This window comes from Mustelus asterias, chromosome 16 (assembly GCF_964213995.1).
Source record: "Mustelus asterias chromosome 16, sMusAst1.hap1.1, whole genome shotgun sequence".
Lineage (NCBI taxonomy): Eukaryota > Metazoa > Chordata > Chondrichthyes > Carcharhiniformes > Triakidae > Mustelus > Mustelus asterias.
In genome coordinates, this window is record NC_135816.1 from 33,021,613 (window position 1) to 33,093,701 (window position 72,089).

The 72,089-nt window shown below is 41.0% G+C and overlaps 1 protein-coding gene across 4 annotated transcripts; it reads right to left on the minus strand.

The window, feature by feature from the left end:
- Window positions 1-1,149: 1,149 nt before the first annotated feature.
- On the minus strand, window positions 1,150-44,743 carry pitx1 (paired-like homeodomain 1). 4 transcript variants are annotated; one of them, XM_078231585.1, is made up of 5 exons: window positions 44,513-44,743; window positions 40,091-40,154; window positions 5,469-5,618; window positions 4,426-4,631; window positions 1,150-2,445 (listed from the first exon to the last, which is right to left on the minus strand). In XM_078231585.1, the coding sequence occupies exons 3-5, from the start codon at window positions 5,611-5,613 to the stop codon at window positions 1,897-1,899; spliced, it is 900 nt and encodes a 299-aa protein (XP_078087711.1). In that variant the 5' UTR covers window positions 5,614-5,618; window positions 40,091-40,154; window positions 44,513-44,743; the 3' UTR covers window positions 1,150-1,896. The 4 variants fall into 4 exon arrangements, with proteins under 4 accessions (XP_078087711.1, XP_078087710.1, XP_078087709.1 ...); XM_078231584.1 differs by lacking the exon at window positions 44,513-44,743 and adding an exon at window positions 43,711-44,045; XM_078231583.1 differs by lacking the exons at window positions 40,091-40,154; window positions 44,513-44,743 and adding an exon at window positions 37,634-37,679.
- Between the last annotated feature and the right edge of the window lie 27,346 nt (window positions 44,744-72,089).

Here is a 72,089-nt window from a genome sequence, read left to right on the forward strand (position 1 = left end):
CCCGCATTGTAATTATGTAATTCCGTTTATAAATGATTACCCTATATGCAATCTGTAATTTCGTCTATGGAACACTTCTCTGGTTAGTTTTGCAAATTCGATCTTGTGACTAGACACAGGAAGAATATTCTTGATAATATTCCTCCATTCAGTTATTCTAATATCTTTCACTCGTGCTTCAGAAAGCGTCGCCCTGATCTCTGCGAATTAAGTGGTTACTCTGATTTTAAAAATCAGTCTTTTACCGATTTCAGGACCAACAGAACCCAACAGGACGGATATAGGTTCCAAGGGGGCGGCAAGAGGGGCGGCATTTGGACCGTTTCAATGTTAGACTTCACCCGAGGTAAAATTTGACATCGATGAATGAGGCGGAACAAATCGTTTCTTTGCACCGACACTACTCCTAAACCGTGTCATTTTTAAAAAAAAGAACAAGTAAAAGCCACATTGCATGCTGCGTTTGGTTATTATTTACCATGTCGAGCTATGAACAACCTGTGTTACATACACTGTAATCTGGTTAATATTTCAATGTCATCGTCAAAATGAAGAAACTCCACAGCGTCCGAGTGCATTATTATCCGGGCAGTCTCACCATTTCGGCTGGTCCTGGTAAGTTAACTTGTCAGATCCCGAAACGAAAATGAAGTGCCCGTTGTGATTCTTCCTTCGCGTGTCTCCCCCCTTTCACTTCCTCGGGCTCAAGGTGGCGGCGGAAGGAATAACGTGTGGCGTTTTGAAAGCTTTACATTTGTTTGTGATTGGATTCGCTGCTAGTCGGCCGCGGTTCTACACATTTGCAAATTCATGTCGTTTTCCAGAGCCGTGGAATATCTTAAAGCTCTCTCTCCTGATAAAACATGTTTATAACTGGGCGTGAGATGTATAAACAGAACACATGTATATGAACGCAATCCGTGCACATTGTTCACCACGGTTAGAATAGAACTTGACTGTTAAGAGGTGGAAAAAAATAGCGCGTGTCTTATTGAAGTAGGGCCGAAGCTGGCCATTTATGATCAGGGATCGCAGCTTACGTTCCCAGGCTGGACCTGCCACCGTAACGCACTTGGGCTCTGAGAAATACTGTTCTGAGTGATGGAGGAGATGGAGAGAAAACAATTCATCCAGGTAAATTTTCTTTTTCAATGTTTTCATACTTTATTACAGCAATTTACACTGTACAACCCTGCTTCGAAATGCCACCAGGAAGAGAAATCGGCCGCTGTGACATTGGCCCAAAGTGGAGACACAGAAAAAAAAAATTAGCTTTTAAAACATATATAGATAATATTTATACTCTCCGTTGGGGATTTAAAAAAAAATCTATCCATTCAAAAGCAATTCTATGTAAAACGTCAGATTTTTTTTATAGCATGCTTTTTTTAAAAATTGAGTTACTTTTTTTTATGTTTGGGGCAAATGAGTCCCAGAGTTTAGAGGTAGGTTTATTTGCTGCGAAATTAGGAATGGCCGTAATATATAACATTCCTTCATCTGGAGTACAGCAATAGACATGCATTTTTTTTCTTTGTTTAAACATTTTAAAAACTTTATATTTATCAATGTATTGCAACGTGTAACAATAATAGAATTGATTTCTATATATACACAAATCCACTTTCAATTGTTCAGAATTAATAGTAAACTTAAGCTTAAAATTTTTTTCAAGGATACCGAATTATTGTACCCAACTGAATATTCTTTCTTTTAAAAAAAATCGCACTCAAGTTCTTGCAGTTAAATATTTTTTTGTTTGAGAATTGGACAGAACGGTGTTTGAAGTCCAAGAGAGGGATTAAAAATGCCATTAAAACTTTGCAATGAAATCCTGTTTTAGTTTTATTTCCCTCTCTGTGAGTCTGTGTCGAACGTCCAGTTATCTTTGCATATTTACACCGGTCTGTCGACTGCATATTGACATGCATTAAGACTAGACCCTGGATTTTGCAAACTGCTGTATCCAAAACCGCTGTGCTGTTTGGGTTTCAGTCTCAGACTGGCCAGACCAGGGTTACAAGTGTCCCGGTAAACATAAGGAGGAGTCGGTGGCGCGTATGGACAGGCAGCCGAGGACATGGCCGTATTGAGGGAGGAACTGTTGAGATTATTGATGTTACTGAGGCTGGAGCCTGGCATTCCTGGTACGGCCGAATGCACCATGGTGGATTGCATTGTCATGGAGGAGATGGTACTTGGAGCCGAGAACATGGATTGAGAAGACAGTGGGTTCATGGAGCTGAGAAACGGGAAGCTTTTGGAGGACAGCGGGCCGGGGGCCAGGCTCTTGGCCGCCCAGTTGTTGTAGCTGTAGCCGGCGTACATGTCATCGTAAGGCTGCATCAGGCCGTTAAACTGCGGCATAAATCCATTTTTACACAGGTCCACCTGCTGATTGCGTTCCCTCTTCCTCCATTTTGCTCTGCGGTTCTTGAACCAAACCTACGAAAGAAGACAAGGAACAGGTTAAAAATGATCAATATGCGGCCCTCCTCTGCACCAGGCGATAGAGAGCAAAGAAATAGAAGACTAATTCTACTGTTTAGAATTACCGAAATCGCAGGAAGAAATCACAAAGAATTCAGCAGTTCATAGTTTAAAATTCTTTGAACTGAGAATTTAAACGCCTTTATGTGATCCTATTATGAACACGTGTTAAAACGCGTGGCTTGAGTATGGAGACTCCGGACTAAGAAATTGCATGGGGTGTGTGAATATTAAAATAAATGTTCAGAAGAATCCTGTCAATTTGAAACTGTAAAGAGATGTAAACAGAACCTAACTAACCGATTGTAATTTATTTATGCGCAATCCGACATTCCGGTCAATCTATTGCTAAATTAAAAAAAATACTGCAAATCGCTCGGTTTTCGTTCTAATTGCTAATTTCTTTAGAAAGGGTTAGTGCCCGTGGTTTGTTCTGTTTGTAGAGGGTTAAATCTGATAGACAGTAAAATGATTGATTCTGAATTTCATTGAAGTGAATTACAGGCGTTGTGAAAATAAGGCACATTACTCGGATTGAAATGTTCTACCTGTTCCACTCTACAACATATTTCCATTCGCCTGAAAGTCACGCACAATAAAGTTCATCATTGTTAACTTTCCAACCAGGAGGACTTCTAAAATCATCGTTAAAAAGCCATTATGCTTTCGAGGGAAAAAAACAGCAGCGTTGAAGAAAATTCAAACTAAAACCTGTAAACGTACAATAATTTTTTATTGATGATCATCTGGTGGGATAATACAATATAAAGAGAGCACTAGCTGTTGAAGCATTTACTTCCATTAAAATGATATTTTATCTATCTAAATACAGGAGGGAACTACATGACCAGCAATAGTTGAATGACAAAGTTTTCCCATGGATGTTCTCTTGTAAGCTGCATTAATGTAGAAATTACATGTATGGGAAACAATTTTTTTAAAATCTACTGGGGTGTTCTGCTGTTCTTATTGCTGAAAAATTAACAGAAAATGACATTCAACTTAACTGGATAATTATTAGTTTAAGGACAGGTTGTAAGATTTCGTAATAGCAGGGTTAAGTGAAATTGTAAAACATTTGTGTCTAATTTTACGGTCTGAAAAATACTAGACAATGGGGTTATTGTCAGTATTCCATGTGAAAACACTCTGAGAAATATATAGGTGCTCATTACCCGCTTACTAACACACGCAGTGTGTTCCTTCAGTAATGACTGTAACAGCAGTGAGCTCAGTTTGGCTTGCTGGAGAACAAATTTATTCCTGAAGCGGGGCTTTTTTTCCCCATCCATCTATCGAGCTGACACTGCAAATGTTTGGGACACATTAAAACTTGTCTGGTTACCCAGTCAATGGTGTTCCCAGGGGCAAGCACGCGAGTTTGTTTAGTGACAAAATGCATGATGCAATCAGTTCTCATGCGAGGTGTGATGGGGCAGCGAAACTTCATGGCCAGGGCTTTGCGAGATCAGACAGTTTGCTGCAATGCAATATTCTTAATAATCCCCGGGACGTTATTGGAGTTCGAACAGAGGTCCAAAAAGAAGGCGTGTTGAGGAAACCCTTTTAATTTAACGCCTGACTGGGCTGATTTGCTCAGATTTCCTTTCTATTACATTTGGGACGGTGATATGTTGAAAACCCCTGTGTGATAGATTCCCATTGCACTATTACTCCAAACTACTGGGCTGCATCTTGTAATCCCATTGACAATATCGCACCAAATATTATCTGACCATATAAGGTATTCCCATGGCACCTGGTCCCTGGTATGCCGATCTCAAGAAACATGGTGATGTTTGGTGTACACCCCGTATGCATTTTAATGACATTTAGTGAATCCAAGTTCCTAGCTGTGCGATTCAATCAAAATATAAGCCGTTTTCCTGCCAGTATTTTCTTTAAATGCATGGTCAAGAGGGGAAGGATACTCACTCTAACCCTGGCCTCTGTAAGGTTTGTCCAAACGGCGATCTCTTCCCTCATGGACATGTCGGGGTACCGGTTCCTCTGGAAGGTTGCTTCCAGCTCCTGGAGTTGCTGGCTGGTGAAGTGCGTCCTCTGACGCCTCTGCCTTTTCTTCTTGGATGGATCGTCCAGACTGCAATCTTCTGATTTATTCTGCATCGACTTTTCTTTATCTACAAAAAAATAAACGCAGATAATGCAACACGTGCCCACCACACACACACACACAAAATCGACCGGAACCTCAAAAGGAAAATAATGCTGGCACAACAGCTAAAGGGTTGTTGCAGACCGAGTGCATTCACCCGTGATCAGATTGTATCAAAATACCAGGCAACAAAAAACCCCAGCAACATCAGTGAAAGATCATTCATCACTGCTGCTATTATTATCACCAAGGTTGCTCGGTTTAGTGATCACCCTGCACTTGGTGATTGTTTCCTTCACGTGGATTACTGTCAGGGAGAAAACAGGTCATAAAAAGCTACCCGGTTAGTATTCGCTTCTAAACGGTTGATGTTAATTTGTCCACTGACAGTTCCGAGCATAAAACTCGGCTGCATTTCGCTTTATCACAGAATCGCCCCTTACAAATATGCAGATCAGCAAGGCAACGCAGAAACTTGTTTCATTCTGTCACTGTGTCAACAAACTAAGTTAACCATTAACATCCAACATTTAATAGAACAGCATGCCTTTTTATTGATGACAGCTTTTATCCATTGATCATGCTTTTTTTTAAAAAGTCTCGCTGTCTCAAGCAAGCGGCGGGTAAAATTAGCTCCACGGAAGTCTGCCTTTCACCTTTAGATTTATTTAAACTTGTGCTGGATATCATCATCCCTTTCACTTCTACGCGAGGGCTCGACTCAACTCAACTCGAGTTAATCAGTCTCAGTGGCTGGCTTTATTCCGGAGACTTGATTTCAAGAGTCGGTGGGAAGGTCACTTGCTCCCCCTCCCCCGGAACACTCCTTGTACTAACACAAGGAACTCGGTGCATCCTTTACCTGCTGCCTCCGTGTCCGAGGAGTCGCTCGCTGTGTTTTCTAACCGGTCCCTGCTTTCACCCGACCTTAGCAAAGGGAAACTCGAAGCAGCCATGTCACAAGGAGCCGGGGGTCTTCCGCTTTCAACCAGTCTCTCTACATTCATCGCACCTTTAAAAAGAGTTCACCGTCCTTTTACTGTTACATCGATAGTTTCTTTAAATTAAATCCATATGATAAAATCCGAATGTTCAGGCAAACAATATATATGTTTCCTTCAGTGAAACATGATGCCTCTTCTAACAGGCGGATTGAGTGCTTCAGCCCAACATTTGAAACCTGTGTGGATTGTGTTAAGGAGGCAGGAGCTGGATTTGTATACTGTGCCGAGGGTAGGAATGACCCGCCTGGATAAGGTGGCGGAACTGATATAGAACTCCTCCCACTGCCAGAAGATTCCTCCTAGTTTTCGCTGATAAGTCACCACCCACAAACCATCAGAATCGACTGAGCTAATCTGGGGAAACAGCTCCCAGCGTCCGCCCAGTCACAAGATAAATACTTTTAACAGGGCCCGTTAAACAAGTCCAATTGCAAAGTGACGGTTAAGAATTTCCTTTCCAAATTCAATAAACATGGAGCTTAGGCGCAGGGGTGGGCCGTTCGGCCCTTCGAGTAACAGGTAGACAATAATTGCCACTTAATTTTGGAGCCTGTACAATGATGGCCCATGCCTCAAGATTTCAGAAATCCTAAAACATGTACCGCACTAATAATTAATGCATTATGAATTACAAATATTTCCAGAATTAGAACCATAAAATAATTCCGTTTTCTGACTGCCAACTTTATTCTGGTTGTAAAATAATTTTGCATTAAAATATAATCAAAAATAGATTGGTATTCGGATTGAATGAGGATTAGTGCTAGTGTTTAGTGCATTTTATCACTTCCCACTACGTTCTGTGATTTCCTTCTCGCTTCCTTCAAGAGTTACTCTCTTCAAAGTGGTATTTTGCATTGTCCAGCCTTTCATATCAATACCTACTTCTAGTGGCAGCATCGCTTGGTATACTTGGGGCTCAATGTTATTGCATGGGTATAAAATGAGAGCTACTTTTTGAGGTTTCCCCTACAAGAACAGCAATGCATTCGAGCAATTATTTTAATTTGTTTTCAATGAGCAAGACGACGAAGGAAGACATCAAACCCCTCTGCCGGGTTGAGGTTGGGGCTGGGGTGACACCTTAACATGTGCCGCAGACATGGGTTGGGAGGGCAGCAGGAGTGAGGAAGGCGGTGACATTGGAGTTTGGTGTAGTTCGACGCTGGATCACATTCTAGTTACCGGGAGGGACAGATGAATTCGCCGAAAAGTAGTCCTAGCTCTGTAGTTAAATATACTTCTGACCTCACACTTGTAAAAAACACGTTATATTCCCACAATTTGAGCACACGGGTGTGTGACATCGGGCATTTAGAGAAAGTCGGCACGGCATCACTTTCCTCTGCTAGATTAAATGGACAAATTCAAAATGTTACCACTGTCCATTTAAATGTTTATTAGAAGTGGCCAAACTGTTACCTGCTTTAGGATGAAGTTGGCAGCGATGTTTACTCGCAGACCTGCATGCTAAACGTAGCTAGTTGTAATTAAAACAAATAGTGGCATTGGTATAGATCTTTCAACGAGAAGGGAGGAGTTTGTGACAGCTATAAGTGCAATGAATTTATCTTGTGCAGTTGAAATTTTACAGGTCTACTCTGTTTTAAAAAGAAATCATTTGTATAAATGTACGGATGAGAGAGGAAAGGAGTGGTGGTGTTACAAATTCAAGAGAATCATATAATGAATGAATGATATCGGGATATATTTTTCGAAGGGTTCATTTGACATCGTAAACGGCGAGACGAAAACTTGTAAACTCAATTGAACCTAGCATTGTGTTGCAGCCTAAATGTTCAACATTTCTACATTTGTTTTGTAAATGGCATCGATTTTTGATTGTTGAGAATGATTAAAAAATCATGTTGGACATGCTCAACGTAGCAACCGACTCAAGGACAGCTTCTTCCCCGCTGCCACCAGACTTTTGAATGGACCTACCTTGCATTAAGTTGATCTTTCTCTACATCCTAGCTATGACGGTAACACTACATTCTGCACCTCTCGTTTCCTTCTCTATGAGCGGTATGCTCTGTCTGTATAGCGCGCAAGAAACAATACTTCTCACTCTAAGCTAATACGTGTGACAATAATAAATCAAATCAAATTAATATTTTCGCCTTTGCTTAGGGCATTACACAGTATGAAACTGAGAAAAACCGAGGAAGATGCTGGATATTTAAAATCATAGCTTAGATTTTCAGGGTGTTTCCTTCGCTGCATATGGTTCCTTTAAGAATCGGGACAACGAGCTGTATCGTAAACATAGCCCTGGACATTAATCCTTGTGAGGTTAAATATACACAGTAAAACATTACATTTGGTAAGATTTTAATTAATTCTGGTGCATTGTTAACCCTAACTATTTGACATTTTATTTTCATTATGAAATTTGGAGATCATTGCCATAATTTAAATCTTATGATCGAATAAGACATAATTCCTTTTTAATTACACGGCATTATAGGAAATTCTGGGACGTAACTGAGTTTTTGGGGATTGCATTATGTGAAGTCCCATTTTATAGAAAATACCAGTCAATTACTTTAATATTAAATTAATAATAAATGCCTTATCTTAGTGAGAAATATCTACCGAGTCTTTCGTTGCAATAGTTGAAAAAAATGATTCATTTTTTCACGGTGGCATCACATATCAGTGACTTTGTATTTTGACAATGTTGCGCGCAATAATGGAAAAGTCGGCAAAATGCATTTATCAAGACGTGTGTCTAAAATAGAATATATTACTAAAATATTCAGATTCAATTGCTAGTTAGAAACATTGTTGTCCAAATAAAGTGCAACGATCAAAACTTTTCAAATGATATCAAGGCCAAAATGTTTTAATGTTGTCAACAGAATTATTTTTTTATTTTTCATGGGACATGGGCGTCGCTGGCTGGCCAGCATTTATTGCCCTACCCTAGTTTGCCCGAGAGTCAACCGCAGTGCTGTGGCTCTGGAGTCACATGTAGGACAGACCAGGTAAGTTTCCTTCCCTAAAGGACATTAGTTTTTTTTCTCGACAATCGACAATAGTTTCATGGTCATCAATAGATTCTTAATTCCAGATTTTTAAAAAATTGAACTCAAATTCCACCGTAGTGGCATTCGAACACAGGTCCCCAGAACATTAACTGAGTTTCTGGATCAATCGTCTAGCGATAATACTACTAGGCCATGGAGAACAAATAACCAATTTTGGAAATTAACTCATTTCTTCCCTCCCAGTCAGAGGCTATCTAATGCTTGAAAACATAATCCAGACTGACACACAGCTGAGGGTGAAGATAGAATCACAGTATTAAATCAGAATTACCACTGTGTTCGGCATATATAATAATTTTCAAAAATTATTTTTAACAATTAAAATTAGGCTGTACTGTAACCTATAATGCTGGCTACATTATCTTGAACATTACACATATTATTTATTATATGAATACTTAATTGTGGCATGTAAATTTCTAATTAATATCAATTTTTCAGTTCATTTCAATATGTATTAAATCTGAATAATTGAAATTTTACCAATAATAATCTGATACCTACATCTGCCATCAGTATAAACTGGAACCACACATAGTGCAAAATTAAATATTATGCAGATAAGACAACAAAGCAATGGGATTGATAAAACTGGCTGGCCATTACTTCATTATTATGAATATTCTGAATAAGACATACAGCCTAACTGAACTATATAAAATGTAAAATATTTACACAGTCATGATCAAATATTCAAGTTTTTCATTGGAGTCATTGTAATATCTCAAGTAAAGTATACAAACCTACATTAATTCTTTCCTCTGTAAATTGAGCACCAAGGTCATGACAAACATTTGTAGATATATTTTTGTGACCGTCATACTACATGACTCACATGGATTAGATAAATTATATCTAAGATCAACTGACTATAAAAGAAGTTTACATAATAGCATTAAATGTTGACTGGAATACATTATAAAAAATAAATAACAGATTAATCTTGGGATTATGTTGACATTCATAAACCATTCAAACACTCCATGAACTCACTTGTACACTGAAATTATACTCATACTTTTTCCCATTCTATCCACTTTTCAATATGTTAAATTAAACAAAATTAAATTAAAGATGCACATGGTGATGGTGAGTCCATTTACTCAACAAAGGCAAAATAATCAAATACGTGACTGGTATCATCTATCAATCACAACATATGATTGTTTTGGAAAATTTGGCTTTGCAACATTCAATCCCTAAAATATCGAAAGGACTGAAGGGAAGTATTATTGATATAATGGATAATGCATTTGTTATACACTGTCGGCATTCCAGTGAATGAATATAAACATAAATTAAGTATATGCTAGTTCTCAATACAAGGGTTGCAGCAATTAAAGTAGAAATAAGAATAATCATTAGAACATTCTTTAAAAAGGGCTTTATTCATCATGGGGAAGCCCATTAGTGTAGTGGAACTGACTATAAAGTTTTTTTTCAGTTTCATAACTCATATGCTACCCATATCCAGTATGACAGATTTAAATTAAACAAATGGTTAGCTACAACTATAACAGGAACTACTGCTTCCAAACTTTGATCCTTGAGATGATGAAGTAAGAATGAGTTAAGTAGCACAGTACTTCCTCTAAACAGTTTTGAAAAATGTATACTTTTGGATCCTTGCATGTTATTCTCCACTCTAACATTCACTGCAATACTTTTTTATTTTTCCAAAATAAGCCACCCTTATGTATTTCCTGAGAGATTGTTTAATTTATTACCAAATTATGTTTTTTGGATTCATTGTTATGCAGAGCTAGATTGGCATTTTTCCAAAATTAATTCATTTAAATTCTTAAATAGTTTAAAAAGAGAAAGAATAAATGTATGTACGAATGTGAAAGTGATTTTACCATCAATAAAGGTTTGACTGAAACCCAGATTCTGGAAATGAAACAATAATCTTCAAGTTTCCAATAGATTTCAATTTTGAAAATTTTACTTTACATTTCTATCTCCTTCTCCCTCTCATAGATATAATCAATTATTGCTAAAAGGAGATGGAATCGAAAAATATTTAATTTTAGAAAACAATTATTTTTGACAATACAACATTTATGTTTCTGCAAGTGATTATGCTTAATATAATTCTACAGGAAGCAGCATGTATGGCATATGCATACTGACTCTTTAGAATATTGTACTTCACAACATTGTAAAGAGAATGAAAACCCACAAGAAATAGGTTTACTCATATTTCCCTTCCAATTTCCTCCCTCATATCTTGATGGTCTTGGCTTCATGGCTACTGAATAGCTTCAAAGGCAATGGTATTGGTGTGGTATCTCACCAAAGTGACTCTTCTTCATGTGGGAGCTGAGACAGTAATGGTGATTTAATTAACAACATGGAACATCAATGCCTTGCCACATGTACATTGCAACCCAGGCATCGGTAGAGTGTAATCATAGAACATAAAAGTTTAATACGCAGGAGGCCATTAGTCTATGTGAGTTGTTCACTATAGCAATTTAAACTAATGCCACTGCATTACATTCTCTTCGTAGTTCTGTACCTTCCTCTGCCTCTAAACATTGATTTGATTTTCCTTTAAAATATGCAATGGTCTCTGTCTCAGCCATTCCTGTGGAAAATTCATTCCACGTTTAGCTATCCTCTGTATGTAGAAGTGTATCTTAAAACACTCTCAGTAAAACAAAAAAAAATCCACCATTATCTTCTCAGGTTATAACATATTAAATGTGGCCTTGCCAGTGTTACCTACATCCCAAGAGCAAGGGGAAAAAATGATTGCCTATTGTTACTGACTTCTTAATAAGGAGCTTGTTCTCACTATCAAAATCATCAATTACTTTTAAAACTTCCATCAGGATCCAATACAGTCTGCAATTCTTCATCTTCTTCGCCTAAGAACACTGAGGTCAGGACCCATCCTCATTCCAGCTGAGATCAGCTAACGTTGCCCAGGCGTAGCCTTGGGATCCTCTAGATGTTCCTGACTCAGCCCCCTCCCCCCCAATACATTTACTGACTGAATCATCAGGTTTCTGGTGTCATGTATTCATTATGAGTGGACGCGCGACTTAAGTGATTTTTGTCCCCCTGCAGTGCTGGCATATAAAAAAAACCGATGCCGTTATTCCAAAGTAATATTCCATTCACTCACAAGTTAAATTGAGAAACAAGCTCAGAGACATAGTTACAAAGAACGGAAAACAAGCTGAAAAATAACCGTTGCAACCTCGCCATTAACTGCGTTTAATTTAGTTAGTTCTCACTTTTCGATATATTCTGGTATTTCCCATAAAAGAGCTTCAGACACAGATGGGTTTTAATCTGTGGCTGTTCTTGCCAGGTGCATGCCTTTGGCCACGTGACTGTTCTCAAAGCCTCACAATACTCCAGAGCCTTTTTTTAAAACTCAAGCTCGTTAAACAAAAACGATGCAAATCAGCATTTGATAACTACATTACTGAGCATAGCCGGCCTGTGGCTTTGAGAGGCAGTTGCAAACTGAGTTTGCAAACTGAATGGTAAAAGGACATGCCTTCCTCAGTTAACAGAGGGGCATTGACTTAAAGATGGGAAATCATTATTTAGAAACATAAAGGACAATATTGTGGAAGCATTTTAGACAGTAGAGAAAAAAAAAGCCTTGCATTAGATATTTTCCGATATGGAAAACACCTTGATGTCAAAGGAATTCAATATCCTAAGGAAATAATACATCGCTGCTTCAGATTTCAATGCGGGTTGCGCCTAACAGCAACTTGTAATGAACCATAGACAATATTCCTGGCAAAGAATTGTATTTCAGAATGTTGCAGATATTTACTTAGCTAAGAATGTTGTGCATGAATGAGGATTATGCTGGGATCAGCATGGTTATAAACTCGATCTAGAAATATCTTCATACCATAATCAGTTTAATCGGTTATGCAGATCAGATTGGATAGGACAATCGTAACTAAACGCATCCAAGGAATCTAACATCTATTGCTGTTCCCATACACACCAACAACTCCTTGATGACTGGCAGTGGACCGCCCAATAATGACAGTATGGTTTAAAAAGTGCATGATTTAAATCGTACACTATTAAAAACCCGGCACATTACAACTAATCTAAATTGGTTATTCGGAATTCCCGTGGTATATCTGATCAGTAATAGACTCCCTGCTAGCTATGGACACCTTTTTACTTAAGGTTCTTTGCCGTATCTTATTTCTGGCGCGCGTTTTCTTCCTTCCGAAATGCCATCAAAGATTTACACATGAAATTGCCAAGAACCCTTTGAATGGGCTTCTGAAATCTCGACGTATTTCCTTCAAATAAAAGTTTCCTTGTCTTTTTTAACTAAAAATAATTGCCGGTCTGTATAAACTGACCGATCAGCTTCTGAAGGAACCAACACACATCTACATTCAAAGTGGAGTGTTTCAGGTTGTGTTTGTGGGGCTGGGGGGAGGGAGGGGTGCACAAAATAACCGGGAAAGGTCACGGCGAAGAGTCGATCTTTGAAACAACAGGAGTGAACTGGGCAGGCTGCATGAACCGGTCATAGGGAAGCGATGTTCTCTCTCCTTTTCATTTCCCTTCCCAAAAAATATTGTTGCTTCACATCATCACGAGATGCGCTTCGCAGCATTCAAAGCAGAAGAAAGAAGGCGGTTTGCAAAGCTGCAGGTTTACGACGATATTTGACCCTTCGGCCTGGAAAAGCAGAGGAGTCAAATTAGTCTAAATCCTTAAATTAGGACTCAAACGGCGAAATAAGTCAATGAGTAAATTATGCAGCAATTTTCTTGTTAGGTTGGTGGAGGGATTGTTTTCCTGCTAGTTTCTTCAATGCTAGGGGTGATGCGGATAAACAGGAGAGGAGAACGTGTTTCTGGCTCTCATTTCATGTACTTTAATTACAACTCATCTGTTTAGTTGTGGAAAGGGCATTAGGCTGCGGTAGCGAGGACATTTACTCCGGACTATTAGAAAACATGATACATTGACGCGGCGTTTTTCTACAGTTCATTGCCCGAGACGGTCAGACATATAAACCTTTTGATTTATGCATTTATTCTCAATAAATCGTTCAACTAATAATAATATTCTAGAGATAGTATCGACAATAAAATGCCTTCCCGTTATATTGTAATGTATAAATATAACTTGAGCAAAGAGTGGAAATAAAAAGTTTAAATCAACTTTAGAGGCCTCCTCAGTCATCATCTAAATACCGAGGACTACATCAATTATTAATATTAACACGCCGTGCCCGTGCCACATATTTGTTCGACAAATGGAATAATACCATTGGGGTTAATGCACTGGCATCTAATGACGAGCCCAGGTTTCATAATGAATGGCGCTGCTGATTAATATGATCCGTGGACACGATTAAGATCAGTTGATTTATGCGCTTAAACCTGGAGATCTGTCCATAAATAACACTTCGAGATCTCTCTGGTACGTGCACCTGAAGAGACCCTAACCTCTGGAACTACTCTCTGAACTTCTCTGCCTGGCTTCCTCTCTCCCCCTTTCCTTCAAGACTTTCCTTAAAAAGCTATTTCTTTTGACCTGACCGAGCTATGGACCATCAACCCCTATATATTATATAATGTGGTTTGATGTTAAATGTTGCCTGATAACTCACCATGGCTTGCCTTATGTTATTTTTGTTAGAAATTTGTTGTACATCATCCATTTTAAATACTTCAATATTGGGGCATCCGTTTCGCTTTGTCCTTCCTCTGGAGGGATCTTACCCGTTTGTGTTCCTGGACTCGGGACTGTACAACTATAGAATGTAGATGGCCCTTTCTGGTGGGTGCTAGAGGTGATGGAGTAGCAGCTCTAATTAATCATCTCCTCGCAGTCCAGGGACAATCCATCCAATCCTTAAGGCAAGCGCATAAATTACATTTTAGCACCTACTATAGAGACGATAGTAAGATCCAAGATATTGTGTTATATTATCCAAGATATTGTGTTACCTACCTAAAAGTTCGTCTCATATTAGTGAAAGTAGAAGCGAGAGAGAGAGAGTGGCGAGGTGGTGTTGTCACTGGACTAGTAATGCAGAGCGGATTCGGTTTCGAATCCCATTTTAGTGGAATTTGAATTCAATACGAACCTGAATGATATACAACAACTTGCATTCCTAACATCAAAACAATGTCAATTGTTGTAAAAATCCATCTTTTAGAGAAGGAAATCTGTCATCCTTAGCTGATCACGTGGCTCTTAAATGCCTTCTGAAAATTGCCACTCAGTTGAAGGGCATTTAGGGATGGGCAATAAATGCACACATCCCATTAACGAATAAAAAATACTGAAATAAAAGCTTTAAGTGCTGGATAGCCTGTTCTGAAGAAGTAATTATTGGAGTCGAAACGTAAACGTTTTTCTCTCCACAGATGCTGCCAGGTTTTCCGGGTTTGTCCAGCACTTTCTGTTTTGTCTGGTAATGAATAGTTTTCATATTAAATCTGAAAGTTTACAGTTGCCTTATGAGCAGTTTCCGTTTACGAAGACAAATTAACGTTCACCTCTACCTCACAAAATAATTGAAATGACTGAGATTTGAAACAGTTCTGTTTGTGAAATTCAGCCTCACTTCATCATCCCTCCCACCCCAACAAATGATGCCAATTCCAATGATCATTCGCAATGAGATTTCTCTATGTTGACTGGTGAATAGCGACGTCGGACTCGACTCAAGACTTAGACAAATATGAAAAATCCCATTTGGTTTCGTCTTGGCAACAAGACATACGCGAGTGGGCTTTAGTGATCAACTTGACAATAATATCCCAGGGTTTTTAACTGATTGTATGGTCTGCATAGCCTTCAGCAAATCAGCTATATTGCATAAAATGAGTCAAAGTGGAAAGCTGTTTAGAAGAAAGGTGATCACAGAAATATATTGTAGTTTCATGTCAATTATTTCGGGGCGGGGGGCGGGGGTGGAGGGTAACTGAATTTTTAACGAAAAGGATGTCTGTCGGCACTCTTGGTATTTTTATAGACATGTCTTCAATACTGACTGCCTCTCAGGGAGGACAGTGTCCAAACTGCCAAGCAATGCTCGATTTACTTTTGAGTGCGTGTTTTTCAAATAAATATGGCCAGGAGGTTAAATTTGGCACTTTCATCCCCTTAGCTCTGCTGTTTCTGCTGTCAACTTCCGAGAAAAGTCCCAGCTGAATTATGTTAAACTTTTTGAGTTTCTGGAATCTTGAGTTCAGTATAAAGATTGCCGAGAAGTTTTGTATTGTTATTGTTATAGTCTTTAACTGGCTCCTGTATCCGTTTGGACGATCTGTTGGACAAGCTGTTGTTTTAAAATCCGCCTTGCTTTCGTCTAGGGATTTTGGTTTGAGTTAGAAATAATCTGTTTACAACGAGGTCTTTTGATTTCCCCAAATAAATATATTTGGAGGAGCATAACGCTTCTCGCTTCATGCAACTGGGCCAATCTTACAAACAATCGCGCAATCAGTATGTTATTTCTTTAAAATGATCAATATTCGCGGTTAGAAACCTCTGGGAATGCCACGGTGGCACAGTGGTTAGCACTGCTGCCTCACAGCACCAGGGAGCTGGGTTCAATTCTGGCCTCGAGTGACTGTGTGGAGTTTGTATATTCTCCTCGCGTCTGCGTCGGTTTCCTCCGGGTGTTCCAGTTTAAAAGTTTATTTGTAAGTGTCACAAGTAGACTTGCATTAACAATGCAATGACGTTACTGTGAAAACCCTCTTGTTGCCATACTCTGATGTCTGTTTGGGTACAATAAGGGAGAATTTTGCATGACCAATGCACCTAACAGCACGTCTTTTGGACTGTGGGAGGAAACCGGAGCGCGCAGAGGAAACACACGCAGACACGGGGAGAATGTACAAACTCCACACAGACAGTGAGCCAATCTAGGAATTGAACCCTGGTCCCTGACGTTGTGAGGCAGCAGTGCTAACCACTGTGCCACCGTTGTTTCCTCCCACAGTCTAAAGATGTGCGGGTAAGGTTCATTGGCCATAATAAATTAGTGTCATGGGGATTAGTAGGGTAAATATGTGGGGTTACGGGGATAAGGCCTGGGTGATTATTGTCGCTGTAGTCTCAATGGGCTGAATGACCTCCTTCTTCACTGTAGGGCTTTGATTCTATGATGGAGCAATAGACTCCTGGGGGATGTTATATATGCAAATAGCAGCAGAAAGCTGTTCCTACGGTGCATAAGTTGAAACTTGGATAATCAATGGTCATGCACAGGTTTGTTCAGAATTTCAGAGAAAATGAAGCAGTCTAGACAACCGCTTGCTGCGTCATTGCAGGAGCAGCAAACTCTCAAGGAGACTCAAAACATTGGCTCTGTTCTCTCTCCACAGATATTGTCAGACCTCCTGAGATTTTTCCGAACATTTTCTGCTTTTGTTTCAGATTTCTAGCATCGGCAGTAACTTGCTTTTATAATTATTCTTCTCTCTCTTTTCTCCACCAGTGATCCTGGATTTCACAAATGTAACTTGAACGAATTATTTAACTTTCCTAACAGTGACAACTTCAGAAAGATATGTGGTAAGCTATTAAAATATAATTTGCATTCCGCCATTGGTACCTACCCAGTGATCAAATGCTCTTTAAGATCATACTTCTATTTAGCTGAATGTTTATTCTTGCTTGCTTTTTTAGGGGTGATTTTCAATTGCAGATCATTAATATTCCAATGTGGTGAGTTGGCAAGTTACTTCCCGAAGGTGACATAAATGACAGTGTGTAATGTGGCTGCTGTGCTCTTCTCAGTTGCCTGGTAGATTCCAGAAGAAGTCTCACAACTTCAGGTTAAAGTCCAACAGGTTTATTTGGTCGCACAAGCTTTCAGAGTGTCACTCCTTCTTCAGGAGACTCACCTGAAGAAGGAGCCAGACTCCGAAAGCTTGTGTTACCAAATAAACCTGTTGGACTTTAACCTGGTGTTGTGAGACTTCTCACTGTGCTTACTCCAGTTCAATGCCGGCATCTCCACATCATAGATTCCAGAAAACCAACGCTGAAAAATTAGGACCATTGTTTGGGTGTTATGGGTGCCATTGGGAAAGCAAAATGACATCCCACATCTAATGTGCACACTTTGCAATGCATTACGCTGGATGCCATATTGGTGAGGTCAATAGCTTGATGCAGTGAATGGCTGCCAGAGGTATGCACAGGAGACAGACAATGAAAGCAAAATACTAGGGATGCTGGAAATCTGAAATAAAAACAGAAAATGCTGCACAGACTCAGCAGGTCTGGCAGTTAGTTGGGTAAGCCATGGTAAATATGTTGGGTTATGGAGATAGACCCTGGGTAAGATACTTTGTCAGAGAGTTGGTGCAGACTCAATGGGCTGAATGGCCTCCTGCGGCACTGTAGGGATTCTATGATTGAGAGGGAAACAATTAATGTTTCGGATCTAAATGATCCTTCAACAGATAATAAAGCCAATCAGCGTGCAATGCTGCTTTTATCATAGAATCATAGAAACCCTACAGCGCAGAAGGAGGCCATTCGGCCCATCGAGTCATCAGCCCATGCCCTCTGTTCACAACAAGAAGGACCTCAAGCAACCGCCACCACCCCCGCCACCCCATCCCAGTAAACCACCACCCTCAGCATTATTCGAAAGGGTCATCAACATACTGGTTGCTGACTAATTTCTTTTGGTTGTTCCATTGTTTCTACAAGTGTAGTGCTTTCCAGAATTGTTCACAAAAACGTCTTGCAAAAGTCCACAAGGAGTGGTGTGGCAGGTGTTTAAGGAAATATTACTGACTGCAGGGCTTTTGCTTTAACTGCTCCTGGACACATGTATGAGCAGACATTCGCCTTACAATACAGCATCATTTAGAGAATGAGGTCCTGCAAAGCAGAACAAGCTGGTGGCAGAAGGAAGAGGAGGCCATAGTATTCATGAAGAAATTTCCCTTTCCACATTCACTGACTTGAACCTCAGTGAGAAATAATATGGTATCGTCACAAATATTCCCTCTTCTTTCTTTTCATTGCGCATAGCTTGTTCACTTGAATGTCTGGTACCCTTTAAAGTTGCAGTAACAAACATGGTACCTTTAATTAGGATGTGGAGATGCCGGCGTTGGACTGGGGTAAACACAGTAAGAAGTTTAACAACACCAGGTTAAAGTCCAACAGGTTTATTTGGTAGCAAAAGCCACACAAGCTTTCGGAGCTGCAAGCCCTTTCTTCAGGTGAGTGGGAATTCTGTTCACAAACAGAGCTTATAAAGACAAGATGTGTCTTTATATGCTCTGTTTGTGAACAGAATTCCCACTCACCTGAAGAAGGGGCTTGCAGCTCCGAAAGCTTGTGTGGCTTTTGCTACCAAATAAACCTGTTGGACTTTAACCTGGTGTTGTTAAACTTCTTACTACCTTTAATTAGAACAACCTAGGGACTGGTGTGATTATTTGTGGGTCGCTATGTTGTATGCATGCAATTTATAGGGAACATTTGATTCTCACTGAAATTTAGCATATGCTAAGGCCAGAATTGCAACCACAGTGCAGGGCAAAGATGGCACTGTAAATTGCTGTGGAGGTGATGGCGACAATGAACATTTACACCTCTGGCTCCTTCCAGCTGGAACTGCAGATGAATGCAATATTTTGCAGTTTGCCTTCCATTGCCGTGTAAGAAAAGTCATTGACACACTTGATACATACACACCCAACTACATTTCATTTTTTGCATTACATTACATTTAATTTCCTCTTTCCATAAAGAAGCCATTGCAATGAGCACACAACCTTGCTAGGATCGCAGGCTTACCCATGGTGTGGGGTGCAGTGACTGCATGCATATTTCTTTGCAGAAACTGCATGACCTATACTGGAAGGGATTCCATTCTCTCTACACCCAGTTGGTGTGTGATCATAGGTGGAGAATTATACATGTCAATGCCTGGTAGCAGCTGTGATGACTCCATTCTTCAGCAATCTACTCTACCCACTTCATTAGAGTTTTCACGTCAAACCAAAGGGTGGCCTCAGTGTGACAATATCCGCTGACGATGTGGCTGATGACTCGGGTGCACAGCACGCTTACAATGTAATAGGTGCTGGCCCATTAAACCTTATAGACCAGAACATTGGCATGCCAAAATTATGTTTCTGCTACCTGAACCCACCTTGGAAGTGCCCCACAGCACTTGTTAGAGTGGGTGTCAAGTTGAGGTGTAGTCTGCTGCATTTTGCCCAACCTTGTCAACATGTGGCGACAGACCTTGCTGCAAATTATTCAGGAAAGGAATATGAGGAGGAAGAGGAAGAGAAAGAGAGGAGGCAATTTACACAACCTCTTTCTGACCAGGCTGTTTGTGGAGAACTTTTATAAATGCAATATCAGCATCCATGATGCCAATTTCCTATTCACCAGCAGTCCCAAACATTATCGTCCTTCTATCACTAACCATCACAGCACACACAGGGGTAGAATGCAATAAAAAGGCCATCACAAAATTAGCTTCACTTATTTTTAGCAGTGTCATTCCATATTATACAGGAAATAGTTATTTTCCCATGTGCATTCCATTAGGGCAGTTTCTCTATGTGCCTTTCCGTACTGCTCTTATGCAGTGCTAACTCAGTTACTGCAGCATAGCTAAGGAAAGGCTGATGCTTTTCAGTGGCGAAGACGACTGATGGCCTTGGAGGATAACCTTGAGCAACTCTGGACTTAGTGAGACCGACTGCAGATTGCACCAGCTTGACATGGGCTGACTGTCTGATTGACAAGGGCACTGGCAGAGGTTAGAAGAAGAATGCCATCTTACTAAGGGAGCACAGTAATGATGTACTCCATGAAGCTATTACTGCTCTGCTGGAGTGACACCTCAGCACTCGCAGGACTCTGTTGGAGGACAGTTTGCTGGACTGCTGTGACTGTAAGTCCCTTTGCACCACCTTGAAATCCGCAGTCATGATAACAGCAGTCTGAACTTGCAAATTAGAGGCTGGAGTAGACAATTCACTCCTTGAGCCTGCTTCGTCATTCAATATGATCATAGCTGATCTCATCATGGCTTCAATTCCACTTTCCTGCTCATTCTCTGTAACCTTTCGATCCATTACATATAAAAATCTGTCTATCTCCTCCTTAAATTTACTCAATGTCCCGGCATCCATTTCTATAATTTCTATGATTCATCCACTGCACTCTGGGGTAGTGATCCACAAGTTCATGACCCTTTGAGAGAGGTAATTTCTTCTCATCTGTTTTAGATCTGCTGCCCCTTATAGTAAAACTATGATCTCTCATTCTATATTGCCCCACAAGAGGAAACATCCACTCTACACCTACCCTGTCAATCCTTTTAGCATCTGATAGATTAGATCAATTAGAATTCCCCTTATTCTTCTAAACTCTACAGAGTATAGGCCTTAACTACTCAATCTTTCTTCATAGGACAAATCTTAGCCAGAGCTTCCACTGCAGCATTGAGACTTCAAGGGGAAATTGCTTGTTCTGCAACAGAAGTTGAAACATTGGCCATCAGACACTACACCATGGTTGGGTCTACAAGTGTGTCGGAGGAATTGACCACCATCTCTATGCTGGAAAGATGGGATCCAAGTTCTGTGTACATTTCTGGGCCAAATTGAGGCTGGACTGTTTCATACTCCTTGATATGACTACTAGATTTCTGACAGGCTTCCTAATGCCCCATTGGGAAAACCCATCAGAATCCTTCTGTACGCTGCTATATCCAAGCTGTCATTGAGTCCTCTGCCAGAAAAAAATGAGTTTCACCTTGCCCCAATGCTAACCTTGCCCACATCCTGGCTTAGGTGTCTTATGACAAGCAAATCCCACTTCTTCACTACCCTCTAAATGACATGCAGTGTTAGAATCTGAACTGAAGTGTGAAATTGGGTGATGGGATACTGTGTCTTCATCATCATTATAATCTATCTTTCTGCTTGGCCAATATGAATATCTTGGGCATCTGAAAAGAGAAAGACACAAAGAGAAAGTTGTGCTTGGATGGGATGGGGCCGAGGGTTGGTGGTAAGTTTGGGGTGAGTAAGAAGTGCATGCTCACACAATGTAAATCTGTAAATCAGAAGAGTGTGGGATGTGAGTGAGGGAAGTGAAAATAAGGATTAGGTATGAGAATCTTCTTGGATTTTAGCCCTGGTCACAGCAATTGGCATTCCACTAATGGCCAGCACCATTTCCTCCACGGGGAAGAGGATATTCAGGCTTGCCTGTCCCTCCCTGGTTCACTTCTGCAGCCTTTGATGAAGTGTTACTCTGTCCTGCAAGAAAGGGAATGTATCAATAAGTGTCATCAATCTATTTGGATGATATGGCTGTCATGGTTAAATAGTTGACCGTGTTTGCAAGTTGAGAGTTCTGGGTATGAGGCTTTCAGCAGTGTCTGAGGGTGCAGAGGAGCAAATGAATGTCAGATATGAGTTGCGATTGATGGGGATTGTCAGTAGGTGAATGATGTGGGTGTGGTGAATTGAGCAGTATCTGAGGTAATTTGTTGCAATGATGTTGGTTATAGAACATGTCTGTTAAGGAAGTTTTCATAGTCTTCTGTATGTTAACAGCAATGGTTTATTAACTACTTGTAACTAAATACATACATACAGTAAAGGGTAGAGGCAAGGAGCTACCTCCGTGTTTAAGACTTCTCTGCTCAACACTACACTGACCCTAGGTCTGGGCCATGTGCCTTCTTATATCACTGAACTCAGTCCCATGTTAGCTCTGTATATACCAGACACTTATACTACAGGTAGCAGGATATGGTATTTAAAGATGCATTCACTGATCTTGGTCACTCACATAAGGTCATTGAACTTCTTGCGGCACTGTCGCCAGGTCCTTATGACTTGACCTGTGGTTGTAAGCTCCATAGCTAAGTGCTCCTGTTGCCTTCTGTGATGTGTTTGGAGAGCCTCCTGACCCCTTGCAGTTACAGTGCATCTCTCTTCCTTTGCACCTCCTCCACTAAAGTCTCCCACGCAGGATTCAAAAACCTAGTATCGTGCTCTCTCCCATGTTGTGCCTAATCAATGTTTCTCAGATCAAATTCATTTCCAGGATCTGCTCTAGGCACAACACACCTTGCCTCAGAGCTGCAGACAAGTTTTAACTGGTTCCAAAGAAGAGTCATATTCAAATTGAAATATTAGCTGTGTTTCTCTTCTAAAGGTGCTGACAGACCTGCAGTATTTTCAGTTTTTATTTTAGTTTTAACTGATGCCAGCCAATGATTTTGGCTTCCTGCTCAGTTTTCCAGCCAATCAACAAGATAGCCAACACTGGCTTGACACTGAAATCATTTGAAACAGCAGACAGCACAATGTTGAATATTGCCTGCAATACAGTAATGTTGGGATTAATTGTGTCACAACTCCTGTACCCATTTTCAGGGCTACTGAATTAAGCTCCTCAAGAGTCGTGGAATGCTCTTGGCTACAATGATTCCACTGGAAGCAAAAGACATCAATGTTTAGTCAAATTCAATTTCACTGTGATCAGATTTCTGTGCAAAGTACTGGCGTTAACTGTTCCACTGTAACAAAGATATCATTGCTCAGAAGAACTCTGCTTTTGAGATTCTAACTGAAGATGGCTGTCGGGGCATTTGCTTGAAAAGAAAAGGGTTCACTGGGTAATTACACCATCAATTTAGTGTGAATACTGATGTAAATTTAACACTAAATTTGTACAATAACAAAGAGAGATGGGACCTGGAGAAACAAGCCTAATTGTAGCCTGGCACTAAATCCAGTTTGTTAATTTTCAAATAGCAGTCAATATAAATAAAAAGTGATTTCTTAATTGGACATGATACATTCTTTCTCAACATAGAGCATTAACAACTTGAGGAAATGAGTCTCTAAATGTGCACTATTAACATCCTTGTAGATCTTAGCAATTTCACTGATAATGTGGCCCTATAAATTAAGAAAATATACATTTGTTTCCATTGCATTGTTTCTTATAGGGCATCTAAGAACACATGAAGTTGCTGTTTGACTCCAGGAGGTGCCATAACAGTATGCACATTCTTGATTGAGTGAATAATCCAAAACTTTTTATAAGAAAACAAATTACTTGAGAAGTATCTATACATCACCTCACTCGTCTCTGTACTGGTGCAATATTGGTTTCCATAAAGACCAGAGTTTTTTAAAAGGAGCAATTTAGTAAATTTGTAATGTCTGGTTTGTTTTGCTTTTAATGTTTTGATAATGTTGCACACAGGTTATTCAAAGGTCTGGATTTGTTTCTGGGTTTAAAAAAATGTTTTACAATGGAACCTCTTTCTGCTTTTGAATGATCTGGCTAGGATGTACAAGTTGCAGTGGCATTATCCTCCTGGAAAAGTATTTAGTGTGCCTTAAGTAAAAATGTAAAATGCTGTTAGTAGGGCAGCAGGTATATCAGGATCTGAAAGAGAAAGTTAGGCTCAGGTCCTCTGTGTTAACCTATCATTAACTGGAATTGGTCAAACTCCAAGGCGAGCCTTTTATAGTTTTAGGACCACATACCCATGCATTTTTGTCATGTCACTTTAAGTGATGGCATGATTCATTCTGACATAATTAATGTTCTTTTAAACTGCTTGTTATAAATAATCATGCCCATGAATATCTTTCGTACACAGATCTATGTCTTCATAGGTTCAGTTGCAAAGGTGGATGTTTTCAGATGGCAAGGACATAGATCAATGTGTCTCGGCTTTTTTACTTGACTCTCCAAAACAAAGCTCAATCCAGATTAAACACAGATTGTTGCTTTGTTAGTTTGATTACTGTATTATAGTAGTTACTAGCACAAATCATTGCATTAACAGCCACATTTAAAAATCGATTGTGAGTTTAAAAATTAAGCTGTAGCTTAACACTATACTTTTTGAACTCTTGAAGTGACAGATCATCCTCTGAAAACTTGCAATAGTCATTTTCCCTGGTAGCTCAATGAGAGGATCATGTGTGCCATTTTGTACCATACAGATCATTAAGATCCCAAGTTCACGGTGGCACAGTGGTTAGCACTGCTGCCTCACACTACCAGGGCCCCAGGTTCAAGTCCTGGCTTGATTCACTGTCTGTGTGGAGCCTGCATGTTCTCCCCATGTCTGCATGGGTTCCTTCCGGGTGCCCTGGTTTCCTCACACAGTCTGAAAGATAAGCTAGTTAGGTGCATTGGCCATGCTAAATTCTCCCTCAGTGTAACTGAATAGATGCCGGAGTGTGGCGACTAGGGAATTTTCACAGTAACTACTTTGCAGTGTTAATGTAAGCCGACTTGTGACATTTATAAATAAACTTAAAATTTATCTGTTTTCATTTCATTCTAAATGCCAGGGAATTCAAAGTCCTTTCTTTCTATCCAGATAATGCTAAAAAGCTGATCACTATTGAAAGAAGAACAGGGAGTTAGTCTGGTGTTGTAGCTAATACTTCTTTAACAAGAGCAAATTAACTGCCCATTTACCTCATTGTTGCTTTGAACATAGGAAATAGGAGCAGGAGTGGGACATTTGGCTCCTTGAGCCTGCAACACCATTCAGATCATCCTCTACTACAACACCACTTTCCTGTACTATCCCTATCCCCCTTAATATTTTTAATATCTAGAAATCTTTCAATCTCTATCTTGAACATACTCAATGACTGAGCTTCCACAACCCACTGAGATAGAAAATTCAAAGATTTACCATCCTATTGAAGAAATTCTTTAATAGAAATTCTTCAATGTAGTCCTAAATAACCGACCTCTTATTCTGGTTCCAGACCCCCCCCCCCCCCCCCCCCCGACCCACCCAGCCCAAGGAAACATCCTTCCTGCATCTACCTTGTCAAGCTCTGTAAGAAATTTGTATGCCTCAATGAAATCACCTCTCATTCTTCTATACTCTAGAGAATCTAAACCCAGTTTCCTCAATCTCTCCTGAGAGAACAATTCTGCCATTCCAGTCTGGTAAACTTTCATTTCACTCCCTCTAGGACAAGTATGTCCTTCCTTAGATAAGGAGGCCAAAACTGTACGTAATACTCCAGATACCTGGTATCTTTGCTACCTGCAAAAAGATGGCTGCATTGCTAACATAACAGACGTTACTGTTCTTTAAAGTTATTTTTGGAGGCTTTGGGATGGTTCTGAAAGAGATACCAGGCATTACATAAATGCCAGCCTGTTTTTTAAAATAATCTTTGTTTTAGTAATCCTTAGTCAGTAATTTCTCTTGGCATCCCTGAATTAGGCACAACAAAATAAGCAATGGTTCCTAATCATTATCTAGATAATGCATATATGTAATTACCAGGTAAGGACAGCATCAGATCCAGCTATGATTACCTTCATCATTGACTTGTTTGCTTATAGTCTAGAACTCAGATTTATAGATAAAGAATGGCCATTTGGGTGAGGTACTTGATGCCAGTACCCACGTGACTAATACAAAGCATACATCATTAACTCCAATAGCATGGATAGAATGACAATGTCTTCCATACCAAGAGTTCAAAATCTCAATTTTCCACCTCAAAGTTTACTGCCAAACTAGCCAGCTATCCTTTGTTTTCTAATTTTATTTCTCTTTAGTGAGTTTTTAAGCTAACGAAAGCAAAGACTATCAGGAGTGGGAAGTGGAGCACTCCTCAGTTCAGACACAGCATTAGGTATTCCCAGGTCATCTATAATCTATCAAGTTTGCTACAATTTGCCTATTTGTAGAAGATCACCTCCTTCTGTACCAAAGTGTCATGCCTGGCCCCTATCTATCCCATGAGAACCAGGCTGTAACTGTTTAAATTAAGTTCATATAGAGGAACGGAAAGACCTAATTTCATAAAGTGAGTTGGATTTGAACCTAATCCCAGGAGGGAAGGTAATGTGCCATACAATCTCCTAGCTTCCCAACTTTTGACAAGAACTGTTTCATTGGGCTACTGAATTTAAATTGAATTTACTGTGGTCCCTGCTGCTTAAGTGGCCTTAATATGCCCAAGGAAAAGTGGCATGAAGGCCACCCACTGGTTTTTAACATACCCCCAACTTCAAACTCAATGGTTGGGGAGCATAAAATCTTTCCCCATCATTGAATACATCACACAAGGTAATGGCAGAGATAGGGAAGGCTCTGCGTATTATAGCAAAACAAAAAGAAACAGCTTTACCCAAAAGCTTTGAGTTGGTGGAAAAGACATCCTTCCAGCTCTATTGTTTATTTCTGCTTGGAATTTAAAGGGAGGATGGAATGGAAGAAATTGTCAAGGCAAGAAATAGCAAAGGGGATATAAAAATTAAGATCATGCTAGCTGATGAAACTACAACTATTTAGGCCACCGAACTTTCTCTTTTCATTGACAGTGTAGACTTTTCCAAGTCAATTCTGCCTACCCAAACCACCTGAGAAAAATCTCTGTAAAGTTCCCAAAGAGAGAAAACGCTGGAAAATCTCTTTTGGTTTCAAATTCCAGCATCCGCAGTAATTTGCTTTTATCCTCTGTAAAGTTCTCTTTTCCTGAAAGACAACGAGGTAAAACTCTAAATACTTCTGGTGAGATGAAGGCAGTTTCCACAAATGCATCATTGGTGAGCGTATTGTTATTGACGTGATTGATGTGGATATGGATAAGCATAGAAATTGTTAAGTTCTAATTATAAGACATAAATTTTCTGCAATCTGCGAATTGATGAGGCATTTCGGCTTTTATTATTCCATCCTATTAGTTGTTACCATCTCTCATGTGTTGTCTATTACACAAGGTTAGTATACGGGGGGTGGGGATGGGGTACATGAGGTAATTAGAAATCTTGTAGAATGTTATCACCTATCATGTGGGGAATTGATTAAAATAGGGAAGCTTTGCTTATGTTGTTTCTGGTTGTATCACAGCTTGGTATGGCTCCTGTTTTGCCCAAGATCGCAAGGAACTACAAAAGGTTGTGAATGTAGCCTAATCCATCATGTAAACCAGCCTCCCATCCATTGACTCTGTCTACATTTCCCGCTGCCTCAGCAAAGCAGCCTGCATAATTAAGAGACATACTCTCTTCCACCTTCTTCCGTCGGGAAAAAGATACAAAAGTCTGAGGACACATACCAACCGACTCAAGAACAGCTTCTTCCCTGCTGCCATCAGACTTCTGAATGGACCTACCTCACACAAAGTTGATCTTTCTCCACACCCTAGCTGTGACTGTAACATTACATTCTGCACTCTCTTGTTTCCTTTTCTATGAATGGTATGCTTTGTCTGTATAGCGCACAACAAACAATACTTTTCATTGTATAGGAATACATGTGACAATAATAAATCAAATTTAATCAAAAAAGGGCATTGTTGAGACCACTTCTGGAGTAGTGTGTATTGGCCTTTCTCTTTAAGGAAAGATGTAGATGCATTAGAAGCAGTTCAGAGAAGGTTTACTAGACTTATACCAGGAATGGGTGGGTTGTCTTTAAGGAAAGGTTGGAGATCCACTAGAGTTTAGAAAAGTAAGAGGTGATTTGATCAAAACCTTTAAGATTCTGAGGGGTATTAATAGGATGGATATGGAGAAGGTGTTTCATCTTGTCAAAGAATCTAGAACTGGGTCACTTTTAAAAATAAGGGGTCGCTCATTTAAGACAGAGGTAAGGTGATTTTTTTCCCCTCAGAGGGTCGTGAGTCTCTGGAACTCTCTTCCTGAAAAGGCAGTGGAAGCAGAGTCTTTAAGCAGAGCTAGACGGATTTTTGGTATAAAAAGTTTTTGTGAATAGGCAGGAATGTGAGCTGAGGTTACATCAGATCAACCATGATCTTATTGAATGGTGGAGTAGGCTAAAGGGGCCAAGTAGCCTTCTCCTGCTGCTATGTACATTCTGGTGGTATCATGCATTTGAAATGTATTTTATAAGTCGACTTATACTTTTTATATTGTAAACTTAGTGGCATGAATATATATGATATTACAAATAAATCATGGGGTTTATCATTTTTCTGATTTTATATAATAAAATGAACAAATACTAATTTTTGGAAGTATTAAATGCACTTTGCAGCATTAGACAAGATTAAAGAATATCACCACAGCGGAATATTTTTAAAAATAAATTCAACATTAATAATTTATTTTTTAATGCAGAAGCAAATGTCTTTGGATCTATTTATTTAAAAGTTGGCATTGATGACATTTTGGAGTGAATGAATATTGAGCTCAAGGGTTCCAAGCTCAAATTAATAGGGCTCCGTTAACACATACTGAGTTGAATCATCAACACTTGTTAAATCATCATAGAATCAATGAATGCCTGACTACTTGTTTATTTAATTCCCTCACACACTTGGGTTCAGTAAGTTATTATCTCAGTGATATCATCAGCACTTATATTTAAACAAACTGTCTTCCATTTTCAAGCTCACACAGATGTCATTCCTGACAGAGTGAAGATATATTGGCCCATTGTGGAACCCTCAAACACACCTTATAACAAATGCGTTGTATGTTACATGTGGAATTTCTGCCAGCCACAGCTTGAAGCTGCAGAAACATTGAGGGATATGAAGCCTATTCCCAGACATAACCAACTTAGCCCAGGAACAAGCTGAAGAGGCACTTCACAAGATCTGTACTGCACCAAAATAATCTGTTGTTTCACCTTCTCCCAGATCTATTACTCAGTACCGTTCATCCTAACACATAGCACTCTACAGCTGTATAATTTTCACTGCATTTGCCTGCAAGTGTAAATTATGTGCTTTTGTATTCATGGGATGTGGCTGTCATGGGTAAAGTTAGCACAATGCTACACATTCCCACTTGTATACGCTGGCATGCACTTTCTTGAAACCAAGCTTTAAGTGTAAATGTTTTGTACAAAAATAAGGAATAAGCTTTTCAAAAGACAACAACAGGCAAAGTTGCTTGTCATTTCGACCCTGTAAGTATGTACTGATGAAACTTGTATCAGAAGTACATAAAGAGGAGGGAATGGAGGCTTAATACTGTCAAATCTGGTCCCCTAATGGTGTGACTGTCTTTCTGAAATGCAATGATTATCACAGCAATTTTTAAAAAACCTGAACATGTAATTCCTCAGAAATTTAAATGTGTCTGCAGTAATTAGAAATGTACAGGACTGCTTTTAGGACGAAATTTAATAACTTTGTTCTTTTATAAGATTCATACAATTACATTAAACGAAAGTGTAGACATAATAATCCCATTGTGTGGAATAAATCTTTCCTAGTCAGCAGGACTGTCAGACCACACAAGTGTTAAAATGACATAAGATTACTTTGGAGTAGGAATGCTGAACAAAGCTAAATACAATAAGAATAAAAAAGTCTTTTGACTCTATATCTGTGTTTTAAACGGTATATTGATTAAACATTTACTTACAAATTATGCTGCATCTTGTCATTTCTAATCAACTAGATCATTGGTACAGTGGTGTTTTTTGTAAATAGAACCCAAGAGCATAAGCTCGTTTTAAAGAAGAAATTCCATTCGTATGATGCCAAAAGTTTTTTTTTGCTATTAATACATCGTTCATCTAAACATAGAAAATAGAAGCAGGAGGAGGCCATTCGGCCCTCCGAGCCTGTTCCACCATTCATTTTGATCATGGCTGATCATCAAATTCAATATTCTGATCCCGCCTTCCCCTCATATCCCTTGATCCCTTTAGCCCCAAGAGCTATATGGCGCGGTACAGTGGTTAGCACTGCTGCCTCACAATGTCAGGGGCCTGGCTTGGGTCATTGTCTGTGCGGGGTTTGCATTGGCCATGCTGAATTCTCCCTCAGTGTATCTGAACAGGCGTCGGAGTTTGGCGAGTAAGGGATTTTCACAGTAACTTCATTGCAGTGTTAATGTAAGCATACTTGTAGCAATAATAAATAAACTTAAAAACTTTAAACTGTATAATTTCTTCTTGAAATCAGACAACATTTTGGATTCAACTACTTTCTGTGGTAGTCAATTCCACATGAAAAAGTATGGAAAGAGAAAGGTCATTGGTCCTATATTTTCAACAGTTTTTAAGGAAGTATGGAACAAGTCGAGACATTCAACCTGCAGGGTGGGACTTTACAGCCTCGTTCATCCCAAAACCGTAAAATCCCACCAAGGTCAACGGGCCTTTCCATGTTCTGCCCCTCGCCTGCTCTGATTCCTGTGACGGGTGGGGCAGTAAAATTCCGGCCTAGTTTGTTTATTGCATGGATGTAGAATTACGCTGTCATGATCATTACCCAATTACCTGAGGGAGCCAGCTAATCAAGAGTAACCTTTAGGATCATATAGGGTCTGTGAAAATTGTCTTTGATGCTCAAAGGAAATCAAGCAAAATGCTACATTATTAATCCAAATCTATAATTTGTGATATCCAATTATAATCTGCCACATCATCAAGAAAATAAAACTCTTCCAGGTTTATGAAGATTATCTCGGATACTACTCCTACATTAAAATCCACATTATTCAACTGTGACCATGTTACATTCCACAAGTAACATTCTCACAGCCCTGTTAGGACTGGAACCCAGTGTCCCAAAGAGTAATTGATAACTATGCCCTGCATTTATCATTCTAATCTCAATTTAACCAAATATTTAACCAGCTGTTATTCAAAGAAAGCAACAAGCACTGTATAACTGATCCCAATAGGAGTCCGTAAGTCTACTACTACTGTGAAACAAACCTTCAGTTTTCCATTTCACTATAGTCTTGATCATGTATCCATGATTTCAAAATTTGTGATCTTATTTAGAATTAAATAATGCAACTACAATCATCTTATTTATGTATTTCAGCATGATAAAATCTAAATAATTGTCCTCTTTTAGTCGTCTTTTCTTCAATCGAAGCAAATTAATTTGATTAGCTCCCTGTCAAAATTTAGAGGTCTTTGTCCCCCAAATAATCCTTGTTGAATTCAACATCTGATTCTCTAAATAATGTAATTGCATCAATTTATGTTTTTTAAGTGTAGGGAATCTGAATTGCACTTAGTATTTCAAAAGTAACTTTAACACTAAGTTATATAGGAATACAACAAGAAAATACATCTGATCATTAATTTGAAGAATAAATCTTAGCTTTGGCTACATATTTTCAGCAGATGGTGGTATTCTTACTTTTTTTACTCTGACTTTAGAAATGAACACGCATCAACTGTGTACATAACATATTATATTTCCTGTACCGGCCTTATGAGTAGTGTAAAAAGCAAATGCATATGAGTAGTGTAGAAAGCAAACAGCCAGAACAAACCCTTGTGGAATTCCATTACTCACTATCCCCCCAACAAGGCAAGCCATATCTACTTGTCTGCATCTCCTTCTAGATTGCAAATGGCAATAACGAGGATAGTCTTTCTTTGAAAGACATTTTTTTTCGAGTTCTCTGCCTGAAGGCAGGCCCTTGGTGCTTATTTGCTGAACCAAGTTAAAGTGGCATGATTATTTTAACATGGGTAGGGTGAGGAAGCAGGCCCTACGTTCAGCTAGAAGGAGGATTGAACCCTGCGCTTTTGGGATTCATCTGATCCACGTGCTAGTCATCTAGCCAATTGAGTTAAGCAGACTCCCAGAAGCAATCAGAATTCACACAATTCCCATGTCGAAAAAGTCTTGATAGCAGGATTGCCTTATTAAATGTAATCCTGATGGGGAGGCCCCTGACCCATTCGCACCTGGCCTCAGTCCCTTAAAAGGATATTGATAGGGCTGAAAATATTTGACCAACAGCAATTTGTGGGGTTGCTACAGCTTATGGAAAGGTGAAATTCCTTTTGAGAGGAAATACTGGTCTGGAGTTTCTGCCAAGTTGTAAATGTTTGGGGAAATTTACCCAAAATTGGCAAAACCAGCATAGAAGACTGGAGAATTAGTTGAATGTAATAAATTGAGCATAGTAAACACAAAAACTGGTCATGTTTCCAGAGTAAATCAATCCTCAAGGTGAGTTTCCACTAATTGTACTAATTTGGGTGGCCTTCAGAGAAACTTTTAAAAAATCAGCTGGTGCTTTTGGGTGCAAGGACACTAATAGACATGCTTTAGAAGCTTTTGGATTTATATATTTTAATTTAAGGGACTGTCTACTGTCTCCTAATATACCTAGCAAATGGTTCTATATTTTCTTATAGTAATTTTCAGTAATTTAAAATTGGCGTATTCACCTGTGGTGAACTAATCACTGATTAAATGCGTAATTGTTTTTTGATAGACCCATTTTCAGCCGTATTAAGCAAACTACACCAAGTTACTAATCTTAAATATATCAAGGAATAATTTTTTAAAAAGCAAAATAAAATGTTTTAAACCACTGCCCATTTGTGCTGGTTTACGGAAGATTTTGTATTTGGTGATATGGAAACAAATTTAAGCAGAAACCCGAGGAGATGGAAACACTTGTGCAATTTTGGGTGGGATTTACATTCAGATCAATGGTTATGGCAAGGTGGGAAGTTTACTCCACCATGTTGAACGACAAGAACTGGATGAATCTCTTTCTGAATGCTAACAGATTAGAAATTGTCGAACCAATGGCTTCAGCCAAATGGGTGTTCAGCCAAGAATTTTTTTTCTCGTCAATTGGCCAGATCTTGGGGCTAAATTCTACTTAGCAGGCACCTGCCTGAAGTTGGTACAAGATGTTACACTGAATGCTAAAAAAGATTAAGCTAGCTAGATTCTGAAAATAAATCTAACCCAAAAAACAAACACCACCAGCTGGAGTGGTTGAATATCTTACGTGTGGACATTTATGTGTGGTGCAGGTATATAGTTTTTAAATGTATTTCAATGGTAAATGGATGTAATAATGGAGAAGTAGTAATTTGAGCTTTATTGAATCAAGATCAGATTCATGCCTTTCAGTGAAAGGGGCACTGTTATCCATTGGTATCCCTTGTTCTGATAAACCAGTATTTCCAACATGATAGAAAAAATGTAGATTTAAAAAAAAAATCTGTGCATATTTTAATTATTACATTTTAATGAGCAAAACAATAATAGGTGCTTGGTGGCAGTTGTATAAAATCTGGTGCATAAGTTTCACTTTTATTCATGTTTTTAGATTCTATAAATAGTCAACAGCAACATACTTGAATATTGAGACAACAATCAGAAAATAGAAGATGAACTATATGCCAGAAGATCTGTTTCATACAGTAATATATTGGGGAAACTTTGATTGTTAATCAATTTTTAGACAACGGTAGTGAAAGTAATAGACTCGAACAATGGTTGATCTTTAAAAGTTTTCTGTATATACAGAAAATGAGCAGGGAGGTTAAAATAACAACTAACAGCAGCAGTTGTGGACTGCACAGTCCTTGTGCAATATTATACTGTAAGAAAGTAGAAGGTTCACTTTCATGTTAGTGGTCCTTGGGCTCTCGGGATGTCAGCTGTTGCTACGGTCAATGTCAGTGATCATTTAATTTGCATGATAAGCTGTTTGGTCAAGTGAATATACCCCAAATGTCTTCAAAGTGCTACAACTGAAAATATGGAGCAGAATGAGTGTAGACCGAATGCACTGAAAAGATCTTAGTTCTCATTGTTTAACTTTTATTATTACACTAACTTTATTGTGCCATTTCTTAGAAAAGTAAAATATCTAAATTGTGCATGAGACCTTAACCAATTTATAATGAGAACCTATGGAGAATGAATGTTGAAATGTTCAATATATGTTTAATTTTAAAGTATATTTTCCCATTCCATTTTATTATCAGGCTCAATACAGAAGTACATGAAATATACAGTCAGTAAAGAAACATGGGCTCAGCTAGTCTGTGCCGGTGCTTATACCCCACGAGTCTCCTCCCATTTCAACTGCCTCATCTCAGTTTCAACATACCTTTCGACTCTCTTTCCCCTTATGTACTTAGCTAGTTTTCTTTTGAAAGCATATGAACTTTTTACCTCAATCACTTCCTGAGACATTCTATGATTCTCTGAATAAAAAAAAAATCTTTGTTTCCCTATTGGATTAATTAGTAATTATCTTGCACTTACAGTCCCACATTTTGGATTCTCCCAGAATATTATAGTCTGAGGGGATAGACTGGAAAGCTATGTGCTTTCAAGTTTCTGCTAGTGGTTCTTATGTTATGTGCAAGAGAATGAGAATTTAGGGGTAATATATATATTTTTTTGCTTTCCTGTCACATCTTTTTGACAGGGTGGTTGCAAATAGGCACCCACCATAAGTAAGTACTGTCATAATGTCTTCTGCACTATGCCATAGCTGGTTAGAATAGTTATGTCTTACATCTATGCCACAATATTACCTTTATTTTTGGCTCTATTAAACATAAAACAGAAATATCGGAGCTTACCCAACCTTCTTTAGCTACATTTTTATTATGAAAAATGTACTGAGAATGCAATATATAATCTGCATAAATGAGGCCGATTGGATGAGACATGAATAATGAAAATGAATATTAAGATCCATCTCTGAGTGAAGTATTTGCTGCACTCTAGCAATGGCATATGTTTTAGAAATTACATTAGGAGATAATGTTAAAATACTTTGCAGTCCTCAGACATGCTATATAAATATAATAAAATGTTAATTGTACTCTTGTTAAAAAGACTAACTTTCCCATTACAAATAACTATATCGTTTCAGGTACTACTTGTTAACAAGAGGAATCGTACAGCTGTGTAAAGCATCAATTGTCTTAATGCAATTAACTTCTATTGAATGCAGCATATTTTTTGAAGTTTTAGAATTACTCACATGGAAGTTATTAAAATTCTATCATTTAATAGGATCAAACAACCAAGATAAAACAGTGCAATATTGGAACATTAATATACCACCGTAGAACATTAATATGCCGTGCTACAGTGCCAAGATCTGGGTTCATGTCCATGCTTCTCGACAATGGCAACTTCCAGATCTCATCTCTGCCTTTGTTACCTTTAGACTTGACTATTCCAATGCACTCCTGGCTGACCTCCAATCCTGTATCCTCTGTAAACTTCAGATCAAAATCTCTGCTGCTCATCTTCTAACATGCACCAAACACAATTCACCATCACTCCTATGCTTGACGGCTTACACTGGCTTTTATTCTGTCATTGCCTCAATTATAAAATTCTCATCCTGTTTTTCAAATCTTCCATGGCGTCAGATCTCCTGTCTCCTCAGCCTCTTTCAGTCCTACAACAATGCAAGATCTCTATGTTCCTCCAGTTCCACCTTCTTATATATTTCCAATTTACATCACTACAATATTAGCAGCTGTGCCATCATTTGCCTTAATCTCTGTAATTTCCTCCCAAAACCTCTCCACCCTTATAGCTCTTCTTTAAGACGTTGCTGAAAACCAAGCTTTTGGCTGTCTATCCTAATATTTCCTTGTCCATTGAGTCAAATTTTGTTTGATAACGCTCTTGCAAAGAATCTTTGGATAGTTTTACTATGTTAAAGATCCTAATGCAAATTGTTCATGTGACAGTCAAATGCTGAGCAAAGATATACATTCGACAGATATGCATTCAACACTGAAGTAATAAACTACTATACATCATCTAGAAGGTGGCTTGACAGTAGCATCATCAGAGGCATGCCTATACTTTTGACCAGGAGATGGCAGAAAGAGTGAGAGAAATAAAATATTCCATAGAAATAACGACAGATAAAAATAAATCTAAAAGGCACGAGTTAAAACAAGAATGGTTATAAAATATACGATGGGATACCAATATAAAAATGCACACTTTCTCTTTTTTTAGCTTTGCATATAATCTAATATTTAGTTCTATTTTTGCTGCATCATAAAATTGTATCTTAGCTCTAGAACCACGCATTTTTATTTTAAATTTGTAGTTTTATTGATTCTCTATACTCACTGAAGTTCAGGATGTTAGTTTAAGGCAATGAAAAACTTCTCAAGCAAATGTCAACATCACGCACACCCAGGTCAACTATAGCACAATCATATATAAAGTCCCAACAATGTCTATAGAAATAGTTACTATGTGTAGTGGCATTACAAATGCATTGAAAATAAATGTCTTTACAAGGTTGGTACACATAGAAACCAGAGCTACTGTTCCTTGAATGTGCCCTAAGCGTCCCTCCTACTGAACCAGTGTAGCATTTCTTTTTCCTACATTAAGCAGCCCTGTGATTGAACCTGCCAATTTAATTGCAATTTAGGCAGAATTGTGGGTAGGTTGTGTTGCGAACTCGTATTCACTAGGAACTGAATTGAATCACATCCAAACTCATTTTGTTCACAAAATAATATGTTTCCAGAAGACAGAGTTATAGAGAGAAAAATAAAACTGTGGATCAAGCTGGATAGATATCCTAGGTCAATAGGTGAAAGGACTGCATAGTAATTCTACACGTCTATGCTCCCACTTCTCTCTTCGATCTTGTTTGCCTCTTGCATTGCATTAATAATAATGTGACCATTGGGTTACCAAGTGGGATGAATTGTTGTGCCTGGGCATTTTCCAAACCAATTCCTATGTGACCGCACCATTCAGATATTAATTAAACAACAACTACATTTGTTAATGGGTGGAAAATGTACTTAATGCACTTCAAGAGGATATGCATTCCACTCTCATGTCAAATAATACAAAATGTCCGAAAGAAGGTACACTTATTGGTACCTTGCAGACTGAATTCATTTTGTGCTGTTTGTGAACATAAGATGGTGTACAGCAGTCTAATTGGCATTTTGAACTTCAGGGCTTTAATTGAATGAGCAGTCTTAAGTGATAACTGAGTTTGCTTTTAAACAGCACATTTACAATGATACCCAGCCAAAATCACTTTGCATCAAAACATCAGTATAAATGCAGCCTCAGTTGCCGCTATTATCGTGTTTCTTGCTTTAAGGTTATGGCTTGAGGGCAAACATTTTGTAAAGAGATTCCTTAAATGTGTCACTATAGGTTTTCAGCCTGTAACTTTTTGAATAGTGAAGTACTGTCCAGAGTTCTCACCCATCATGTTATCAGGGAAAAACATCCTGGTGTCACATCAGGGGAGTTCTACACCAAATGTCAGCTTCTTGACTGCCTAAAACCAATAGTTTCAAAGCATTAAGCCATGGTAACAAAAGGTGACTGAAAGGTATCAATAAGCACACTAATATATCTCTTTCTGACAGAGTAAAGCAAAAGAGATTATATATGTCAATTGGCTTGGAGGAGATACTGCACCCAACAGTGTGAAGGTCATTAATATAGATTTGAACTAACTGAAGAACCATGTCTTGACATCAGTATCTCCTGATGATAATTCAGCTATCTCACACTGTTAAGCTCAGTAACCCCTCCTATTTAGTATCCCCTTCCAGCTTAAGCAAAACAAATAAAACAGAGGTAGATAAATGAAAAAAAAAACAAAATGTATGTTGAAGTTAATCATAATTCTTGATTTTTTTTGAGGATGCACTGATGGTAAGATTTCCTCCCCAGGGTGCCTGGCATGCTCAGGAAGCTGAATTTCCTTTCCCATTTCATCAAAATGCATTAGTGACATACCAGTTTCACATAAACTCTGCAGCATGTGATTGGAAGTGAGTTATTGCATGTTCAATCTAAAAAAAAGCTGCACTTCGAAAAAAAACATTAACAGTAGGGAGAAAGGAATAAAAGGAGGCACAGAGCATATTGCCAGGTTGATGAAACCACTTAATTGTATCTACTATATTTGATGTTAATGAACAAGACCAGGAGATTGTTATATTTTGTACTGGTGGGAAGCAATATTACTACAGAGCTATTACACACCTTTGGTACTATATTTGTTCATTTGATGTCTTTGTTAAATTGAGAAGACAGAATGTCAAGGAAAAGAAGGACGAAAATAAAATAACTATCCACTAAAATAACATTCTGATTTCTGTCACTTGTTTTTATTTTACCAAATTACAGTTGTATTATGGGTGAGAAATTTTAACTTTTGGAATAAAATGTAATTCACAGAAAGATGAAACTTAAATTTAACACAAACTAGGAAACACTAGGAAATCCGAAAAGAAATATGGACCAATAAGATATAGGTATCTGCCAGCATTTTGAATGTTTTGCAGCTGTGGGGGAGAGTTTTTCCATTCCTATCTTTTTAAAAAGGAATTTTCATCACGCTGATCTAACCAACTTGGTTACACAATCTCAGTCAATTGTCAATGTCAGGCTTTTTAGTCAAAATGTGACATTGTCAGAAATGACTGAAAGGCAATTTACTTTGCTTATTGAAACTTTATTAGAATTCTCTGCTTGTGAGTCAGAAGAGGGTATTCCTCCAGGTATTTGCGTTTGTTTTCTTTGATCCTCAAGCATTTTTTTTTACAGCTGCAGCCATAGTGACAAGTGCATGGTGAAGATGATTATCATTGAATATAAGAACACATTTCATTATTTTAAAGCATTGGGGTATGTAATAGTCCAGAGGCTATAACTATTCTGTGTAGACTGTATCAATTGTTTATAACTGCAATGAATGGGAATATATCCTTTTAAATATTAATTTTTGGATTAATCTTCTATTTCAATTTCCAACCTGACTTGCTTAGTTGAGTAGATTCCCCTCTTGAAGGTGCAGGCTCCAAATGTATTTCTATATTCCGTGGGTTTCCATAATGTGAGAGAGCATTTGTTTCATTGTTCAAAAGCAAACTAAAGTAATGTAGCATTTTAAAGAAAAAAAATAATGAATCTTAGGAACAATTTGTTCAACACTAACAATATCATCAATTTCTAACCTCAGCGTTTAGAACAGTTTAGACTGTTTAGAATTACAGTGGTGGTTGTGATTTCTGATAGATTAATTTGGCCCCTATTTTATATTCAGTTTGTAAAATAATTCAGTGAAGCTAATGTCAACTTTTATTATACGAGGTTGACGCACCATGAGTTAACCGCGGTCTGTTTTTTTTCAATCTGTACGCGGTCTTTTCACAGGGAAAGCATTTTAAAAGAAATCTAAAAGAATTATGTTTACTCTTCAACATCACATTTCAAAACGCACACGCCGATGAGAAATCAATGGCTGAGCCTTGTGAATTTCAAGCAGGAACTGTCCAGTCTTAAATGATTTTGGTCTTTCACGTTTAAAACATGCTTTAACATACACTTTATGCAAAACGGCGACGTTAACACACAGACTAACTAACCATTCTACAAAGTAGAATTCATTTAACGCGCAGTTAATTAATTATAACAGTCAGTGACTCAAGAGGATGGTTTATACAGAGACCCCTTTCCTGGCCTCTGGTTATGAGGGATCAATTGATTTGACTACATTCCATTGCGATATTTTGCAATTTCTGTTAGAAGAGTCTAATTCTGACCCGAGTGTCCATTTGCTCCAAAGCAGCTCGACAAAGAATGTCCACTCGGGAAACACGGTCGCCGGGGACACACAAATGGGTGAATAAAAGAAATGTCTCTTACCTGAATCTGCAGAGAAGGGCGACTTCTTCTAGTGATGTTTCCGTTTCGTGCTGAATTTAGATCTCTGATAAAGCAACCAAACCAAATAATTAGACACGGGCGGGAGAGAAATTTGTTGAAAATAAGTTTCGCTCGACAGAAAACGTGGAGAATTATTAACGTGCTCAGTAATGACCGCCTCTCGTGTAGGATCGGCACTGGCTTCAGTCAGCTCACTGGTTAGAAATGGTAAATTTAAGGGGACATGGGCAGCACAAAGATTATTGGCTGCAATTGTGCCGAGTTAGCATTTGGCGTTATTTCAGTAAATTCCAACAGCTATTGCAGTAGCCTCATGTGTGCCATCGCTGTCAAAGAATTCATTTTAATTAGCGCATTGACTTTTGATTGGGAAGCGGGCGTTTGGCGGCCGTAATAAAAGAAAGCTCCGAGTTAATGACTTTCTTTAGGTCAAAATGACCAGCTTCTCCTTTCCAGAAGCGAAATGACTGCATGAAACCGTCTATTATTTTCCAGGCGCCAACTATGGAGGGCAAGAGAAAATCTCTGAGAATATTAGTCACATTCCGTGTACAAATCTGAATAGCCACTGCACATTCCATCACGTTGCTCTGGTCACGACTTTGCAAAGATGTTCTTAGTCTCCTATACTCTGTTCCAAAAATTAGAATCTTTTCTCCACCTGAATTTAGGTAACGCAAATTCAAAAAAAATCCTTAAGGTGAAATCTGATGGTTAATTAGCAAATCGAACAGTCCTTATACATTTGCCCCCCCCCGAGTTTCCCCTTGGCAGGTAAGATCCAGGCGCAAGGACAGCAGCGAACCAAACAAATTTTATCTATAATTTCCTTTCCTTCGGTCGATATCATGCACTTGTTTGATTATACTGACTTATTTGTATAGTGTGTTGCCCCCCCCCCAACGCCGACCAGAATCAGCGGAGATAGCACTTATATATTTATCTACCCCACCCACAGCAGAAACATCACAAATCCACAGGCCCTCCTGTGACTCTCGATAGTTTGAACTAAATACTATGATCAAAACAGAACTCTGCAGAGGACTGACTATCAGATTTCAGCATTTTCCTTACAAAGACACCCCCTTCTTTTCATCCCTGAGTTGGTCCCGAGACAGAATCACTGCCTAAGACAGAGGCCAGCTCCTTCTCAACCAAAATTGTGACTATTTATTAGGAGGCAGTGGATAATTATTTTCTTTTTTAAAAAGAAAATATATTCCGCCAAGGCTGTGCATGCCGCGAATTTGTGCCCGATACTTCTGCTATTGAATATGTAACATCCTTTAAAAATGTGTTAAATAATTGACTTATATTACAAAAGCGGTGCCACTAAGCGTTTAGAAAATATCAGAGGTCGAGAGATGATTTTCAAATATCGGTTTCCAAATAATACTTACTTGTTCTTGATTTGAGTCCATGGTGAACAGGCCATTCAAATAGTGCAACGTTTCAAAGTCTAACTATTATTGACCTGGCTTCAATAAGTACACCTTTATAATAACCGTTTATATTGCGAATTATTTCCAAAGCACAATATATCGTGTTGGAAATCTTAGGTTTTTAGCAGTGAAAAATTGCACTTCTTTATTTATACCCATACATTGTGTGGCCTTCTCTCGGGCCTTTTCGAACCCGGGCCACAGTGTTGGTGTTTAACAACTGGCCGTGGAACATTTTACAGAAATGTTTAATCAAGTCGTATTGCTGTTCCTTTTGCTAGTTTTTACACACGTTGACTGCTGTTCAACACTTATTTTAAGACACTGTTGGAAGTACGAGGCAATGAAAGTCATTTCTTGTGAGGTGTTGTGGGCTTCCATGTATCGTTCAGGGAAATCCTTTGGGCGGCTCACTATAAACAATCTGTATAAGAGGGGTATTCTGAAAAGGCTGAGAGACCGTTTTCGTTATTTGATGGGAGACAGATGTTTGCCAATTTAATCTGAAATATTTTAATTAATTCAACAATTACATTCAGATTGTAAATGTAAGCGGAAACGTATTACAATGGAAAACAATTAAGCTGGCAGTGAATTCAGCAGGTAACGTACGTTTAAAAGAATGTAGCAGTCGATTATTCATAGATATATATTTCATAGGGCCAAATTTAAATTGCATTAGGGGGATATTCTCTCCTCATCGCTGACCTGTTTTTTTTACTGGAGCGTTGGATGTTACTTGGCATTCTCTCTACCGTTGCTATATAAAACGCAGCAAATGCTGCGTTAGTAAGTGCCGAATTCTTGAACTAAAACGAATGGCAAACCACTCTTGAAAACATGACTTAAAGCGTTTGCAGATTCCAATAACAATCCAGCAACATTCGGTTTACCGAAAAGAAAATCACTTAACATATATTTTGCCGCATATCTTGCAACCCAGATGTTTTCATATTTAAAGTGGAACTCATGACAAACACTCCACGATTTAATCAGGGCTACACACACACACAAACATACATATCCGGCCTACATTATTGGTAAAATCAATAATCTTAACACTAAGGAAATGTTTGATTCGGTTCAAGAACAAGCGGGAACCGCGTCATGTTTTTGACAGAAATATAATTTCTCTCCCTCCGAATACATTATTGGGGCTGGGTTTGCCTTTCATTTCAAACACTTAAAACATAACCCATTCTCCAGTTGGATCTGTCCCCAGTTATAATTATGATCGCGCGTTTCGAAGTGCGAATCTATGTCTGTCTGCAACTGCTGTAACCCCCTAGTGACATTTAACATTTTTAACTATGCGTGTTTTTTAAAAAACATGTTTTGCTCCCTTTCTTTACTTCATCGTCTCGGTAACATGTTGAACCACGCTAGATGATTGCTGTGCAGGTTGAGTCGAGATACATTCTGAGCGTCTGGAATTGGCGTGTGTGTGTGATGTTGCTGTTAGGGGAGAAATCCTTCTCTCTCCTGCACAGCGACTCCGATTTTTAAAATAATCCCAGTGAGGGGCTGCTTCAAGAAGTTCTATCTTTAGTCTGAAACACATGCGGTAAAGTAGGAAAGAGCCCAATGCGAGCCTTTTTTTTTAAACAGAGGCAATAAAACAAGATTTACACTCCCCGTTTGTTTCTTTTCTCCCTCTGAAAGTACACTTTGGAACTTTCTGGTGTGTCGGTCGCAGGTCTGACGAACCACAGAGTTTGTACATAATTTACACACGGTGTGAAATCCGATAAAACCCCACAGGCGAGCGGTACCCCCCCCCCCCCCTCCTTTCCCCTTCCCCCAACAACCCAATTTACAACCCAGAAATTAATCTTTTCATAATGTCTACTCCCCCAACACAACACTTTGGAAAAGAGTAACATTTGAAGTTTAAGAAAAAGGAAGGCGGAAGAGAATTTAAATCAAATAGCGAAGAATCAAACCTCAGTTTCGCTGCTGCTTTTTTGTGACCGTGATCTTTAATCACATTGCCACCGAGTGCTATCCTTTGTAAAGGATTTATTTTGAAATATTGGCAACCTTTTCCGCGCTAACACTGTGATTCATCTTAATTGATAGACATTGCAACATTAAAAAAATAAAGCACGTGTTTGATTTCTCCATTCTGTCTTTCACATTTTGAAAGTGTGGACTCACCATTTATCTGCATGGTTTGGGCGAAGTTCTGCTGTCCCGGATAACGTGCTATTCCACATTAGTGAGAGTTACCAGCCAGAAGCGGTGAGTCTGGGAACAGGGATGGGGTTGCAGTGGGATCGGGAATGGGAAGTTGGGTCGGCAGCTGCCTCCGTGCCTGACATATGACGTCAGGCCTCCCCACCCTTGGGACCAGGCTGTGTGCTCACTCAGCACAGTCTCTGCAAGAGAGCTGGAGGTGGCTTTTTAAAAAATATATATAATTGTAAGTGTGCGTGTGTGCCGGATTTCTGTGCTCGGCAATGGTTACAACCGAGAGAGAATTGGGCTCACTCAGTCCACAAACAGCTGCTTTATTTAAGTCCGGCCACCCTCTGATACTGGGTAAAGACTGAGGATTTGCCAATGCCCTTTCCCAACCTCCCCCCCGCCCCCCCCCCCCCCGCACCCCTCCCTCCTCCACACCTTCGGAATTACTGCAGTTCTGACCTTAGCCACTTTGATCCTATGTAAATAAGTACCTTTCATCTGTTTATGTTGAAATATAAGCTAAAGTGTTGCTTTTATAATCTTTTGGGAGCTTATCTTGTAAACAAGCGGATTAGGTACATTACTTTTCTGGAAAGGTGACATCTGTTTTTATTTACGGAGTGGCATTGCCCACAAGATGTGCTTGGGTGCAGGATCTCAAGTCATGGCAGCTGTTAGGCGAACCTTTATTTTGTTTAGGAGGAAAACGCACCCTTTTCCACCTTTCAGGTAATTATACTTCTCATCCCCTCTCCTTTCTTACTAATCTCACCTTGCCACACACCTTGCCTGGGAGAGAAGGCTGCGGTGAGCTTGTTGACCCGGGTTCTGTTATTGCGACGCCGTCTGGGGGTCCAGGTTGGGGCGGCGCTTTCCCTTAAACTGAGCGGACGGCGGGACTGGAACAAGGAACTCAAGGATAGTGCACGCATCATTGGATGTACCATTCATCCCACAGATTCTGTCACTGTTTATTGGTGCTGCAGTAATGTCGCACCTTCCTGTTTACCCCATGGTCATGTGTGAGGAACATTGTTATCACACAGTATTTAAACCAATCAACTGAGTTTTAATTATAAACACTAGCCGCATTATTGCTATTGCGTTGGCCAACTGTACAAATACATTCGTTTATTGAATTTAATATTTTCCAATAAAACTATATTTCATTTAAAGTAAAGTTTATTTATTTGTCACAAGTAAGGCTTACATTAACACTGCAATGAAATTACTATGAAATTCCCCTAATCACCACACTTTGGCGCCTATTCGGGTCAATGCACCTAACCAGTCTTTCAGACTGTGGGAGGAAACCAGAGCACCCGAAGGAAACCCACACAGACACGGAGAGAATGTGCAAACTCCACGGACAGTGACCCAAGCTTGGAATCGAACCTGGGTCCCTGGCGCTGTGAGACAGCAGTGCTAACCACTGTGCCACCCCTTCATGCCTTCATCCCATTAGCCACTGAACACAGTTAACGTGTCATTTGGCTGCAACCGATACAGCCATTTCAGCTTCTTAAAAGTGACAATTTAATCCTGGAGTCAGATCCTAACTTGACTGCAAAAATGGGGAAACCATGTGGTGTACGATGGCCAGTAGCAAGGTTTGGGTTTGAGACTCAGCGAAGTATAGTTCCAAAGATATGTAAGTAGGTTTCAAAATACCCCAAGTATTCCATTGGGCCTCTAGTACATTTTCGAAACTTACTACCTATTCGTTTTTATGAAGTGAACATTTCTGTTTTGAGTTCGTAAAACTTTAAGATTGTACTGGTAGAGAGAATGGAGCTCTGTGCACATGTGAAAACACACACACAACTTCACTCTCCAAAGAGGTCGGAGTGTAATTTTTCAGTCTGCTGCAGAAGTTATGTTGTTGACTGAGCTGCACACTAAACAGTTTGCTCGGTTACTATATAACCATAGCCTTCATGTTATATAAACATCAAAATCAATTATAGCATTTTATTCTATTTTGAGTATAAATGTAATTACATGAAATGTATATGCAAATACTTTGTGTGGTGTAGAGAGTTAGTTAGGTGTCATAGAATCCCTACTGTGCAGAAGGTGGCCGGTTGGCCCATTCGAACTTGCACAGACATCAATCCCACCCAGGCCTGATTCCCCTAACCCCATGTATTTACCCTGCTAATCCCTCTGACACTAAAGGGCAATTTAGCCTGGCCAATCCACCTAAACCACACAGCTTTGGAGTGTGGGAGGAAACCGGAGCACCTAGAGGAAACCCACGCAAACACAGGGAGAATGTGCAAACTCCACACAGACACCTGAGGTTGGTATTGAACCCAGGTCCCTGGCACTGTGAGGCAGCAGTACTAACCATTCTGCCAGTCTTGGCTCAGCGATGGCATGCTTGCCTCTGAGTCAGAAGACTCAAGCTGCACTCTAGAGACTGGAACACATAATCCAGACGGGCACTTCGGTGGAGTACTGAAGGAGTGCTGCCCTGGTTTAAGTGCCACCTTTAAGTGAGATGCTTAAACTGGGATCTTACTTATGCCACTGTTTGAAGAAGATTTGGGGACATTTCTTGGTGGCCTGATCCATATATATCTTTGAATCAACATCACCCCCTCAAGAAAGATTTTCTGCTCATGCTGAATTTGCAATGTAAGTTGGCTGCCTGTATCTCCCTACATTAGAACAAATATAGTTAAGTATTAGAACAAATGATCAAAAGCTTGCTCAAATAGGTTTAAGGAGTGCCTTAAAGGGGGAGAGGTTTAGGGAGGGAATTCAAAAGGGTCTAGCTGGCTGAAGATATGGGCCGGAACTCTACCACCTCACCCATCAGCGTGGACGAGGGTCCGACAACGGAATCCTCCATTGACCTCGGGTGGGAATTTTCGGTCTCACCCGAGTGAGGCCGTAAAGTTCCGCCCACAGTTGGCCAATGATGGAGCAATTAAAATCAGGGATGAACAAGAGGTGAGAATTGGAGGAGTACAGAGATCTCAGAGGGTTGTATGGCTGGAGGGAGGTTATACAAATAGGGAGAAGCACTGCCCTAGATAGGTGGCACCGTAGTTAATACTGCTGCCTCACAACGCCAGGGACCTGGGTTCGATTTTGGCCTCAGGTGACTGTATGGAGTTTGCATATTTTCCCCATGTCTGCATGGGTTTCCTCCGGGTGTTATGTTTTCTTCCCACTTATCACCATGGAGCCACAGTACTTAGCACTGCTGCCTCACAGAGCCAGGGACCCGGGTTCAATTCCCAGTTTGGGTCACTGTTTGTATGGAGTTTGCACGTTCTCCCTATGTCTGCTTGGTTTCCTCCAGGTGCTCCAGTTTCCTTCCACAGTCCAAAGATGTGCAGGTTAGGTGAATTGGCAATGCTAAATTCACCTCAGTGTACCCAAACAGGCGCTGGAGTATGGCGACTAGGGGAGTTTCACAGTAATTTCATTGTAGTGTTCACATAAGCCTACTTGTGACTAATAAATACACTTTACAGTCCAAAGATGAGCAGGTTAGGTGGATTGGCCATGCTAAATTGCCTCTTAGTGTCCTAAGATGTGTATATTCAGGGGTTTAGCCATGGTAAATGCATGGGATTATGGGATAGAACAGGGGAGTGGGCCTGGGTACGATGCTTTGTCAGAGAGTTGGTGCAGACTTAATGAGCCAAATGGCCTCCTTGTGCACTGTAAAGATTCGAAAACAAAGATGAAAATCTTAAAATCAAGGCCTTCTTGGACTGGAAGCCAATGAAGGTCAGTGAAGAAGGGATGATGGCTAAACAGGACTTGGTGCATGTAAAGATATTAGCAGGAGAGTTTTTGACGAGCTTGTTGATGTAAAATGGAACTTGATTGGCCAGCTAGGAGAGCATTGAAATAATCAAGACGAGAGTAATAAAGGCATGGTTGAGCATTTCTGTAGCTTACACAGGAAGGAGTTAGGCGATGTTATGGAGGTGACAGTAGGCAGCTTGGTGATGGAGCCACAAGTATGTGGCTGGAAGCTCACTTCAGACCAAAAATGATACAAATGTTGTGAATGATCTGGTTTAACCTCAGACATTTGTCAGATTGAGGGATAGAGTCAGTCTAGGGAGTAAAGCTTGTTGTTGGAACCCAAGGCAATGACTTTGATCTTCTTAATACTAAGTGGAGGAAATTTATGTTAATCCAACACTGGTTGTCAGACAAGCAGTGTGACAAAGCAGAAGTGGTGGAGAGGTAGAGCCAGATGTTGTCAGAGTACATATGAATTTTGACATGTTTCCTGATAATGTTGCTGAGAGGCAGCATGTAGATGAATGGGCCAAGGATCGATCTTTGGAGCACTCTAGAGGTAATGGTGCAGGAGAGAGAAGAGCAGCCATTGCAGTTGATTATCTGGATAAAACCAGATAGGTAAGAATGGAACCAGGTGAAGGCAGTCACACCCAGAAGGCTAATGGAGGAATGGTGTTGGAGGAGGATGGCGTGGTCATACAGAATGGTTGAGAAAGAACTGTACACCATGGGTATAGTCACATAAATATCCTGTACAACAGGTTCACAGTTAGCGTGACCATGACTTATACGCATTAACTTGTAAAGAACTGAATTAAAACAATAGGGAACATAATTGGTACATTCCACAATATTTCAACTGGTTGCACAATAGGAATTATGACATGCACATGCAATTGTTCACCAGTTAGGTGTGTACCATTATAAATATAACATGGAGAGGGATCTGATGTTAGCATATTGTTCATTCACCTCTAGGACTTGGGTGTAAATCAAAGTTAATGGGAAGAAGTGTCCTTTCTATGTTGATTGTGCACAATGGTTGAAATTTTACTACCTGAGTTCTGCTGGAAGTGTGGGGCCATTTTCAGGTCAGGAAGTTGGATATCCACTTTTTGTGTCTTGTAATTGACCTTTCCAGGAGCAAACTAATTATTGGCTTACCTCTGGGTTTCTCGACCAAACAGGAAGGACGGCTGGAATGAGGTACACAGCAGCAATGAAGGATCTCTACTTACAGACATCCCTAGAGGATTTACAATGACAGCAGCGTTTGGAGGGATAAAGCCACTATGAATGAAGAAAGAATTGCAGAATCAATGCTAGATATGGAAAGGTTGACCCTGTTGTGGGGACTTGTCCCTAGAGGTTCTGATTCAAGCAGTGAGCGAATGGGAAGATTGCAGAGGGAGACCAACCAACCACACTAAACAGGCATGGCTTCAAATGGCCAAGGCATGAGTATTGACAAGGATCTAAATTCAATGCTGGAAAAGGCTCAATGACATCCTGAGGTCCAGCAAGATGAATGTCCTACAGCTGACAGCTGGGAGCTATCACTCTCGCAATCTCCTGTGCAGCATTTCTCTGACAAACACAACTTGCTGCCACACAATTCCTTTCACTCCAGTCTCCTTCTGACGTCTCTATCACAACAGACAACACTCACTTCAACCTACTGTCTTCTTCTTCCCATTCCTCGTAGGAATCATCTTCAAATGTTTATCCTCCACCCTCAATAATCAATGACATTCATAACAATTCTGCAGGTGCAGAGAGTCCAAAACTCCAGGGAAAGGTAGAGAACCAGGACTGGAGCTTCAGCCATGGCCACCCTGACATTGATGGAGGAGGAAACCCCAGAGATGAATAGGGTGGCACTTGTACAGGTAGTTGTCAACGAAAGAAGATACTGGCACAGAGAACTGGTGATAGATATCACAATGCATCTTGGCACTTGGCAGTTGCCCATGTTTAATCGATGTCACCAATACATTAACTGTTATCATCAGCCCAAGCTAACTTGCAACCTTATATCATCTGTGCTCAGTGTGACTCATCTCTTTCATCACCTACAGGTGCTTTGCCGGACTTGGGGCAGGAGATGAAGGAGAAGTTCATGGGTTCCCCAGAGCACTCTGAGGTGTGCCATTACATGATTCTTATAGATGCTACACAGCGGTACACCTTTGTGGGTCCAGTCTCTCAGTTAGGCTGGGTTGTAGATAGTGAGGCCCACATCCCGCGTGAGGAAGAGCAGTTTCTGGAGACAGGGAGAGAGGTGGAGAGTCCCCCTCAGAGGGTGCAAGACACTCAAGGCTCTGCTCAGGTGGGCACAGATTCTGAGTCTCATCCATGAAATGAGTAATTGTGCAATAGTAATGAAAATGAGTGCGCATCTGTCAAAAATTCGAGAAGCAGTTCACAGCCTTGCACAGGAAATGGAGGAGCCCAGCTCTCATATAAGCGGCATGATGTCTCCACATTTGTGCTGATGGGCACCTCCATTGAACAAATGGTAAACCACATGAAGAATCAGGCACGACAAGCCACCAATGAATGCTGCCCCTATGTCCATCCCCTTTGTTCTGTTTAGCTGCATGTAGCTATGGGGAAGGCAGCAGCTACTGCTTTTGTTGGTGTTTCTGCCTCTGTTGCTGTGGCTGCTTAGCTGGAGGACGGTGTACCTCTCCTCAGAGGTGCAACCCAATTTCAGAACATGTGGACCCAATGTCACTGGGAACGTCATAGGCAATAAGGTGAAATCAATTATTCGAGGGGTCAAAGGCTCTTGCATAAGCTGCACAAAACTGCTGCTCCCAATGGGATTAGGCTGAAGGAAATGCTTTTGTCAGCGCAAGGCTTTCCCTGTGACTGGCCACAGGTTTGTTGGCTTCACTGTTTATACTACTCACACCATTGTCTTTTTCACCCCGCACTTAGTTCCAGCTGTGCATTCATCTTCTCTAATCTGCCACAACATGTAACCGATGCACTGTTGGCAAAGAGGAATCCCAATGCTCAAAGAAGCCCATGTGGGTTCCTTGCTGGACTCACAAGGCACTCTGGGGAAAGCCACAAGAAAGCAGGATTCTGACTCAACAACCTGCTCCAGGACTTTCCCACTTGGCTCACACCTAAATCCATCTCCAACAACCTGGGGAAATTCTGCCCAATGGATTCACAGCATAAACTTGTTCATTTTCAGCATGAGTTCTCATTAACAATAATTCCATACAGAGAGACTACAGTATGATTGGTGTAGGAAGTTGCAAGTTGGCAGTGGTGCAGTAGAAGGTGATTTTCGAAAGTTGGGATGGAATAGCAAGAACTTTACCTTGCATTGAACATATACTCTGTGAGTAAAATAATGGGATAGTTGGAGAAAGCTTGCATATCTAACCCATATTATGCTTAAGCAAGCAATCTTTAATAGAATGTTATGGGTGAACTTTACAACAAAGCTGTCGTGTGCCTGGTTTGAATCTAACCCTTGCTATACCTGACCTGGGAGAACTTGTTATTGTCATTAGACAAAAGGTGAAGACAGTTTACATTTTACAGAATTGACTTCCTTATAGCGCTGAATGCAATTTTAAAATAAATAAAACCATGTTAGATACATTCATATTTTACACATTTTATTATTTGAGTAACATTATCAAACATGTAAAATATAGCTTTTAAGACAAAATAAGAATATAATAAAACTGATCAGAATTATGAATCTATTTATTATCAAATCAAAATAATGTCATCAAAATGATACCCATAACATTTTCTTGACAAAGTATGAAATTAATGTAACAATATGATTAATGATAAATTAACATTCGGTATCTTTAAAACAAATTATGTAACACTTTATATATAAAATAAGCTTACATTCTCTATCCTATCTATATCATTAAAAGTTTTGTCCCTGGCACATGTCCAATATAATCATAGTGTGTGATAAGGTATCTGAGATTTGTATGCCACACGATGTTGGCAGGCTCAAATTTCACATTCACTAAACAGCATCAATCAATAAAACATTCACAAACACACAACAGTCTGCTTCTTTCCAATAAAAGCAAGTTTAGCATTGTTACCACAGTTGGTGCTTAATTAGCCTTGATCTTGTAATTATGGCTTAAAGTATACGTTCACCTGCAGTGGCAGCTCATGGGGAAACTGCGCTGCACTTTGTGACGGGAGTGGTTCCTCCAAATTTGAGCAGGATACTAGCCCTGAGATCTTGGTCTGTGGATTGGAGAATCCATTGAGAGAACAATTCTCCAAAGGCAGCAGTTTATATTAGAGGGGAAATTCAGGTGATGCCAGAGAAGTAAGCATGTGTGTAATATTGCTCACTTTGATGTAGGAGGTACAACAGAAAAAGTGACTATATGAGCCTGATGGTACCAACACAAACTCCAACTATAGTGAGGCAATTGCTGTGGCGATGCCATGGATGCAATAAAACCTGCAGTTGAAAACATTAGTAATAATTAATTCAATATCCAAATTCTGAATAAATTGATATAAATAAGCACAGCAAGTCTGAATTATGAATTTGTGTTGGCTGTTGTACAACTGTCAATAACCATAATACATTATTACATGATTCCAGAGTTAAATCAACAAAGAGAATACAGGACCCATAATTATCTGAGTTTAGATATTTAAATATGATTTATATATTGAACATTAATCCTTATATGAAAACTAAATTACTGAAATTATTCACATAGTAACTCTTACACTTTTATATATCTGGACATATTCATATGACACAACTGTAATTTCCAGGTGTGGCAATCATACAATTCAATGCAGAAAATGATATAAATCTGTTTTAAAGTTAGCTGTGAAATGTTTAATTTCCAGTAGAGGCAGCAACCTTCCATGATTGAGATCGTCAATTCTTTGCAAAGATTGGACATTGTGGATAAATTGGAATTCTCCATTTCCGTGGACTAATTTTCTCAGGTGCAATCCATAGTTGGATTATTGAACTTTTCGGCAGTTAAATGGCAATATTAAACAAATAACAATTCTTCCCTGAGAACTAAAATTTCACTACATCAACTGCAGGAAAATTCATAAAGGGGCCACCAATTTAATTGATGGGTGTTAAAATCTGCCAGAGGTACGGTTACTAACATTTTTTATGGTGGAAAATATACCTCAAATGTCTTCATTTCTACAATAATTTGTTTTGTAATAAAATCTAATTTTAAAAAAATCTTAAAGTGATTATGGGTATTTAAGTAAAGAAGTACTGTGCTGGTGACTGGTTGATTTGGCTAATCCTTTGCTTAGGAGGGAAATAAGTCACAAATATTGTGTGCCATTTCCATGACTGTGACATTATACATAGGTTACATAGTGACACATTTTCATAAGATTTACACCATTGCATTGTATGTTTGTAAACAAATGAAGGCTTGCCAGACACTCTTCTATGAAGTTAACACCCCTTTAAAAGAGGTACACTCACCCTCAGCACTCTTTTAAAAAGCAATATTTACAAAGAATTCTAATTAATTTTATGTCCTTTTTGTTTCTTTGTACCTGCTTCTGTTAATGTTTTAAATATTTCTGCGAATGCACACAATACTGAAGATTTCACTCATGGTCCTGGCTTGGAGGAGTTACCAGTATTTAGGGAGTAGAATTAACATCAGCAGGCATACAATCATTAACCCTGGATCCTTTGCTGAGCATACCATTTAAACTGTGTGTTAATCCAGTTTCCTTACATTGCTGGGCTGAGTAATTGCTCCTAGTTAGTTCCCTCGACAATCTTATCAGAACTCACTATTTAAACAGAAAAGTTCTAGAAATAAACAGAAATGGACAGAAATAAACTAAAGGATGTTAAAATGAATCATAGTTCTTTGTAACCATTGTATTTTTTTAAAAGGGATACTAATGGTTCAACTCCCTCTTTAAATGCCAGTTGCCATTCATTAGTACAACTGCTGAGGTTCTCCAGATCCTGCTGAACGAGTATCTGCCTCTGCTACACATTTCCCCCTCCCACGCATACTTATGTCAATGGCAAACATTATAATTCTGCTTCTGATCTCATCAAGGTCAGTTGTGCAGATTGTGAACAGTATCAATTGGAGCAATAATCCCCGGGGAGTCCTACTGCTTCGCTGCAAGTCTGTTGCTATCCATTTACAGTTGTACTATTTTCCTATTGTCAAGTCAGTTTTCTACTCATGTCACCAATTCTGTGAACCTTCATCTCTCTGCAGTCAGAACTACTTTGTCAGGTGCCTTTATATACCATTTACTGGATTGCTTCTGCCTCCTGACATTTTAACGTCCTCAGAAGAATCTAGTAAATTGGCAAGGTAAAATCATCTGCCCATAAATCCATATCACCTTTCATGAATTATATTTGCTTTGGCTCAGACATATGGGTCATGTGTCTTAAAATAATCTTTAGTTTTTTATTGCAATTGATGGCTGTCTAACCAGCTCATAATTTCCAGGGTCACACCTGTGTCATTTCTGAATGAAATATTCCATATTTTTATTTTTTGGATACTACTACATTTTTCTGAGCTGTTAACTGTTTCCACTGGATCAAAGTTATCTTCTAAATTAGCTTCACTTTCTAAATGGGGAAACACCACTAACCCTAATGAGTTTACTCCAAAGATGTGCGGGTTAGGTTGATTGGCCATGCTAAATTGACCCTTGGGCTGGAATTTTACCATCCAACCCGCCATGGGAATTGGAGCGGGTGAGGGGCCCACCATGGAAAGGTCCGTTGACTTTGAGCAGTATTTTATGGTTTCAAGATGAACGAGGCTGTGAAATCCTGCCCTTAGTGTCAGGGGGATTAGCAGGGTAAATATGTGGAGTTATGGGGATAGGGCTTGGGTGGGATTATTGTCAGTGCAGACTTGATGGGCCAAATGGCCTCCTTCTGCACTGTAGGGATTCTATAATTCTAAGTTTATTGGCTGACATTAAACAGACTTGTGGGAACCCTGAAAGGGAAAGGAAATTGCAAAAATATAAAAAGAAAATGCTGGAAAAACTCAGCAGTATCTGTGGAGAGAGAAACTGCCATGTGACTTCTTCAGAACTGAAAGCTTTCCTTTTGGGAAATAGCAAACTGTACGCATGAATTATTTTTTTATTTTCTGAAGTCCTTAGCGGTTTGAAAATGTGCTGGAGTTTGTTCCTACATTTAGCTTGCATATGTGGGATGAAGTGAAGGGGGATTTGGTTTGAACTGCTCTAATTTATCACTAGTAACTCACAATTTAAACTTAATTAAGTTTAAAGTTTATTTATTAGTGTCACAAGTAGACTACATTTACACTGCAATGAAGTTACTGTGAAAATCCCCTTGTCGCCACACTCTGGCACCTGTTCGGGTACATAAGAACATAAGAAATAGGAGCAGGACTAGGCCATCTAGCCCCTCAAGCCTGCTCCGCCATTCAATAAAATCATGGCTGATCTGATAGTGGGTTCAGCTCCACTTACCCGCCCGCTCCCCATAACCCTTAATTCCCTTAATGGTTAAAAATCTACCTATCTGTGACTTAAATACATTTAACGAGGTACCCTCTACTGCTTCATTGGGCAGAGAATTCCAAAGATTCACTACTCTCTGGGAGAAGAAGTTCCTCCTCAACTCTGTTCTAAATTGACTCCCCAGTATTTTGAGGCTATGCCCCCTAGTTCTTGTTTCCATTGTAAGTGGAAATAACCTCGCTGCTTCTACCCTGTCTAGCCCCTTCATTATCTTATATGTCTCTATAAGATCTCCCCTCAACCTTCTAAACTCCAATGAGTACAGGCCCAGTCTACTCACTCTCTCCTCATAAGCTAACCCCCTCATCTCCGGAATCAACCTGGTGAACCTTCTCTGTACCCCCTCCAAAGCTAATATATCCTTTCTTAAATAAGGGGACCAAAATTGTACAGTACTCTAGGTGCGGCCTCACCAGTACCCTGTACAGTTGCAGCATGACCTCCCTGCTTTTATATTCCATCCCTCTCGCGATAAAGGCCAACATTCCATTTGCCTTCTTGATTACCTGCTGCACCTGCAAACTGAGTTTTTGTGATTCATGCACAAGGACCCCCAGGTCCCTCTGTACAGTAGCATGTTGTAATTTTTCACCATTTAAATAATAGTCCATTTTACTATTATTCCTTCCAAAGTGGATAAACTCACACTTACCAACATTATACTCCATCTGCCAGATCCTTGCCCACTCACTTAGCCTATCCAAATCTCTCTGGGAGAGATTACACTGAGGGAGAATTTAGCATGACCAATACACCTAACCAGCATGTCTTTTGAATTGTGGGAGGAAACCGGAGCACCCAGAGGAAACCCACATGGACATGGGGAGAACGTGCAGACTCCACACAGAGAGTCACCAAAGCCAGGAATCGAACCCGGGTCCCTGGCGCTGTGAGGCAGCAGTGCTAACCACTGTGCCACCGTGCCACCCACTGACTGGGTGCTCCCAAAATAAAAGTGGGGTATTGCAAATCGGGCTAGAATAAAATGACGTTGTATTTAAAATGTTAAATTCGTTTTTATTCTATACTCAAGATGACAAAGTTATTACTTCTCCTAGTCAGAAGCCAAGCATTATAAGGCGATATGAGGTTATTGTAGCTTATTAAAAAAAACATTTGTACTTTAATTTAAATAAAGGATTAATTTTAAGGTGTGGTATTATGGTTTGCTTAGTCAAACATCAGTATCAATAAAATACTAAAGATTATTATTTTGAATCATAATGTAGATATGATCAATGATAAATGTGATTAATGAAAGGTCATGTGGATTTACAAGCAGGAGATTACACCTTGCCAAGTTACTGGATTTATATGAGGATCTCATATAGCCAATGCACAGGAGCAATCCAATCAGTGTTATATATACTCGCTTGCAAAGGTACTTGATAAAGTTTAACCCATTTTGCAAATTTAGTACTTCCCCTCAGAATCAAGTACATGAGGTTAGGTCTAAAAGGATTGCACACATGATCAACCCTACTCTAAATTGCCCAGTAAATGTCTTTAACTTTACTGATGGAAGAACATCTATATGAAGCTTCCCTTTGAGAATCCCAAGAGTTGTCTGCTTTTTTGTGAATTGTGGTGACCTGCCCATGAATGGAAACCGATATGATCATGTTGAGACACCTCAATTATGTCATCGTGCCTTTACTTTCCTTTGCTTTCTTGCCAGCAAAGGGAAATGCTTCCCACACAGTGGCACAGCACATACAAGAGATGAGACGTGTCTTGATGTTTTGGCGATAATTAGCAAAATGAGCAATTATTGTAAAAGGCATTTATGGGATGTGGGCGGCACTGCAAAGCCAGCATTTATTACTCATCCCTAATTGCCTTTGAAAATGTTGTTATGAATCACCTTCCTGAATTACGCCACGCCATGTAATGAAGGTATTCCCACAGTGCTGTTAGGGAGGGAGTTCCAGGATCTTGACCCAGTGACGATGAGGGAACAATGGTATATTTCCATGTCAGGATGATGTGTGACTTGGAGGGAATGTTTCAGGCTGTCATGTGCGTGCTCTTCTTGTCTTTCTAGGTGACAGACGTTTTGTGTTTTTGAGGTGCTGTTAAAGAAACCTTGGTGAGTTACTGCAGTTGATCTTGTAGATGGTACATGCTGCAACATGATGCACTGGTGCTGTTTATTTAACGTGGCACTTGGTGAGTTAATCGCAAGGATTGCCTTCCAGCAGGGTCACCACCTCCACCTGGGATGCAGTGGCAGCCCTGGTCAGTGCAAGCGTACTCCAGAAGAGGACGGAGCAGCAGTGTCGGAAGAAGATAAATGATCTTCTTCACTCAGCCAGGGTAAGCGAACCACCCCCAGTCTCCCACTGGACCCCCTCGCACACCCCTTGCATCCCCAACCCTTTCTCCCACTCAGCTACCTTGGCCTTTGCCAACACCAGGAACCAGGTCTCCCCCCCCCCCCCTCCCTCCTGCAATCACCACGTTCCCCAATAGCTGGCTCTACTCTTCACACTCCAGTTCCCACCCAACCCCAATGCCTGTCGCACCTCATCACCATCTTAAATGTCAACACTTCCATCCATACTCGCCCTCTCTGTGTCATTGCAGGACAAACTCAACCATAACAGGTGTGAGCGGCTGTAGCCAGCTGGAGTCTTGCTGAAGCTGAGGACCCTCACATATTTTGAGGAGAGACCCCTCGAGCTGGCCGGGAAGGAGGAAGAGCGAGTCTACGCTGCTGATGAAGTGGGAGCAGCAAATAAATGTGAGAATCCTCAACACAATTGCTGTCATTCTTCAAATCACAAGTGAGTAATCAATATTTCCTCCGCATTCCCTGTAATGCACTGATGCCACGTCCCTTCTCTTGCAACCCGACAGTGGAACAGGCCAGACCATCCTTGCGCCTCTGGATCTACTGGACTCCAGCAGCTCCAACCCCACCATTGAAGAGGCATCACAGCTGTTGCCCACACCCGGCACCAACGCAGATACTCACAGCTCGGGTGGGTTCAATAAGTAGACAGGCTTCTGGGTCACTCACTGGTGAGTACCTCACAGCTGAAGATCCACAGCAGGCGGAGGCAGGGACGTCCCAGGGAACCGGCACTTGGAGGGATGCTGGAGTCCAGGACTCTGCTGAGCCCCTTGCCAATGATGTGCCCCGGGCACGGTTGTCCCAAAGATGCTGGAGCTGCAAAGGCAGAGTCATGAGTATGAGGAAGGGATGACAGCAGCCCTCCTCAGAGAGCAAGGCTGATTGGAGGAGTCCCATCTCCTTCTATCTGAGGAGATGGTGCTGGCACTGCAGTGCATTGAGGCTAACACTGTGAGGTTGGCGTCTGCAGTGGAGACATAGGTGCAAGACGTGCTCTCCATAGCAGGAGATGTCCACACCAGGGTGCCGGGCTTCAATGCAAGGTGCAGGCACTGGTGGAAATCTGTGTGTCAGCGCCAGAGGGCGGCGGGGGTTCTGTATCTCATATCAAGCTGTCCCTCTATCCCATGGAGGAACACAGGGGCCCCCGGGAACCAGAATGGAAGAGGATCAGCAGGAGTACAGCCCAGGCCCTCTGGATGTCTGCAGCCCTTCTACACCCTCCTCTCCGTGATCGACACACCAGCTCCTGACCCTGAGGAGGGCAACAGTCAGACATCCGTACTGCACAAAAGCAGGCCTGGGCCCACAAGGTCCCAGTCCCCCAGGGACACCCACCAAGGTCATCGCAGCCAAAAGGGCGTGGATGTCAGCAGGCCACCTCAACCTCAGTTGTGGATCTTGGGAATACACCTAGACGCAGTGCGAGGGGGAGGAAGATTAAGAAACTGTAGGTACGAAGTGGGCATTGGTGAATACAGGCACTGGTGTAGATAGGTCACCACTTGTTTTGAACGTTTGGCAATAAATGTCACTTCATTCACTCACAGAGCCTCCACCTTTTTGTTCATGCCACCAAACTCGGGAGAATCACCGCACTAACCAGGCACTTCAACCCTGAGGGGTGTGAGAATGGCCGTGCTATGTGCCCCTCACAATGGCGACGCAGTAAAGAGGCGCTGCTGCTGAAATGCTCATCCCCGTCTTGTTTCCCCACTCCTGGAGCCCATCCCCCAGCCTCCATCCATGGAAAGGTGAACCCCCGCACCCTCCTCCATCTAGCAACCCCGCCCCCCCCCCCCATGTCTAACAGTGTTCTCTAGTGATCATGAGGCCGAGGGCTGTCGAGGTGCTGCCAGGCTGCCCACCCCGGCTGTGAACACCAGGACCCCTGTCGTGGGTGGGCCCATAATACATGGTGCTGCGCATCCAGCAATTCTGAGCCCAATGATAAGCCCATCCAAAGGCAGGATGCCTTAAACTCTGTGTCAGGCAGGAGTCAGATATATCATTGAGGATCATCGCTCTGTCCTCGCTGCAAGTCATCATCATTCTCCCGCAGAGTCCAGCCAATAGGTTCAGTATCCTGCCCATGATGCATGGCAACTGCATGGGAGAATACTGTTGGCACCACTTAGATATTTGTCCCCATGGTAGGAGAGCTGGTTGATCGTTGTCCTGCTTGTCCCTGAAGCAAGACAATATGAAGCCATTCCTAGTGTGTTGGCCCAGTCAGGCCCTGCCCACTACCCGGGCTTCTTCCACCTCCTCCTCTGCGTGGTCACCCTCACCACCCTCCTGCACATCCTCCTCATCAGAGATGTGGCACTTGTCCATCTCTTCCAGATCCAGGTGGCCTCCCCTCTGCAGTGCCAAGTTGTGGAGGGCACAGCAAACTACAATGATGCAGGAGCCCCTTTGGGGGTTGTATTGTAGGGCACCTCCTGATCGGTGTGGGCACCTGAACCACTTCTTCAGCAGGCCAATGGCTTGTTCGATCAGCACGTGCACTGAAGCTTGAGCCCCATTATAACAGGTCTCAGCAGGTGTTTGTGGACTCTGCACTGGCATCATCAGTCACCTCCTGAGTGGATACCCCTTGACCCTGAGGAGCCATCCCTCCAGCTGCCGCTCTCCCTCAAAGACAGTTGGGATCTGAGATTGCTCCAAGATGTAGCTGTCATAGACGTTCCCTGGGAAACGGGCACACAGCTACATAAAGTGCATCTTTTGGTCACAGATGAGATACACATTGAGGGAGTGGAAACCCTTGCGGTTCATGAATGGGGTCGTGTTGCGCTGTGGAGCGCACAGGGCCATGTGGGTGCAGTCAATCAAACCCTGCACCTGGGAAAAGCCTGCTAAGGTGAGAAAGTCCATGGCCCTGCCGTCTTGTTTCGCCTGGTCCTGGTCTCAGTTGATATACCTGTGAGCCCTCGCAGTAAGGACATCTGTAAACTCCCCGATACATTTGTGTGTGGTCAATCAGGAAATACCACACAGGTCGCCTGTGCTGCCCTGGAATGAGCCACTCATATAGAAGTTCAGAGCGGCTGTGAGTTTAAGGGCCCCGGCATGGATGATAATGTGGTAAATTGGATCAGCAAGTTTGCTGATGATACAAAGATTGGAGGTGTAGTGGACAGTGAGGAAGGTTTTCAAAGCTTGCAGAGGGATTTGGACCAACTAGAAAAATGGGCTGAAAAATGGCAAATGGAATTTAACGCAGACAAGTGTGAGATATTGCACTTTGGAAGGACAAACCAAAGAAGAACGTACAGGGTAAATGGTAGGACTCTGAAGAGTGCAGTTGAACAGAGGGATCTGGGAATACAGTTCCCTAAAAGTGACGTCACAGGTGGATAGGGTCGTAAAGAGTGCCTTTGGTACATTGGCCTTCATAAATCGGAGTATCGAGTATAAAAGTTGGAGTGTTATGGTAAGGTTATATAAGGCATTGGTGAGGCCGAATTTGGAGTATTGTATGCAGTTTTGGTCACCTAGTTACAGGAAGGATGTAAATAAGATTGAAAGAGTGCAGAGAAGGTTCACAAGGATGTTGCCGGGACTTGAGAAGCTGAGTTACAGAGAGAGATTGAATAGGTTGGGACTTTATTCCCTGGAGCGTAGAAGATTGAGGGGAGATTTGATAGAGGTGTATAAGATTTTGATGGGTATAGATAGAGTGAATGCAAGCAGGCTTTTTCCGCTGAGGCTAGGGGAGAAAAATACCAGAGGGCATGGGTTAAGGGTGAAAGGAGAAAAGTTTAAAGGGAATATTAGGGGGGGCTTCTTCACGCAGAGAGTGGTGGGAGTGTGGAATGAGCTGCCGGATAAAGTGGTAAATGCGGGGTCACTTTTAACATTTAAGAAAAACTTGGACGGGTTCATGGATGAGAGGGGTGTGGAGGGATATGGTCCAAGTGCAGGTCAGTGGGACTAGGCATAAAATGGTTCGGCACAGACAAGAAGGGCCAAGAGGCCTGTTTCTGAGCTGTAATTTTCTATGGTTCTATGGTTCTATGGCAGTGGGTGTCCTCCCATTCCACATGGTGCCAGCTCTTGCAGGGCCTGGCAGAGATGGTGCACTGTCTCTGGAGACAGATGCAGCCTTCTACAGCACTGCATCTCTGGTCCAATCACACTGCAGTCATCCTCTCCCGAGTGTGAGGCCCTTCAGGCTGCGTGAGGGGAGATGCAGTCTATTCATGAATTCCCTACTGTGCCCTGACAATCCAGCCACACATGGAACCCCACCCGAGTAACTCACAATCGCCCCCAGTGCTGAGCCTGTTGTTTTCTAGCCCTCCCACCCTCTTGCCAGCCGCCACTAAGGAAGGATAATCTCTCAGCTGCGACATGGACAGGAACCCAGGAAGGAGAACACGGGAAGCACTGCCTGCATACCAACCTTCATAATCCCTTCAAAGCAAGGGGCGCCTCGACATGAAGGGAAAGTGAGGCCTGCAAGTGACCCCTCTCCCTGAAATGATGATCCTGGGACCCCCACCCCAGCCACAACTTGAATTTATCTGTGTCCCCCGAGTCCTCTCTGGTGCCCCCTGAGCAGTCTATACTGTGGAGTGTACTGGCTGCTTGAGCACTCACCTCCAAAATCTCTCTCGGAGGTGAAGGTTCATGCTTATGTAGACCTGTTGTGAATGGCGCCAACATGACTTCACTCCAGTGCCTGCTGAATATCTAGTGAGGTGGGGAGAGAGCACTCGCTAATGACATGCGAACGTATTACAAAGAGCTTTCTGCGGTCCTGTGGTGTATTTCATGCCACTTGGCTCGTGAGGAGCCAGGAAGATCGGAACGTGTAAATTCACTGATGCGAATCCTGCTTTCCGGATTCCGAGTATGCTGCTATTTCTGCTGGTTTTATTGATCCCACCTGTACTGTGTTTAGACTATTGATCAAAAATAAGGGAAATTCTACCCTTTTTTATTTTGGAAAAACGGTTGCTATTTTAGTACCATTGCCTTAGATTTATCAATACTAAATGCCAGCTATAATTCATAAAGTTTCTTTCTTTTGAATGTTTTGGCTGTATTATGCTCATTTATAAGAACAATACATAGCAAAGGTTTCAAATCTGATTCCACTTAAAACTACTCCTTTCATATTATTTAGTCAATTTTACATCCAATTTACAGCATCCTCTATTATTCTATGTTTTATGCCAATAGATTTCATTTCATTCATATGGACAGTAAGTAGTCTCACAACACCAGGTTAAAGTCCAACAGGTTTATTTGGTAGCGCAAGCTTTCGGAGCATTGCTCCTTCATCAGGCGACTCACCTGATGAAGGGACAACGCTCCGAAAGCTCGTGCTACCAAATAAACCTGTTGGACTTTAACTTGATGTTGTGAGACTACTTACTGTGCCTACCCCAGTCCAACGCCGGCAACTCCACATCATTCATTCATATGTTTTAGAATAGATTGATACTTGATAGCTAGTGCAGACATGATGAGCTGAAGGACCTCTTTTAGTGCCGTGAAACTCTATGGCTGGAACTTTCCGGCTGTTTATGCTGAGCGTTCCTAGGTGATGTGGGATGGAGTCAATGGGAAATCCCATTGACAGTGTCAGGACCAGAAGATTCCACTGCCAGCAGTGGCGTGCCACCTCCCACTGCGAGTAACACGTTGTGGGAAGGCCAGAAAATCCCGCCCTACGACTCTATGTCTTCCATGTGGTATGTTACCCAGTGCCTGATGAAATAATGGATATCTAACATCCACTCCATTACTGTCTTTGACTATCTTTAAAGAATTCTACTAATTTGTGTTAACTTCTAGTTATGTGCAATTGTACATTTAAATCACTTGATCCCTTTATTAGATTACAGTTCCAACTCATTCCCAAGTATTCATTATTATCATTATAGTCATCAGAACATGTATATTCATCATAAGTTACTGTTGACATAGACTCAGGAAGATTTGCAATTATAAAATACCCTTCCCATCCTCAGGCTGTATCTATTATTTGGAAGATAAACATGGCAGCCAATTGGCAAAGGGAAAGGTTTCAAAAGACAGCAATGAAATGAATGACCAGTTAATCTGTTTTCCTTTGATGGTGTTCTCTGAAGAATGAATGTTGATCAGGACACTGGGAGAATTCCTTTGTTGTTCTTTGAATATTTCCATAGGATTTTCCAAGAAAGTGGACAGGCCTTGGTTTAACAAATCAGGTAAAAAAAAACACTGCGTCTCTGACAATGCAGCACTCTCTCTAGTCCTGCGATGAGGGGTTGGTCTAGATTACGTTCTCAAGTTCTGAAACGGGTTTGAACCTATGGTCTTCTGACTCAGGGGCAAGAGTGCTATCTTTATTCACGTACAAAGCAATAATTAATAAGTTATATTCTTTTATTTCCCTTTTCCTTCCTTCCTTTCCAGTTTCACGAGCCTCCACTTTCCATTTACAGAGAACAAAGAACAGTACAGCACAGGAACAGGCTCTTCGGCCCTCCAAGCCTGTGTCGATCATGATGTCTGCCTAAACTAAGACCGTATGCACTTACAGAGTCTGTATCCTTCCATTCCCATCCTATTCATGTATTCGTCTAGCTGTCCCTGAAATGCCGCTATTGTACCTGCTCCCACCACCTCCCCAAAGCTGGCAGGCTAGAATGGCAGGCTTGATGTTTTGCACTCTTTGTGATGAGGACTTGGCAAACTTTAGGCAAACATGCAACAGGCTTGATGAGGTCTCATTGGAGGCTTAAAGTATGTAAAAACATCTCTTGCGGGACTTAATTCTTTTTCTACCCTGGTGCTGAGCTCGTCTGTATAAAATGGACACAGTATAAATCTATAAATCTTGCAGCTTGCTCATATAAGTTTCTTCAAACAAGATTTTTTAAAAATCCATTCCGAGAGGTGAGCATTTCTGGCAGGACTACCATTTATTATCCGTCCCTAATTGCCCTTGAGGAGGTGACGATTGTTGTTGAACAATATTTTTTAAACATTTATTTTTCAGATTGGGCCTAATTTTTCTGCAGCCGTTAGTTTTCTTTTGCCGTTTTGTGCACCATGTTTGCATTTTAGGGAGTGCTTCAGTCAACACTTTCTTTGCTTGATATTAGGCTAGATTTCTACCTTTCTCTACTCTGACAAAACCTCTATAACTGCTGCTGCACTTGTATCTGCACTTGTGTCTCGGAGTCCATTGCAATATCATTGTTGGCAATCCAGATTTTAAATTGAATATGTACTTGTTTTACAACAATAATATCTACAAGCAAAGTTAACATTAATGACCAGTAAGTCAACTGCTGCTGGCCCTTACAAGTTCACAGATCACAAACACCCTAAAAAGACACAGCGCAATTACAACCTAACATGTCTATTGTTTTTTCTTATTTTTAAATCTAAAACGAGAAACCACCGAAATGTTTCTGGTAAAGGAATAATCTGATGTAAAGTGAGGCTGTGGTTCACTGTGGACCCAGGACAAGTGACTCTGCATCTGGGTTTCTTTATCTAAGCAACTGCTTGGATATGCAAATACAGCAAAGAAATCAAAGAACCCAGGACGGCTAAGGGATCAGCAGAAAAATCTCCGCACGTTTCCACTTTTTAATCCTCAGTTCCTTATTTCAGTCATAGTCTTATTAAAATATTAATTAAACCAGCTTTTTCCTCAGGCTGGAACAGATTACCAGAGTTTGGACCATTAACCCCTTCAAAAATACAAACCGTGTGCAGTGTAATAGTGACTTTTGGTAACCTTTGCTTTGTCTGGATCTCTACTTCACTTATCAGAAGGCTATAGTTTACATTGTTTGACTGGAGCTCCACTGTGTAGTTACGTGCATATGTGGAGTTTTAGACCCAACAATTAAAATTTAAATAGAGAATGTGGGTGGCAATGTCGACATGATTATGTTAATTGCAGGTGAGTTTTTAAAAAATGACCCAAGTACTATGCTGTTAGCATTAAGCACAGGCTCTGCGCAACCACTGATCGACAGGAAATTAGACCTAATGGTATCAATCAGATTAGTGAAGCCTTGAGAGATGATTTTTTTTGTAAGCTGCTAAAGTTGGAGGAAACAGTCGTCTCCCCTTTGGCCCCCACAAGGTTTCTTTAAAGCAGTCTTCAACATCAATGACAGATGTTAGGCTGTCCTTAATGTTTCTGTCATGGGAGTCTCTGCTGCAAGTTGGCTTGGAGCTGCCACACAAATCCCATCATGGCACTGTAGGTATTAGTATTGGGCTCCTTCAATTAATGCACCATCTGTGGCACATTGTTAGAGATCCACCCCAATCCCAGTGCGTGGAGATGTCTGGGGAACAGTGACAAGGAGGGAATCTATTCATGGCTCCCAGCTGTTAATACTATTTATATGTTATATAGAGGAACTGAAATCTATTTATGATATTTTCCACGAAATGACAAAATTTGATGAAGCAAGAAGAGTGACAGTTCTGAAAGGAACTTGTACAAATTCAGTAAGCGCTCTAAGAAGTGGTTAATGGATGTTAATATGGATATAAATGCAAAGCTATACATATTGAGTGGGGTCTGGATTTCACTCCCTTGTTGGCAGTGTGGAGTCAAGACATTTGCTGCTCCATCAAATCCAACCTAGGAAGAAGTGGCCCAGAGGTCAGATTGTCATTCTGGGTGGTGGGGTTTCCTCGGATTCAGGGCAGGTGACCCTGGAATGGGTTTGGAGGATGCCAGACTGGACAGACTGCCTGCCTTGCTGCATTGGCTCTGTATTGAAGTTTAAGAAAAGGAAAACATAAGCCCTCTGGCACTCACCTCTCACTCCTGCTCAACTCCATACACTCTTCATGCTCTACCCATGCCATCTTATGCCCCGCCCACTCATTGTCCATCATACCCTCTGTACCAACCCAAGCCGCTCTGTCTACCCCATGTCTCCTCATGCCCTCCAAGCCAATCTTTGCACCCCTTTTGCCCTTATACTTACCATGCCAGCCTTGTACCCCCCCCCCCCGCCCTCCATAGGCAGACCCAAGTTACTGTGAAAATCCCCTAGTCACCTCATTCCTGCACCTGTTTGGATACACTGAGGGAGAATTTTTTTAGCATGGCAAATACACTGAACCAACATGTTTTTGGACTGTGGGAGGAAACCGGAGCACACGGAGGAAACCCACGCAGACACGGGAGAACTGCAAACTCCACACAATCACCCAAGCCAGGAATCAGACCCAGGTCCCTGGCGCTGCAGGGCAGCAGTGCTAACCACTGTGCCACTGAGATTGAGGTATTTAAAAGGGAATTAGATTGGTATCTGGAAAGGAAGAATGTTCAGGGTTACACGGATAATAGAGAGGGGTGGATTAGGTAGGAATACCTTTCAGGGAGCCAGTGCAGTCTTGATGGGCCAAATGGCCTACTTCTGCACTGATTCTGTGATTCTCTGATCCTGTGAGTGATGGTGGCTTCTGATTTCCATGGGTGGCTACCTCCTCGAAATGTGCATATGCAAATTACGACCTGTTGTGTTTTGGGGTGGGGGACTTCTGGATTCAAGTCTCTTCCACCATTTTCACCATGATGGAGAGGTTCTCTGGCATGATGGAAATCTAGGCCCAGGTATCCATTCGGAAAGATGAAAATTCAACATGAATTTGAATGTGATAATCAACTGCTTAATGAAGCAATTCACAACAAAGCTAATCAAATACAAAGATACATCTTGAGCTAATTACGTCAAAACAAGTTATTTTGACCTGTTGTAACTCTAATAATAACAGTTAGAATAATTCAAGCAACCTTATATCTTCAAAGAATATTATTTCCTTTTAAATAGTCATAGAGTCATACAGTGCAGAAGGAGGCCATTCGGCCCATCAAGTCTGCACGGACCACAATCCCACCCAGGCCCTATCCCCATAATCCCATACATTTACCCTAGCTAGCTGCTGCCCCCCCCCCCCACCGGACACTAAGGGTCAATTTAGCATGTCCAATCCACCTAACCTGCACATCTTTGGACTGTGGGGAGGAAACCGGAGCACCCGGAGGAAACCCACGCAGACACGGGGACTCCACACAGACAGTGATCCAAGCGGGAATCAAACCCGGTTCCCTGGTGCTATGAGGCAGCAATACTAACCATTGTGCCACCGTGCCGCCCCAAATGATTAAAGATATTTAGAGAAGGGCAACAAAGATGATTCCAGGACTTCCAATGTTAAGTTACAAACTTACAAAGAAAAATAGACTGAACAGCACTTGCTTGTTTTGGAGAATGGAAGCTAAAGGGAGATCAACATCCAGCTCTTTAAAATGCTGATCAAATTGTTCAACTCACTGTTACCACAGGAGAGGTGGATGTGTGTGCAAATTTGACCAAGCTCTAGTGAGACTACAGGTTAGACAACACAAAATAGTAGTTTTATGACATCTATATTAGTTAGAATCATAGAAACCCTATAGTGCAAAAGGAGGCCATTTGACCCATCGAGCCTGCCCAACAACGACCCCACCCAGGCCCTATCCCCGTAACCCCACATATTTACCCTGTTAATCCCCTGACACTAAGGGGCAATTTATCATGGCCAATCCACCTAAATGGCACATCTTTGGACTGTGGGAGGAAACCAGAGCACCAAGAGGAAACCCATACAGACACGGCGAGAATGTGCAAACTCCACACAGACAGTGACCCAAGGCTGGAAGTGAACCCAGGTCCCTGGAGCTGTGAGGCAGCAGTACTAATCACTGTTCCACCCCATTTTATGTTCATTGACTCCGTATGGAGCTGAAGAAGGATTGGATGGTGCAGTAATTTAGCATCCTATCCACCTTAGGGACCAACATTTGACTCAAGTTCAGATTGACAGATGAAAGTGTCCTCTGTGGATCGGCCACAAACATCCTCTGTAAAGGGAATTTTGGTTGTTTCGCCTCGGTTCTTAGACATAAAAAAATGCTTCACAATTTTGCACAAATTGTCTCAAATTTGGCAATGTTATACAACGTAGCCAGAAGAATGTTAATAGGGGAAATGGTGATGCCATTTGGCATTCAACAGATTGGGGCTCCACCACATTGTTGGGCCACACTGAGGGAGCTGTATTCAGTGGCACATCAGACAATACACAACGCTGGCAAGTGGCAACAAAAATATACAAAGTTCCAGACTCTCAGATGAGCACCAATAATATTTTAACAATTAAGATTACCAACAAATCAAATGAGAATTCACCATCAAACTTCGGGAGAATCTGGTACAGATCAACAAGGGCACAGCTGGCTAAAAACTTAACTGAACCTGAAAATGCTGGAAAATCTCGGCAGGTCTCACAGCATCTGTGGGGAGAGAACAGAGCCAACGTTTCGAATCTAGATGACTCTTTGTCAGAGCCCATCAAAGGTCGCAATCAGGCCTGTCTATGTTTCTGACGAAGGGTCATATAGACTCAAAACATTGGCCCTGTTCTCTCTCCACAGATGATGTCAGACCTGCTGAGATTTTCCAGCATTTTCTGGTTTTGTTTCAGATTCCAGCATCCGCAGTATTTTGCTTTTAACTTAACTGAACCTTCTAACTCACCGTTACAAAAATGGGTTTGGACTTGACAACAAACCAGCAGAATTCGAGTGAAACTAATTGAAGAACTTAGCCTAAATCCACAAATTGTAAGCTTTTCTTAAATTATATTTTTAATACTTTTAAAGCTATTACCTTTATTGCTGTGGACCATAGATGGAATCATATTGAAATATTCATACCTCACCCACTTTAGTTATGTATTCCTACATGACTTCCTATCTGTCTTGTCACTTCTCTTTTATATATGCATCAAACCTATCCTTAAATATACCAATGCTATCTGCTTCAACGACTCTATGCAACAGCAAGTTCCAAGTTCTCACCACAGCACATAAAAATTCAGCCTAAGTTTTCATTTATTTAGTGATTATCTTACACAGATGTCCTCTGTCTTGGAATGTAAACAATTTCTTTACATCCACTTGCTCAAACTGCTTCAAAGTTTAAAGGTCGCTGTCAGGTCTCCAGGTATGGGCTGATTTTCTGGGCCTTCCCTGAAGGCAGGAACAGAGATGTTGAGCCCCAAAAAAGTGGGTCAATTTTGAGGCTGTGATCCTGGCGTCAGCAATAATCACCAGGCTGGTTGGTGGGGGGGTGAGGGGGATGAGGGAGGGGGGAGGGTGGGTGAGTGCGGGATGGGGGCTGTCAAGTCTGGAATCCTGGCCTCCTCTCAATTAAGGTCAATTAGCACTTGAAAAGTTCGTTAAGAGCTTTTTAGGGTCAAATTCAAATTTTTACAGGGCCCACACCTTCAAAAACAGATCATCTGAAGGCAGGTAAGGACCAAGGAGGGAGCCAGTCATTCCCTTTGTCCCACAGCCTCAAAAGAGGGTCAGGGGGACAAATGGGAACTTGGTAAGGGCCCTTGGCGTTGCACTGATGGCAGGGAGAGTGGGCACAGTCTCTGGTATTTGAACAGTGTTGACATTCCACTCAACATCACAGGAGCAGAGGAGTAAGGGGCAAGACAGCCAAGGACAATTGACAGCTATTGTTCAGAAGGCTTCAGCTAGCAATGGGGGCACAATACTCTGATTTTGGGCCCTTGTAGCAATGGGGGAAACACCTTTTGCTGGAAGGACAGAATCCTGAGTATCAAGAGGACACAGAAGAGAAAGAAGGGATGTGAACCTTCAGTACAGGATCCGCCACTGAAGGTGGAACTACCTGAGATGGGCTTGGGGCTGACAAAAGGTAAGTAACCAAAAGAGAAAATGCTGGAAAATCTCAGCAGAACTGGCAGCATCTGTAAGGAGAGAAAAGAGCTGACGTTTCAAGTCCAGATGACCCTTTGTCAAAGCTCAAGAGGTAAGTAACATTCACGACACACAAGTGTCAAACAATGATCATCTCAAACAAGAGAGAATCTAAACATTGCCCCTTGACATTCAATGTCATTACCATCACTGATTCCTCCAATGTCAACAAGATGCACTGCAGGAACCCACCAACGTTCTTTAAGCAGCACCTTCCAAATCCATGACCACGACCATCCAGAAGGACAAAAGCACCAGGTACCTGGGAAAACCACCACTTGGAGGTTCCACACCAAGTCACTTCCCAACCTGACTTGGAAATGTATTGTTGTTCTTTCACTGGGTCAAAATCTTGGAACTCCCTCCCTAACAGCACTATGGTGTATCTACACTTCAGGGACTGCAGCAGTTCAAGAAGGTGGGCAACTAGCGATGGGCAATAAATGTTTGTCTAGTTAGCAACACCCATACTCCATAACTGAATTAAAAAACAGTGCTGTAGAAGACTGGGATTCTCCAGGCAGATGGTCGTAGCCATCTGTGACCTCATCACTGAAGATCTTGGACCCTGCAGCATTGATTGCCATGTCCTGTTAGATGCTCAGAACCTCACTGTGGCCTTCAACATCTTCACATCTTGCTCCTTCCAAGGATCAATTGCAGACCTTAGCGGCATTTCATAAAGCATTGAATATCACTGCACCTCACTGGTCACAGATGCCCTTTCTTCCAGAGCCGAACAGCACATTCATTTCATGACAGATGCATCCTCACAGGGACAGAAGGGCATTTGGTTTCAATGCCATCGCTGGATTCCCCCAGGTGCAGGGTATCATCGATTGTACCCATGTGGCCATCAAGGCACTGAGTGACCTGCTATTTAGAAGCATCAATAGAATGGGCTTCTATTCCCTCAATGTTCAACAGGTCTGTGATCACAACTAGAGCTTCCTCTTGTGTGCACTCACTCTCCTGGCAGCTACCATAACTCCTTCATTCTTTGCAGACACACGCTGCCTCAGAACTTCACTCCAAATCTAAGAGTTCGTGGAGGCATCCCTCTGCGGGAGCCATGGACAGGGATACTGAGGAAATGCAACCAATGACACCTGCTCAGCAATGAGTAGGCCATCAGGCTTCTGAAGATGGGAATTCAGTGCTTGGGCTAGTTGGATAGCATGCTCAGAAAGCCTCTTGCAAGAGTCATAGTTATTGTGCTGATCTACTGTGCTCTCCATCACATGGCCCTCCAGAAAGCCTCCTGAAAACCTTGAGGATGGTGAAACCCAGGAATGGGACAGCTCATCGGGCAAGAAGCAGGAACTAAGAGAGGAAATGGAGGGACATGACGCTGGACAGAGAAATGTCCAATGCTGCACCATGAGGTGGTCTCCTCCTGTCTGCCTCCGGAAAGAGCACCTTCCTTCTCTTCCTCACAACCTTTAGCTTTGGTTCAAAGTCAGCAATGATGAAGTGAGTGTCTGGCTTGTCCTGGGTTCCAGATCTCCAACTCTCCTGTGACATTTCACTTTCCTCTGATGACGAGGAAGCCTTTGGCACAAACTGCAAATCTCTTGCTCAAGGCAACCAGCAGCCTCAGTGAGGGCTTCTGTGAGTGTCCAAATGAGCCCCACAATTCATCTCATCCACCTCCATTCCCACCCCAGTGATTCAAAGTGGACAGGAAACCTGTCCCCATATCAATTACAAACTCACCCCTGTGAAAATCTGAACTTTAATCAGCTTCCCAGTGGAGTTAGATTTCTGACCCAAAAACAGCTCTGGCTTTGTTTCCTGCCTCGATGATGAAAATTCAGATCAGTGTCTTTACCAAAGAAAAGACGT

Excerpts from the sequence above, each read along its gene's own strand:
- pitx1 (XM_078231583.1), bottom strand. The coding sequence starts at position 37,658 with ATGTTTTTCCCTGATAACATGATGG. Across the intron at positions 4,632-5,468 it reads CTCGGACACGGAGGCAGCAG|ATAAAGAAAAGTCGATGCAG; the intron begins GTAAAGGATGCA and ends ATTTTTTTGTAG. Across the intron at positions 2,446-4,425 it reads TTACAGAGGCCAGGGTTAGA|GTTTGGTTCAAGAACCGCAG; the intron begins GTGAGTATCCTT and ends CTTCTTTCGTAG.